The sequence below is a fragment of the Silene latifolia genome, chromosome 8 (assembly GCF_048544455.1).
Source record: "Silene latifolia isolate original U9 population chromosome 8, ASM4854445v1, whole genome shotgun sequence".
In the NCBI taxonomy this organism is placed as follows: Eukaryota; Viridiplantae; Streptophyta; class Magnoliopsida; order Caryophyllales; family Caryophyllaceae; genus Silene; species Silene latifolia.
Window position 1 is genome coordinate 36,735,629 of NC_133533.1, and position 72,089 is coordinate 36,807,717.

General features: G+C 36.8%; 1 pseudogene; it reads right to left on the minus strand.

Annotated features, from left to right (window-relative positions):
• Positions 1-23,035: 23,035 nt before the first annotated feature.
• Positions 23,036-38,465, minus strand: LOC141595033 (uncharacterized; annotated as a pseudogene).
• Between the last annotated feature and the right edge of the window lie 33,624 nt (positions 38,466-72,089).

Here is a 72,089-nt window from a genome sequence, read left to right on the forward strand (position 1 = left end):
AGTTTATGTCGCTTTTGCAAACCTTACCTACTTTAAAGATTTGAAAATGAAAATTTGATTCAACTCCATATTTATTCCTTGAGTATAGACTTCTTTATCATGATTTTAATTGCTATACCCGAGACCTCTTCAAATTTTATCCAACTTCTGTTAACTTTGATTTGTTTATGGTTTCTTTGTCAAAGTTTGATGTTACCTTTTCACAAACTTGCCTTCCTTTTGAGTTTAAAGGTGAAATCTTCACTTCCATTAGACTTTTGCAAAAGAAAATTTGGGTAAATTACCTTTTTCCTTTTGATTTTAACGTTGACCGGATGTCAGAACTCGTTATTGGAGACGTTTGATAACTTGTTCTACGCTTGTCGGCGAATTGATTTTGTTTTAAATTTGTCTTTGACTTGGAATGTTAGCGTTCTTGTGTGCACGACAAGAGCAATTTCGTTCCATGAATGAGACTTACACTTTTGAAAACTCTCCGTTAATGTTTTTGAGAGTATTTTGATTTTTGATTTATACAATGATTTACCTTTCGACCTGGTTCTGTCGGAAAATTTCATTTGAAACTTTTGAAAGAATTTTGATTCTTACGATAAGTAACCTTTAAAATGTTTTAGTTACCGATTCAAAAGTTCAGTTTTATTTTATAAAACCTTTCATTTCTACTTTCAAGTTTCGAGGACGAAACTCTTTAAAAGATGGGGTGATTGTAACACCCGCGAATTTCCCATTTTGACATTTAAAATTTATTAAACCGTTTGATTACTTTATTTTATATTTTTGAATTATTCAATTTAATTAATTTTATGTCAAACGCGACTTTTAGAAAAATAATGTATAAAAGCTCATTTATATAAAAATACGTATTATTACATTTTTGGAGCGTAAATGATATAAGAATATACGTAAATATATTTTTGGTCGGACAATAATAATGACTGTAATAATAATAATTTCTGTCTTAATTTCCGTCTAGCTATAGACCGTCACATTTCACCTTGTGCCTGCTTTAATCCGGACCAACCAGAATTCGACAACTTGCTCACCTACCCTCTTACACCCACCTTTAAATATCTCTTTTAATATATTATTATTATTATTATTATATGTATTATTATATATTATCATATGTACTATTATTATTATTATATATTATTTTTATTATTATTTATTGTTGTTGTTTTGTATGACCGTCCCCACCCCCTCACTCCTTCCTTTCTTCTTCCTCTTTTCCCTGCGAAAACAAGTGCAGCAGCAGCAACAACAACAAACAACCCGTACATCACCATTTTTGCCCCTTCAAACCAAGATCTCTCCCTTATTTCTCAACCAAACTCCATTATTTTTGTACCATTAGCTTCCTCGTCCTTTCCTCGTTCTTTTATGGTAAGAAAGCTTATGTTTTGACCTAGTTTCGAAAAGGGCAACTTATGACAACTCGGTTTTGTGACTCATGTGACTCGTTTTTCCTCCTTTTTAGTTTAAGATTGATGATAGGCTCATGTTATAGACGTTTTTACTCGGGAATTCGAGGAGTTAAGGTAACGGTGATAGTTTACTCGACAATGTCGAAATTCCGTCTTGTTGTAATCGTTTTACATGCTCTTTCGATAAAGCTTGGTCCTTTATGTCTTTTCCCCTGTTATAGGTTAATTTCTGCCTTAATTGGTTGTTGGTAATGGTTGTTTGAGACGGGTAACTCGGGTTTGTCTGAGCGAGGTTCTGATGGCTTGTTCATCATGGAGTGTCGTCTTAGTTTCCGTCTTGTTCATGACTGAAATGGCTCGTTCTTTTTAGGGTGTTTGGAGTGTCGTGGAGGGAGCTGGGTTAGACGGGCTTCGGGTTGTCTTGGTGGTCGATATGGTAGTCATGTGTGACATGACACGACCTGTTTTGGGCTCTGTTTGGAGGTCGTGTTGCAGGTCGTTCAGGGGTGGTACGGGTCTGTTTCAGTCGAGTGTTGGCGGGTGTTCGTGGCTGTTCTGTGCGAATGGCGGTTGTGCTTGGGGCGGGGAATATGCCTGGTGGTGAGGATGTGCTAGGCGGATGGTGGGGGTCGGGATTTTGGCTGTCCAAACTACTCCTTGAGTCGTGGGTATCGTTGTCCTTGGCGCAAAGTTGGGTTTATTTAAATTATTTGAATTTCCGTCTCGTGTCTTTATAAAACGCAATTCGTTAAATTCGTTCATTTAAATATTTTCCTTTTATGGTTTATACTTATAAAATCCCATTATTTAGTTATTTAAATTGCCGTCTCAAATATGCTCATGTACTCGTCTCATTATTTAGTAGCGTGTCAAATTGGGCTTGTTTTATATTATATGTTATTGGGCCATATAGGTGTGGTATGGTATTTTAATAGGGCTTGTCATGGTGATTTAGTTGGGCTTGCACACATATTTTGGGTTAGTTGGGTCACATCTATATTATGGATGCTATTAGTGCAAAGTTGGTTTACTCGAATTATTTAATATCAGTCTCATATTTTATATAACGTAATTAGTTAATATCATTCATTTATATATTTATCCCTCACATGATTTATAATTGTGGGATGCATTATTTAATTATCTCAATTATATATGAATGACGTGTTTTCAGTTTAATATGAGACCAATTTAATTATCCATGCCTTGTTAGTAGTAAATGGTTCATCTTACATTTGAGTCATTTATAATTGAATTTTTGTTTTGCCTATTATAAATGGTTCATTTCCGTTTGTTTACATTCTTATTCAAGTCACAAATATTGAAAAAATGAGTTACTTATTCATATTCATGATTATGATTTGGTATGAAATGTCTCACTTGGATTATCATCGATTCATTTTATGTAGTAGTCTCTTTCCAAGTTGATTCGTATCGCTTGGTTGAGTCGTATTCTTATGATATATCTTTACGCCTTACTTGTGTCGTTCTGCCAAGTATTGGTTTACGCCGCTCTCTTGTCGTTCTGTCGGGAGTTGGTTGATTTATGTTTACCCGCCCCTTTCGGACTGTTCTGCCGATTGTGGGCTAGCTCATATCGTATTCTGGTGACAATGCCTTTATGCTATACATTTTTCTTGACTTGTCTGTACGCCCCTTTCGGACTGTCCTGCTGATTGTGGGTTTAGCTCATATTTTCCGCCTCTTTCGGATTGTTCTGCCGATTGTGGGTTCTCGACTTCCGTTCTGTCGATCGAGTCTTGGATGCGGACTGTTCTGCCGCATGTCGAATCGGGGACCGTTCTGCCCGAGAGTCCGCCGATTTAGACTAGGAATGAGTCTTGGGAGTACCATTGTCGTCCTACCAGGGGAATTATATATTGATATATGAGTAGTAAAGGTCTTGCTTGGTTATAGATATTGGTATTTGTGTTTTAAGGTAAGAGTTATGCCTTGTGTTGTTTGTCTTGGTCCTATTGGATACTAGGGGTGAGCTATAATCCCTCTAGTTGCGATATGATCGCCGGGATTGATGTTCGCATCCGTTCTTATGGTGAGATGCAAGCCATAAGTATGAATGTGACATTAGTAGCCACGCCCCGTGTAATGTTTGCTAAGTGGTTTTCCAAGTAATGGCTACAGTTTCTATCCTTGTAATTTGCATTGGTTGATCTCTTACTTAACTGCTTTACATGATTCAAATTCTAATCTCATATCTATGTCGTAATTCCTTGAAATGCGTGCTTTTGCATAAATGACCGTATTCTTATCTTTTAAATTATTTAATTATTTCACATGAGTAGTGAGTCTCCATTATGCTAATATTGATCCATCGTATTCCATCTCATTTAATTACCATGTTTAAATATAAACTTTATATTCATATCTTTTGTAAGTATCTTACATGATTTACCTGTTTTAGTTATTTGTTATGTTCATTTCGACAATTTGTGGCTGGGAGAACCTTGAGTTACTCCCCACTGACTGTGGCGTTCATGTTTACATGAATGACAGGTGGTGAAGATGCTTACGTGGGGAAGATGTGTGGGCTAGCGAGAACTAAACCCTTGGACCTTAGTTTGTTATTTAGAAACCCCTTTATTTATTTATTTATTCGTGGGATATCTTTTCCCCGCTTTCTAGACTTGGGTTGTATTAACCTAAGTTTATCTATTATTGTATTTGTTTTATTTCATTTTTGGCACCCGCGTGTTAATCTTTATTTAGTATTTTAAAAGTTTTTAAAACATCACAATTTCTGCTTTAGTTTATTAGTATATTTTCCGCTTTATCGCGGGGTGTCACACCTTTGTTCCTAGAAAATGGAAACATCAAAGCTCCCATACACTCTCCAATCTAACAAGTGACTTGAACTCCGGAATTAAAAGAAGGGCCTCTCTCAACAACTTTGCATCTCTTGATGAGTTTTTTTCCCATAGCGCATTTCTCTCTCAAATTGATTCGGCCAACATAACAATTGCATTTACCAATGCCGATTGGATGCTAGATATGCAAGATGAGCTCAATCAAAAGAAATGAGGTATGACACCTTGTCCCTAGACCATCTAATCGTACCGTCATTGGTACTAGATGGGTCTTTCGCAATAAGCTTGATGATTCCGGTGAAATCGTAAGGAATAAAGCTAGACTAGTGGTGCAAGGTTACAACCAACAAGAGGGGATTGATTACGATGAAACCTATGTACCGGTAGCTAAGCTTGCGGCCAAACGATTATTGATAGCTTTTTCGGCTCACAAAGGCATTAAGCTTTTCCAAATAGATGTCAAAACCGCCTTTTTAAATGGATATTTGGAAGAGGACGTCTTTGTAGAGAAACCTCCGGGCTTTTTAGACAATGATTTTCCTAAACATGTTTTCAAATTAGACAAAGCTCTTTATGGTTTAAAACAAGCACCTAGGTGTTGGTATGATAGATTGTCAAAATTTCTCACTGAAAATGGTTTTAGAAGAGGCTCCATAGATAAAACATTGTTTCAAAAGTAATATTCAGACGAACTGTTGGTTGTCCAAGTATATGTCAATCACATTATACTTGGAGCAACAAATGAGATTCTTTATGCTTTTTTTTTCAGAACTAATGAAATCGGAATTCGAAATGAGTATGATTGGTGAGCTAGGATTTTTCCTTGGGCTCCAAATCAAGCAATCCAAAGATGGAATCATGATCCATCAACAAAAGTACATTAGAGAGATGCTTAAGAAATTTGGGATGACCAATGGCAACCTTCACTCCACACCTATATTCAAGTCCAAATTGGACAAAGATGATAAAGGTAAGAGCATTAGTGAAAAGGTGTATCGAGGTATGATTGGATCGCTTCTTTATTTGACCGCAAGTCATCCCGAAATTCTTTTCAGTGTTTGTTTGTGTGCTAGATTCTAATCAAATCCGAAAGAATCTCACTTTAAAGCGGTTAAACGTATTCTTCGATATTTGATTGGAACACAAATCTTTATTTATGTTACCCCTTACATTGTCCCTTTGATCTTATAGGATATTCCGACGCGGACTATGCGGGTTGTAGTGTTAAACGAAAGAGTACACCGGGATTGCAACGTTCTTGGGTCCGTGCTTAGTCTCATGGGGCTTAAAGAAACAAAACACGGTTGCTCTTTCAACGGCCAAAAGTGAATACGTTAGTGCCGCTCATTGTTGCTCACAACTTCTTTGGGTAAAACAACAACTTCTCGATTTTGGTATTATTTATGACTCCGTTCCCATTTTGTGTGATAATACGAGCGCAATAAATATATCAAAAAATCCTATTCAACATTATAAGACCAAACATATTGAAATTCATCACCATTTTATTTGTGATCACGTAGAAAAAGGGCATGTTGAACTTGTTTTTTGCAAAACCGATGATCAAATTGCCGACATATTTACTAAACCACTTGCAAGAGAACAATTTGAAAAACTTAGGTTACAAATTGGCTTAATTAATTGCTTGTAATTTTTATATGAATTAAACTAATCCCTCACATGATTGACTAAAACGGATATTCTATCCTTTATTCTAGTTTATTCATTCCATGTTATGTCCGTAATCGATAAACCGTGTGTGTGCTTAATAATCACTCAACCGCATGTCTAGTGTTGTATTTAATGGTACCTACCCTATTGAATAAGAACACCTCCCCTCTCAAATCAACCGGAAAACCAACCCTTTCGACCACCTTCAAATGGATGTCTCTTACTCTTGAAATCGCTCAAAATCCATCATTTTTGACACCCAAAGACCTCACCCTTTTACATTCAATTCACTTATGTTTCAAAGGTCTATGTGAAACAAAGAACCAAACAATCACATCTTCTACATATGCATTAAGAGATGATTGAGAACTTGGTTGGAAAAATGGAGAATGAAAAAAAATCGAAAGAAATGGGAAGATAATATGGGGAATATCAAAGTGATTGTAATTATTGGAATACATATAGAAGCATTGAGGGTGAGTTTCTTGAAGAAAGTAGTAAGGCGAAAAATTGGGGGAAGTAGAAAGGAAAGCAACAGTGTATGCGACTGGTTCTATGCACAAAGGTCAAGATCAATTTGTCAAAAAATTTCATGATATGAAAGCAAAATACAAGAAGTTTATGTTCTTTAATCACAAAGTCCAATGCAACAGTAGAGATCAGTGTAACTCAAGCCTTCATTGTCAAACCTGTTGGAGTGTCCCCGACAATAATGCGATCACAATTGTCGATCATGATGATCACATGTTTAAATCTCATTTTAAGAATATGTAAGGGATGATTCAATTATATAGTCAACTGACCAACATTAATCGGAATGATTGGCTTGCTAGAGTTTGACGTTCTTTGCATCGTGGGGACGGTGGTGATCAGTTGATCCCTTAAGGTCACACCTAAAGGATGATGCCCTTATCTGTAAAGTTGATTAATTGTATGACGATGCAGTTGATCAATTCCTTAAAATTGAACAATTCAATTTGTGAGAGAGAATAATCATCTTATTGTAATGGGATTAAATAAGATTTATTTTAGTAATAAAATGCTTTGTTACTAAAATTGTTTATTGTTTGAGAAACAATAGAGATAAGAATGAATGGTTAATTATAATTACAAAATGTTGTGAATTATAATTATATGACCCATTTTATTTATGTGATCAAGTATCACTAGTCAGTTTGTTGTATGTAATTTAATTAATTCATGAAATGATATTTATGTGATAAATATGCATCAAATTAATTAATAACATGTAACATACTACATGTGACATATTGTGTGACAATTGACAAATTGACAAAATAAAATGGTAGTCCATTTTATATAAATGGACCGAAATAATGAGTGTAATGGGTGTTAGTGGGTGAATTATTTCATGAGATAAAATAAGCTAATGATACCTAACCTACACCTAGCCGTACAAGCCTAAGGTATAGAAAAGAACAAAAGAAAAGTGAAGGACCATATATTGTTCCTCCTCCTCGCCAAAACCGGTGGCCATTTCCTCTCTTTAAGAGAGTTTTGTTCTCTTATATTTCTAATATACTCAACCATTCAACACACGTGCAAACTCTTTCTTACTTTGTTCATCTTTCTCCAAAATTAGAGAAATCATGATCAAATTGTTCAAATCAAATTACTAATATTATTAGTGTAATATATGAGTATTAGTAATCAATTTTAAGGTAAACTACTAAACAAATATCTAGCAAATATTATTTAGTGGGGATAAGGGATAATCTTGGGTGCAATCAAGAAGAGAATCTCTACTTTGGGATTTTTGGAGGATCATCCTAATATTCATTATAGCTCAAGAACTAACAAGTAGGAGATCTTGTTGGTGCCCAAAATGGCCGAAAATTTGATGTTGAGAAAACGATTTTCTCATCTTTTGTTATTTAGTTTGCATGCATAAGATCAACAATTTATTTTATGACTAAATAAATCATTTCATATATGAATATGTTAAATAATGAGATTATGTTTTCCAACAAAACCTCAACCATTTTGAAATCTTCTTCATTATCTTCAAAAAAAAAAAAAAACCAAAACCAAAATTTCGCACCCTAAATTTGCCCATACTCAAACTTGTCTTTTGCCTTACACCTCTTGCCCCTCTCTCATTATCATTCGGTGGTGTACTAATTAAACTATGGTTTAGCCTTGTTGAACCTTGTGTTTAAACTCATGTTTAAACCGTTGCTTTGTGTTGACCTTGTTATTATGGTGCAACCATGGTTGTCTTTCATGTGAGGTCTCATGCATGATTATTCTGTGTCCGGGGGTAGCCTCTTATCGGTTTGATGATATCAAGAGAGGGAAAAGGGAAATTCATGTTCTTATTACTTGTTTGTTGATTAATCTCTTGTTTTGTGGTAGACTAAGTATGATGGTGATCTTGCTCTAAGATTTGTGACCTCATAAGTTTAACTCACTACTTCTACCTTCATAATTCTTTTTGGACTAACCATTTGAGGGGAAACTTTTTGGAACATTCATTTTATAAGGCTTGTCATCATCAAAGGGGGAATTTGTTAGAACACTTTTGTTGCTGATTACATGCCTACTTTAACCATGCTTTAAGATGATCCATTTCAGGATTTAGCCCTTTTCCCCAATCAAGAATTAATCAATGTTCAAGGTCAAGAAGTGTTGATGAAGCTACCCAAGAATTGTGTTGTAATAAGTCACTTATGTAAGGGTAATAGAGTATGGTACTAAGGCAACAGTAAGCAGGACTGTTAATTAACAACAATATGCTTTCTAAGGTAACAGTAAGCAAGACTGTTGCGTTAGCTCGTGTCACTTGAAGGAAGTCTTCAATTTCAAAAATACTCATATTTCCAAATACAAACTTCTATTTTTGAAATACTCATTTCTGATATTTGAATTTTATTGAAGGTTGTTTTTTAAGAAAAGAATATTCCATTGGCATCTTTTTAAAGGTTTTATCTCAAAATGGCAATACATTTTATCATGGCTTTTGGAAAGAAAAACTTGTTTCTTTCCCAAATTGTTTCTCTAAAAATGTCTTCACTTGGTTGTCAATCTTGCTTTGACTAATTTTCAAAGCCCTTTTAAATATAATAACAATGCTTCTTTTCTTCTTCAACCTTTGGAAGAATGTCCCCTTTTATGCAAACTTGGTTAAGTCAAAAATATTTATTTCTATCATATGTCTTGACCTCTAAACCATAGTTTACTTTCCTATAAAAGCAGCACTCTTCTCCTTCATTTCTTAAGACTTTTCTGATAATTTCAAAGTGTTTTGAAAAATTGTTTTCTAAAGAACTCAAAGCTTTTCTTTCATTTGAAAAATATTTCTAAGTTTTCAAGTGACAACAGTCTTTACTATCGTTGCCTTAAGTAACGTATTCTCTTACCTAGAATCGTTTGATCAATAAGTTGTCTTTATCAATTTTTTCATAGAATCAGTTTGAGGAAACTTGGTCTTGTAAACATTCTAGTTAGAGTATTAAGTTCCTAGACGGAGTAGTCTTGGAACTCGTGTCGCAACCGGAGTAGGTTGTTGGTCCTTTTATTTTAAGTGTCTTATATATGTAGTCGAATTATATCACTTCACCTATTAATAAAAAAAAGATTGGATGTAGGCCCTTAGAGTGTTGGCAGACTGAACCAATTCAAAAACATTGTGTTGATCTCTCGTTTCTTTTATTTCCGTTGCACTTATTTTATTCATACTTCATTTGCGTTTTTCTTTAACAACGGTCCTGGATACTGTTGCTTTTGGTCTGTAGTCTTAACCTCTTGTGATAAGACAAACAAGCAACATTCAGAACAACCGTTGCCTTACATTTAAGCAATCTTTCTTAACAACGTGATACACACCTAATGAATCGATTTATTTGATGTATCCACTTGTTCATCACATCATTAATCAACTTACTTTAATTCAATAAAGATCAAGTTGAATTTTTTTGAAATAGTACCTAACTCACCCTCTCACTCTCTTAGGTACTTGGAATCCTAAACTCTTCAAACCACTATAATTAGTAATGCATATTATGCACGGAGTTTTGTGGTATTTAAGTAGTGTCATTGTTTTGTTATTGTTATAGATTGACATTCTGTATAAAAAAATAATTAAAAATGTTTTAATATATAAACTATAGAATGAAATTATAACAATAAGTCTCATCAACCTTGATCAATATGCTGAAGTCGAAGAGTGTCCTGGCTAACTACTTTGGTAGGATCGGAAATGTTATTCTCGTGATAGCCAATTCCTTTACTTGTATTCGTTTTAGTTTTGTTCGTAGGGATGGTAATAGTGTGGCTCATGGTATGGCTCATCTAATGTCGGTTGATTACTCGACACGGTTTTGGGTAGGGGCAATTCCCGAGCATGTAGTTTCCCCCGTTGACTTGGACTCTACTTATTTACCTTCTTAATATTACTATCGTTCACGTCAAAAAAAATAATTCTTTTGTGAGAATGTTTTAATATATAAATTTAGAACAAACACAATGAAATTGTAAAAGTTGACATATCATAATTTGAGGATTCAACCATTGTTTAGTGAGAATATTTTTTACCTTGATAATTTTATGTAAAAAATCGTCCACCTATATATATATATATTAGGTTATGAATTGTGACCTGTCAACGATATAAATGAATTATTTTAATTTTTTTCGTTTCGAGAAGTTCAACTTGCTCGTATATGATATACAGAAGTATTTCTTACTCTCTAAAAATATTTTTCAAATGAAAAGATTGTAATGACCTAAAGTGTAGTCAATCAGAAGCATCTTTGTATGGATTGCTTAATATCTTTTCAAAATGAACATTCAGTGATATGGTTCTATAAATAAACATATTTATTAATTTTTTGGTTAAGTATATATTTTCGTTGTATATTTGATTGTTTATTTATTTCCTTTTTTTGTGTTGAGTTGATTGCTGTGCGGGAAATTTTTTATTTCGGAGTTGACACGTGTACAATTTAATCTATGGTGGTTCTTCTACTATATAGATATATAGATATGTATAATTAATATTCTAATCAGCAGTGAGGCCCTCTGTCTCTGTCATTTGTTTGCATATGAGATGTCTGATTCATTTATTCGCCTTTTTATTATAGGAATGTCTTTGATGGGCAATTGAATTTTCGACGGCACTCAATTTGGTCCACTTGTCATCTAATAATTACCCCCCTCTTTTTTTCTATGGTTTTTGTGCCAAACCAAAGACAAACAAATGACGGGACGAAGGGAATAAATGACTACTTTATCTACAATGTTTATACCAGATATTAAACTAATAAAAAAATTCATATGTTAGTTATAACTTATAAGAATGGATGAAATTTAGAAAAGTAATTAAACGAAATAAAAGCATATATCCATTTGTTGTCATCCCTTATATTATTAACCTGCTATAGCAAGTAAACATTTTGTTTTTCAAAACAAAGAAAATTGGAAATTAAAAATATTATTTCATTTTGTTTTATATATGTTATTGCATGACGGTATTTTGATTTATTTGTGTCTTTCTTTTTTTCTTGAGAAAAAATAACGGCTTGGTACAATTTTTAATTTTCGATTGATCCCACTACTACGAATTTGGTCTATTACAAAACTTTCCATGCAAAATTCTTTAAATTTTTTTGCTTTGTGAGCATTCGAAACCAACATTGTTTAAAATGCATTGCAATTTTTAATTAAAATAAACAATATTAACCAACACTTATTTTAATGTGTTGTATAGGTTTATAATTAAGAACAACATTTTCTTATTTAGTCTTTTTTTTTTTTAGTGTAGAACTTGCTTAGGTCTTCAATTTTTGGAATTATTAATTTTTTGTTTTTATGTTTAAAGTAGAACTTGCTTCAGTTTACTTCATTAGTGATAATTTTTATTTTGGAATTATTATCAATAGCCTTGTGTGTGACAATCGTATGATACACAGGATAAAATGTAGTAATAGTTTAAATGATAAAAAAAAAAATTCATTTTATCCTAAATTACTCCACTAAAAAGTGATCAATTTTTATTCATTTTAACGATTAACCAACTTCATTCTTCTCTTGTTTGAAACTATATTCGAGTTAACATTTAAGCGACATGAAAAAAAATATGAGTACAAAATATTCTTCATTAATTATTTTGTCTTTTATTTTATTTTCTTTACAAACGAATGAAAACAGAAATGACATGGAATAACAGGTTAAAAGATTGAGAAATGAGAACCAGTATAATAATATATGTTCTTGAGTGGCAATAACAGAACAAAAATATTTACATTGACAAATTTAGAAAAAACAAACTTTTATAATTTATAATGACAGTGAATGGTTTTATCTCATAATTAAACATTTAAAGTATTTATAAAATTTTGTCCACTTAACATTCATATATGGCATATTTTCACTCTTTTTTTTATTAATTATTCATTGGTTATTGTACATGCAATAAGTATACATTTTTATTTTTTTTGGTACTAATCAACTCTTTTGAGAAATTATACTCACAAGGCTTGGTACGGTTTGAGAATTTAATTAGCAAAGCAACTCTTTCAGACGCCAACTACATTGTAAATTGTACTCGTAATTCTTAGTATTAGTATATGATTTCGTATATATATGACTGCACATTTTTTGTTTTGCAATTTTGATTTGTATTGTCCAAAATGACGTCCCCTTCCGAGTTCCGATTAATTGGTGAACAAATTAAGCCCTGAATTAAATATCATCATGTTTATAACTAATTAAGTTGAGGTGCACGATGAGAGAGAGAGAGAGGGGCTAAAACTCATAGATTAATTTGATTGTGTCAAATATATAAGAGAATACTAGTGTTAAACCCGTGCAAAAAATGCACGGGACGTACTAACAATCGCTCAAATTAGATACGGAAGCATATAAATCAGCATGATTAAATTTGCAATCTCGTGACAATTTAAAAAATCCACAATTGAATATTCGACGTACATGTTACTACGATTGTTACTACGTTAATCACTACCATACGATACAAATTATCCAACAAATGTATAAGTAATATGAACTTTACAAATACTCAAAAATTTCTTGGTAAACTACGTTGGTTGTAATATTCGATGTACGCTTGTTACTGTCGCAGATTAATAGTTTAAGGCCTTATTTGCTTGTAACCCTCGAGATCGCGACATAAAGTTGTCCATGACTGAAGACTGGTCTTGGAAGATAAATGCTCACTTGAGATAAGGACTGGCCCTGGCTTTTGTTTATTGTCATGGCAAAACAAACAGCAATGGGAAATAGTCTTCTACTGAACTGTTTTGGTAAATTTCTACCAATTAGGGTTAAAGTGACCGCTCTTTTTAGCCTCGTGACGGGGGGTTAAATTATATGTGATTTGTGACGGAATATGTATGTAATTAAGGCGGAGTGACGATATGAACAAAGTAAAGGACGAAATAAGGAAATAATGACACACGAGATTTTGGTGATGCGGAAAACCCGATGTGGGAAACAACCGCGGGGGGAGTCGGAATCCCGCCAATATTCCACTATATGATAATCGGAGCACAAGTACAATATACAACGGTTCAGATCTGATGACAATTAACCCGTCTTGTGCGTAAGCGAGACAGACGGAATATTAATCGGATGTCAGTGGCCATTCGACGGATTAATATGTGGGATTTTAGTTGTAGTAGTTTTCTTGTGGTAAGATGGTGATAATGATTAGAGGAATCATTATCTAAAGATGGAGGTAATCATTAGATTGTGTTCATGGTATTCATGGGATAGTTTTGGGGTTTGGGGTTTGTACGTAGGTTAGATGCTGCTGCTTGGTTGTTAGCTTTCCCTTTGTTGTACGCCGTTTTGTATGTTCATGTGTGTGTCAATCATGGATCCCTTCTCTTGTTTGTCTTCCTTGTATTTATAGTGAATAAACCCTAGAGGGTTTATTAGGGTTCCCCACTTAATTGTCTTGCTCCTCAAGGTAGAGTTTGGTAATAACTTGGACTTTCCTTATTCAGAATATGGCAATAATTAGGATTTCCTTGTCTTACCCGGGATCTTATTAATATCTTAGTCCAAGCCGAACTCTTCTTCACCTGCTACCCTTCCCGGATTATCCTGCTTCCAGGCCTGCCTTCCTGGCTCGGTCCATGGGCCCGACTCCCCATGTATGTCATGGGTCCATTGCTCATTAATTATCCACTTATCTCGTGCCACGTAGCCCAGACAAAATACGGTAATTTTGGCCCTAACAGTTGCCCCCAATTTCGCTTCTCAGCTTTGTTGAGGAGGGAAATTGATTCTTCAAGCTCTGTCTACTGTCGCTATTCTGCTATCGATAAACCGTCGCTATCCTTCTGGATTATGCTGCTATTTTGCTGGAAAGAGGTGCAACCAACCTACTATGACGGACCGCTGGAACAGACTGCTGAAGCTCTGATGGAGAAGTCTACTGGAATTCTGCTGGATCAAGCTGTTGGCTGCTGGCCGGATCTGACTCCTGCTATATATACTTGAGATAATTCTGCATCCCTACTCTGTACCCAGAATTCTGGTACCCTGGCCTGCTTGATTCTGTTGAATCGTACTCTGCTGTCCTTGTAGACTGATTTGTGGCTCTCCTTGGTTCTGCTGATCGGGAAGTAGATGTAAACTGATTTTTACTGATGTAGACTCATGGACTCTTGTTAACAGACTTTTCAGCAAGCGGACTCCAGGCGGATTTCTGCTGGAGGATGCTCAGAACAATTGGTGGACTCTAAGAACCCGATGGCTGACGTTGGGATCCTAACGGCTGGTGGTGGGAACCAGACGGCTAACGCTGGGAGCCAGATGTCTGAATTTGGGAACGAGACGGCTGACGCTGGGAGCCAGATGGCTGGCGCCGGAATCCTGTTGGCGGATGCAGGGAATCAGACGGCTGGTTCTGGAATCTGGAAGCTGGCTCTGGGAACCAGACGGTTGATGCTGGGAGCCTGATGGCGGATGCCAGGGAGCGGATGCCTGACTCTAGGGACCAGGTGGCAGATGCTGGGATCCAAATGACTGAGTCTGGAAACTGGACGGCTGACACTGGGACCCGAAAGCTGATGCTGGGAGCCAGACGGCTGAATTCTAGGAAGCACTTCCCACCTGTCCTTACCATTCGGTTATCTAGTCACCAAGGGTGAATCTGGTGGTTGGAGCATTCGGTATAAGTTTTCTATACACTTGTTATGTAGGTAATACCTGCAAAATGTTACTAGCAATGCATGTGCATGCATAGACTCTCTAATGTATGATGCAGACTATATGATGATTAGACATGCTGTAGACTATCATATGTCGTGAATGCAATGTCAACCATGACTATATGCTGTGTCTCAGTCATTTCGTTTGTCTTTGTCTGGAGTTTAGTTCCTACTTTTGATTTGCCAGGAAGCTGACCTGGCTGCTGAACACTGCTCCCTGGTGAGCCCACTTTCTACCGACCTTTTTGTTTTCTTTTGCCCCTGTGATTCTCTGACTAGAGGTTTGCTTCATTGCAGGCTCTTCAATCACCCCTCTACTTCCGCAAGATGCTGCAGAGGGCCAAAGTTGAGTGCCTGGCTTCCGTGGGGAAGAACGAGGAGCTCACAGCTACCTGTGCCAAACAGAGGGAGCAGCTTCATGCGGCCAAAAAGGAGAAGGAGGCAGCTAAAGACCAGCTGGCGAGGACGCATGAGGCAAACTGCGTTCTGACTTCTGGGCTGACAAAGGCAGAGGCCCGTGCTGAAGAGATGGCAGAGCTGGCCAAGAATGTGGGAGCCTACACTGCCTTTGAGGGGAGGATTGACTGCATCCGGGCTTATACTGAGGGGAGGCACACATCTTGGAACCTGGAGGAGGAGCTGGCTGAGTTTGCCCGTGCCTTTCCCAATGGTATGGATCTGAGTGCCTTGTTCCCTCCTGACGCTGAGGCTGCTAATTCGGAACCTGAATTCACCACCATGGATATCTCTGGGGCTATCTCTGGGACTGTAGAGGAGATCTTGGCGGAGCAGACTGGTGACGATGCGGCTGCGACCCCCGAGGCTGCTCAGGTACCTGTAACAGAGAAGCAGATGGACCACGGGGAGCAGAGTACTGGTCAGGATGCAGCTATTGAGAGGATTGACCACTCTTAAAATTTTTAGTTTAAATTATCTTGGGACTTGGCCTTGTGTGGCGCAACTTTGTAAAAAACTCTCCTTTTTATGTTGGCTTGTTTTGTGCCTGCTGGTACGCAGGTTTTCAAACTTTGATGGTGTCTGTTATAGATAGCAGGCACCCTAACTTAAAGTAGTTTCGGGTCTAGGTTTTAGGCCCTTCTTCTGTTATACTTGCGTTTTTTGCCATTGATTTCTGGAGTTACGATTCCACATAGGTATACCCAGGAAGCTGACCTGGTTCCAGGTGCACATCCCCTGTTCCTGGTGACGGGTTTCTGATAACATATTTTACCCATGACGTAAAATATTTTATCACTAGGATTAGCTGACTAGAGCATACCTTCATTGATTTTTTCTGACTAACAAGGAATGTTGCGTTCCTTGTGGTTCCAGACGTTTGAAATTCCGTGCGTGCACCTTTTTGCTCTACGACATAGCTATGGAATTACTGAGTTAACGTTAAGGTATGGGTGGTTTTAGTATGTCGTACCCTGCGCGCTACCTCGGCGTATGCTCTCCATGTGGCTTGACTTAAGATAAACGTCTTCGCAGCCTCACATGGCGGTGGACCTCAAAGTGTCCCTTATCCGACAAGCAACCAACATCAGTGTCAAAGCCTTTCTCCCTAGAAGCGTGAAAGATAACCAAATAGTACAAATACCTGGTGCTATCTCATGGTGTTCCAGAGCAACATCTGGATCCAGGAAGCCACAGCGCGTACCACATGGGTTTTTAGAAAATATTTTGTTTTAAATAAAGAGGAATAAATAAAAAGAACACAAAAACAAATTTTGAAACTAAAAAAGGACTCGATAAAACAAAAGATATTAGTAAAAATGTTTTTGCTTCATGGACTGTTGAAAGGTACTCTGTGCACTAAGGTTTTAGCATTTTGTCAAACAAAGTACGGTCGGGGATTATACAAGATTTGACCTTGCATGGTCATCAATCTGTACACCCTATTTCCTGGTGCTTTCAGCCTGTCATTGTCCTTTCCGATTGTAAGCAAATTTTTCAGCCTTGTGATTTTTGGTATTTTCAAATACCCTTCATAGCACTAGGTCCTCTACTGCGAGAGTCCTGATTCTGACGTTGTTATCATATACCCTTGCTTCTGATTGCTTGTACGATGTCATGCGTATGTTAGCACTTCTTAGTTCAACTGCTGTGGCTCTTTCTTTTTGCTATCGTTTCAGGTTCTCAACATTGAGTTTGTTGTTTGACCAAGCTTGCTCGATGGACTGTTGACTTCTAGCTGTCGCGTGACGGATGTAGTCTCTGCCCCCTGCATGACTTTCACGGCTTGGCTGTGGATGGCATGCAAAATAGTATGAGGCCCACACTTGCTTTTTACTTTCTTGCTGAGGGTAATACCATTTCTTCTTGTCATTTGTTATTTCATGTTTTGGTTCTCAGGGAACCAGGCTGGTGGCAGCACGTGTTGTTGTGATTTGTCACTTTAGGAAGCTGATGCAAGGATGTGTTCTGCAGCATTCTGGCTGCTGCTTGTCTCCCATATATTCAGGGTGCTAGGAGCTTTTATGTACCAGCGGTACGTTGATTACATTGCCCCCATGCCATTGATTCATGTCCTGCAAGCTGCTGGCGGAGCTACCTGTCCTGCTGGCCCGACCTATGCGCGGGGAGGCTGTTTCTGCAGGTCGAAAATTTGTTGTAGGAAGCGCTTTGCATTCTGCGTTCTGCGTCCCACGTCTTGCGTCATGCGTTCTGCGTCCCGCATTCTACATCCTGCATCCTACGTTATGCGTCCTGCATTCTGCGTTATATGCTGCAGGAGGAGCGATTTGATATGGGGAAGGAGTGGCAGGTTCTGGAGCCTGAGTAACCACTCCTGCTGGTATGGAGATCTCCTGCAAGAAATTATTCTAATAGGGCCAGCAGACGGCACAGCCAACGACCTTCCAATGCTCATGAATGATTAGCATAAATGGTGAGATACCTATCTTTAATGCTACCCCCAGGTTGTAAGGACGTCTGCCTCCAGGTTCTGGGTTCTGGGCTCCGGCTGGGGACCTGCCTGGTTTCAGATATTTTCAGGTGCCTGACTCTCAGGGTCGCTGCAAACTTGGACGACCAAGTTCCCTCCTGGTTCCCTCGCAAGGACCTGGGTACCAGGCCTACTCTTCTCCCTCTTATTGGAAATTCTGCTAGTGTGTCATGTACAATTCTGATTCCTATTTCCCTTTGAGGTTCCTGATGTTTTCATCCACCTAGGTCTGGGGTGCGGGACTAGAGTCAGGTACTAGTCTACCATGGTTGTGACTTAACGGTCATTCGAGGTTCGATGTTCAGGTTGTGAACACTTAGGCGTATAGTTCAATTGGTCATTGTTCATTTATCCTAATAGCTCTAGTTTTCTCATATAGGCTTTCAGGAGGTAGTCAATTACCACATGGATATGATGAGACTAAAAATAAGAAATCAATTTACATAAAGCTATAACAGGTGCAAGAACTAGTTTTTCAAGTGATGTGTACCTGGTCTCTGCAGGATGCAGAGACTTATTGAGATAATATGTTGGGTACCAGTATGACGCTAACTGAAGCCTTGGTTACCGACAGGTATGAGGACCAGGTGCTGAGACCAGGCGTGGTGAATCAGATACAGGGACTGTGTGTGGGATCCAGGTACTGCGACAAGGGCTCTTCTGGTTTAAGGTTGGACGATAGTGGTGGTACCAGGGTTCTTCTGGTTCGGACAACAGAGGTGGTACTAGGGTTTCCTTGATTCTGGTTCGGACAACAGAGGTGGTACTAGGGTTTCCCTGATTCTGCTCCCTTTGGCTGATGGCACCTGTAAATGGGCTATGCAGAGGTCTGACTCACTCTGGGTCCTGGCCTTCATCTGGTCTGCTGCTAGATTATGGGTGCCTGGGTTTCTGGCGAAAGGGTTGCTGCGACAACTAATACTGGTTGTCATTCTGGTGTCTGCTAACTGCTTTCTGCTTCACGTTTCCTGCCTCCCCAGGCTTCGACTCTGCTTCCTCCTGCATCCTGCTTCCGACTTCCTGCTCCCGGGATTTCCGTTTCTAGTTCCTCCTGCTTCCTTTGGAACCTGGGAGTTAAGAGGAGACAGCTGGTCGAGACTTCTTTATTCTACTAGATCTCAGCGTCTTAGGGACCTGGTTCTGGGTGTTGATGAGGTCAGCTCCCCGAAAATGATGCTTATTGGGTAAGCCACCCGAAAGTGTTGATGGTCAGGTCAGCTGCCGGAAAATGCTGCTGACAAGGTCTGCTACCCGAAAATACTGCTGGTGAGGTCAGCTCCCCTAAACTGCTGCTGATGTTCCTGAGTCAGAATTAGTTCCTGCAAGAGAAGGTCAAACATAGCAAGGTAGAAAAGCTGGTGTAGCTGCTGCCGAGGAGAGAATCATCTTAGGAGGACCTTTCCTTCAGCCTGTTTGTACTCTCGTTTATGAGTGCCTGGCGATTTGGCCCTTTTGTATTTTGCTTTGTTTCGGGATTTTTCCCTGAGATGTAGACTGGCGAACTGCGTGTTGATTGTCGTTGTTGGTTCTTATATTTCGATTGTTTCTTTGCGAGCTCTGATAGTTCCAGCATGACGCTCATTCTGGTTTGCCACTTGCTATGTTTGATCTGCTTCCTAGCATGTAATCGTAGGACAAAGCGAGACATGCCATGTTAGTTTTATAAAATTCAAACAATTGACGATGAAGATTACCTGTGTACTCTGAATCTTTAGTACTGTTCATTCTGGGTCTAGCTTACCCATGTTGACTAAGTTTATAGTATCCACCAGGATTTTTCTTACGGTGTAGTTTCTATGTATGATGTAATGAGTCCTAGGCGATCTCCTTTTGTTTCTGTGGCATGCCTTTTTCGCCTTTGAGTATTTTAGGCTGTAAAGTTTTGATCCACCTGTTATCACGTAAATTATTCTAGCATAAATAGAGGTGCAAACGGTGGAACCTGACTCGTGGAGCATATTTTACTGGACTTGCCCACACGTGATAACAGGTGGTGGCTCCTCCAGGCTTTCTGGTCCTGCAAGAGGGTTAGAGACATGAAAAATAGTACCAAATATATTACCACCTAACGACACTCCTGCAGATGTCTGCCCCCAGGGTCGCTGGCTAGTGGAGTTGTAGTGACATTGGTTCAGTTTGTCATTCTGGTTCCTGCTGGCTGAAAGTTCCTGCAACAGGGAGGAATTTAGCTCCAACAGAAGAGAACTACGAGATATGGTGTTACCTGATGCTGCCTCCATTCTGGTCAGCATGAGAGAGTAGTAGGATGCTAGGCATTCAAGGTATAGCCTGGTGCTTCAGCTTAGTGCGGGCTTCAGATTGTCTCTCTGCAACATGCTTCTGAATAACCTGAGCCAGGTTGTGAATTTCCATCTGGAGCACCAGCACGACGTCTAGGGTTATCTGGTCCTGAGATTCCGGAGGTCCTGATCTGCCCCCAGCCTGGTACCTTCGAGTTTGTACTCCTGTAGTGAACATTCCTGCTGGTCCATCATCTGCTGGTACACTTGTTGCTGGTACGCTGCTGGCGGTTTCCGGTGCACTGACCATTCCTGCTCTGGTAGCTAGAGGTTGGAGGGACTCTGGCATCCAGATCTGCTATAGGACTCTAGAGGAACTCTGGGGAGCAGTTCTGCTGCCGGCATCTGGAGGACCCTGGTGAACTCCACGGACCAGCTCTGCTGGAGGACTCTGGGGAACAACAGGGACCAGATCTTCGGCTTCGGGGAGCAGATATACGGCTCCAGATAGCAAATCTACTGCTGGATTCCGGAGGGATTCCGGGAACTAGACCTGCTGTCGGACTCAGGCTTCCGAAGGAACTTCAGGGGCCAGATCTGCTGCTGGACTCTAGGGCCAGACCTGCTGCGGGACTTCTAGAGGAACTTCGGGGACCAGATCTGCTGCCGGACTTCTGGAGGAACTTCAGGGACCAGATCTGCTGCCGGACTCTGGGCCAGATCTGCTGCCGGACTTCTGGAGGAACTCTGGAAGTAGATCAACTGCTGGCTTCCGGGGGGGCCGAGGAAGCAGATCTACGGCTGACTTCTAGGAGAGGATCCCAGGAAGCAGATCTGCCGCTGGCTTCTTGGGAGGGTCCCAGGAAGCAGATCTACCGCTGGCTTCTTGGGAGGGTCCCAGGAAGCAGATCTACTGCTGACTTCTGGAGGATCTCTGGAAGCAGACCTGCTGCTTGCTTCCGGGGAGGGTCCCAGGAAGCAGATCTACGGCTGACTTCTAGGAGAGGATCCTAGGAAGCAGATCTGCCGCTGGCTTCTTGGGAGGGTCCCAGGAAGCAGATCTGCCGCTGGCTTTCGGATGACTTCATGGATTGTTAGAAGATCTTGCTCGCTAGGAGACATGGCACCGAGAACTGACTTGATGACAACTAGGCCATAGAGATCGATCACCATGCCCCACGGTGGGCGCCAAACTGTTTTGGTAAATTTCTACCAATTAGGGTTAAAGTGACCGCTCTTTTTAGCCTCGTGACGGGGGGTTAAATTATATGTGATTTGTGACGGAATATGTATATAATTAAGGCGGAGTAACGATATGAACAAAGTAAAGGACGAAATAAGGAAATAATGAAACAAGAGATTTTGGTGACGCGGAAAACCCGATGTGGGAAACAACTGCGGGGGGAGTCGGAATCCCGCCAATTTTCCACTATATGATAATCGGAGCACAAGTACAATATACAACGGTTCAGATCTGATGACAATTAACCCATCTTGTGCGTAAGCGAGACAGGCGGAATATTAATCGGATGTCAGTGGCCATTCGACGGATTAATACGTGGGATTTTGGTAGTAGTAGTTTTCTTGTGGTAATATGGTGATAATGATTAGAGTAATCATTATCTAAAGATGGAGGTAATCATTAGATTGTGTTCATGGTATTCATGGGATAGTTTTGGGGTTTGGGGTTTGTACGTAGGTTAGATGCTGCTGCTTGGTTGTTAGCTTTCCCTTTGTTGTACGCCGTTTTGTATGTTCTTGTGTGTGTCAATCATGGATCCCTTCTCTTGTTTGTCTTCCTTGTATTTATAGTGAATAAACCCTATAGGGTTTATTAGGGTTCCCCACTTAATTGTCTTGCTCCTCAAGGTAGAGTTTGGTAATAACTTCGACTTTCCTTATTCAGAATATGGCAATAATTAGGATTTACTTGTCTTACCCAGGATCTTATTAATATCTTAGTCCAAGCCGAACTCTTCTTCACCGGCTACCCTTCCCGGATTATCCTGCTTCCAGGCCTGCCTTCCTGGCTCGGTCCATGGGCCCGACTCCCCATGTATGTCATGGGTCCATTGCTCATTAATTACCCACTTATCTCGTGCCACGTAGCCCAGGCAAAATACGGTAATTTTGGCCCTAACATGAACCGGACTAGAAATTTACTGGAATCTGAAGGAGTGAGTGTAATGCGGGCAATGTGCACTCTATCGTCTTTATGACTACCACTCAAAATTGTACAACTAATTACGCATCTCCCTAAATCTGTCACTATTAATCTGGTACCATTGCACAACCCACGCGATTGATCAATATTTATAAGGAGCATAACCATAGCACCGACTTTCAATCTTAATTCATGGTTCGGGAGGCCCGAACATTTATTTCTGTTCAAGAATTATGTGGAGTAAAGGTCAGGCTCGCCCATTATTCTATCATCTCTACTAACTTCATCAGAGCTTAAGTAAATTCTCTCTTGCTCATGGATAAGAGATAACACATAATCATTTACATCTTCAACTATTTTGTGAGTGGGTGAAAGAATTACCCTTTCTTGAAGATAATTTGGGTCCCATAACCGGTTTTGAAGATCAGGATAAGTGATATATACTAAGGAGGCAATGGGATTAGTCACGTGTTGAATAAGTAAATCGTCGGCAAACTCTATGTCAACCTCAGCATCACCATCATTTGGATCCCCGACCAACCCATCTCCAATTTTCAGAATCCACTACGAGAATTTTCTTATCTCATCTACATTAGAGTCTTCACTTCTGGCCTGTAAGCGCATATTTTTAGTCGACGTAAGCACCTGAAATTTAAGACATACACATCTTAAAACAGTGAAAGAAAATATAAATTAATTGAATAGCGTTTTAGTACCCTTTTGGAAACTCAGTTTTGAACATACCGTACATGAACTCCACAAATACGATGAACAAAGAGAAGCATGCACAACATCAGCCCTGCTCCCTTTGGAAACAACCGGTAATGTTTCGCGAAAATCGCCACCAAAAAATACCACTTTCCCGCCAAATGGTAGTGTTGCATTAACCGGATTTACAACACGCATGACGTCTTTCAAACTTCTATCAACAGCCTCGAAACCATGTTTATGAGTCATCGGTGCTTTGTCCCATATAATGAGCTTCGCTTTGATCAGCAATTCCACTAAATCACTACCAGGTTTAATTCTAGGGCAAGTGGAGTTCTCGGTGAGATTGATTGGAATGCCAAGTCTCGCGTGCGCTGTTCTACCACTAGGTATGAACGTTGCTGCAATTCCGCTAGATGCAACAGGCAAAACAATTTCACCCTTGCTTCTGAGGGTAGCACATAAAGGTCGCCAGATGAATGTTTTACGAGTCCCCCCATAGCCATACAAAGAAAACACCCCTCCTTGATTAGATGCAATAGCTTCCATAATTTCATTATAGACCGTCGTCTGCTCATCAGTCATTGAAGATAGTTGAGACGCATGTTCTGCCTGGAGCGATTCTTTGTCATAAAACAACTCATTCATAACCATCGTGTTCGCGTGATGTGTTGTTGACGATGTATCGGGTAGGGGCATCCCTTCAAATCTTGCTAAACTACTCCCATTTAATTGGAGTGATGCTTTTATGTCGATCAAAGCATAATTTTTCAATTCATCATCAGTTAGTTCCAAACCTATGATGATGTTTGCAGTGTCATCATAACGTATTGATAACTATTATATGTGCAAAGAATGTAAATTAGATGAACTAAATACAAAGCAATATATTAAAGTAGTACCTCAGTTTTGAAGAATATTATGTTGCCTGTGAAGGATATCATCCGCTAGAAGACTCCATGTTGCCTCCCAGACTCTATTTGGCATGGACAACGTCCCAGATAACAATAAAGTCGCAAAAAGATTTCTAAGATAAAATCCAGAGGCCCATTCGCTTGCTTGCTCTATCGCATCAATGTACTCTTTGTCGTTACCGATCAAGCCATATGCATAACACGCTTCCCTATACGTGTCATATAGAGTGCCGTTAACCCTTCTTATGTCCTCGTAACTTTTGGGTCCCTTTACATGGTTCTCATGAAATATAATTCACCGCAAGTCGGGGGCACATGTTGCAACCTGCCTATCTTAAAATTCTGTTTTCTAAGGGTCCACTCTTGCTGATCTTTATTCCACACAAATTTAGTCGGGAATTGACAGTACAATAAGTCCTTCGCTATCTGCAACTCTTCCTCTTCACTACTGTTAATTTTCATCCAAGAAAGAAACTTTGACACTCCCATCGATGATTTCTCTAAGACCTCGTCAATAGGATCTTCATCATCAAACATAACGCTCTGTTCGCCAAGAAGGTGAAACTGCAGCCTTTCGACTGTGGGAGTCCTGTAGTGAATATCAAACGCGAATATCCTCGAAATAGCCTCACATGCTGAAAGGTACCTACAATCGTAGTATCATTTAATCTCGTCCACCTGTTCAGGAAATTGGTCATTGCAGCGTCGATAAGAGGACTGCATTGTCACTCGATCAGATCCCTTATTTATATAATTGAAAAGATACTTGATCGCTTTAGACTGGTTACACCACTCCACATTGATATCTGCACGATATTTCAGCAATAAGTACGGGTTATATGGCACAACCGATCCATTGTCAAGTGCCACTTTGTCCTTATATATTTTTTGTCCTGTTTTACTTCTCTTATAAATAGGATAACCGTATTCGCCGATAGTTGTTCTTTCGGTACACTTTTTGGGAAAATGTTTTGAGCATGTAGACCCAACCATACACGGTGATCGTAGTTTTGTAGTTCCACATGGTCCGTGAATCATGTGTGTGCAAACGACAGCATGTAACACAGGATTCTCAACCGGATCGGGGATCTCCACTGAAATGATTTTATCGATATCCGCAGCTTCAGGGAACTTGTCTTCTCGATGTAAGAACAAAAGGATATGAGCATGTGGAAGACCACGCTTCTGAAATTTAATAGTATATACAACTGTGATAGAATTACGCAAACATATTAGATTATATATTGCGGCTTGTTAAAATATGTCCAAATATTAAACCTGACAGATGAAAGACTGCGCACCTGCTCTAACTCTACCAAAGATATGGCACTCTTTTAAATCAATCATCAACTCTTCGAGCTTAATCTTGAATACGCGAGACAAAATATCAGGACGATCCTAGGGATTAAGTCCCCTATCACTAAAAAACCGGGTGATTTTCGGCCACTTAGGATCGCACGTAAACGTGATAAATAGATCAGGGTAACCGAACCACCTACAAATGGTCATAGCATCAAGGTAGTTTACTCTCATATATGGGCCACCTCCCACCAAAGAAGAAGGAAGAATAAGACGACTACCGGCGGAAGACGACTCAACGTCCCCTCGTTCAACAGCTCTTCTAAGATTATTGTAATTGTCCACGCGAAGAATATCTTGGTTGTAGCGTATAAACTTTAGTCTATGAGATTCAACCGATGCAAATCCGTCAACTAAAATCTGGTGATAGGCTTTACCGGATTGTAACAGAGTTGGAATTTCAACTGACAGTGGTCTATCCTGAATACGGAATGCATACCACTCTCGAAGTGTTGATTTATCACGCGGATTTTCAGAATTGCTATTTCGAAGAGAATTTTCAGAGTGAGAAATTCCCAATCGGTAACCGTCTTCCCCGCACGGAAATAATAAAGGATACTGGAGGGCCATGAGTAATGGGTGTAACTCAGATATACGCTGTAAACTTCCGCATGACTTTTGTATAATAATATCTCGTTTATCCATGTGTGGACCTAAATCACCCTCGATCAATGCTGCTACCTCTGAAACCGTTGGACGATTATACATTCTCCCATCCTAAATGTCTTTGCAACAGTATTATGTGAGTCGACCATCTTTTGCAGCGATTCAATCAGCTCATCGTTAAATCGCTCCGGTGTATCGTGGCTGCATTCATAGGTAATTAATAATAAGTTGTGTTTATTTATATTGGGTAACTAAATACCAAAAGATCGATCTTTACAAATAATGCGTTAAACTAATATTCTAACGTATTTGTCTTGTATATGACATACCTGATTGCTTTTTTCCGATTTTCAACTTCTTCTTTTGTGTCATATATGTATAACTGACAAATTTTAGGCGTTGCTCTGGTTGACGACAATAAACTTCCTATTCGGTGAATATTTTGGCCTCCCATCCTGAATGTGTAGGGACCTCGACCTTGATTGACGGAATGATCAATCTTCCCACCCATGGATGTGAAAGAAAACATCCCATTATAAGCCCGGATATTCTCAATAAAATGCTTACTAAATGGATGTTGTCTACTTAGTAGAGACTTTAGGAGTTGAGGCGGTTCTTTTAACCATGGAAGCTTAACTTTGCCATCAGAGCAACACACTGAGAACTTAGGGCATCGAGTACCCTTTTTTTCTTTTTCCTTTATTGAAACCACATTTGCGCTCTACATTTTGTGCGCTCGTATTATGAGTCACCAATATCCCAATATCCTTCGAGTACTGAAACATTAAATGTCACAACAATATGGAAAATTTGAATAGTTTGATTTATATAGCTATTTGAATCAAGTTGTAATACATCGATCATTAGCAAAAAATAAAATGACCTCTGTTGTTCCCCTGGGAAGATTGGTTTTGTTGACTTCGAGAACATTCTCCGTGTGAGCGAAATGAGCCCGTTTCACGTCCAGTGAATACTTCTTGGTTTTCAGAAACTAAACCACTTGTAATACTACGGTTTTATGAGTCTTTGGGTACTCTATCGAGTGGGCCTTACTCTGTCGAGTAAGGGTGTTTTGCAATTTAAAATAGTTTCTGACCTGTAGGGTACTCGATCGAGTAGCCTTGGTACTCGATCGAGTAGGCGGCACTCGATCGAGTACGTCAGTTACTCGATCGAGTAGCCCGGTTTACGGGTGATGTTTTGTCGGGTTTTGTTAATAACACGGATTAATATATAAATCTTTCCGTCATCTTTATAATACACTTTTACAAACCTAATCACATTGAAAAGAGATTCAAGTTACGTTCTTCGCATTCATCCATGTTATTGACAAATCCCGGAGCTTGAGAGGTCGGATTTCATTGTTCTTTGCATCTTTGTGATCCTTGCGTCGAGGGTAAGATCTACGTACCGAATTTGTTATATTTAATTAAGTCTTGTTAAACCCTAATTTTGGGATTGGGGGTTTTCTATGTTTATGTTGATGTGGTAGTGATTGTATGATTATGTGTATAGGAGGAGGGTTCGTAGAGGAAAGGTTTTGAGGCAGCTGCTAGATCGTCTGATGTTTGTGTTGCATTCCAGGTAGGGTTTCCCTACTCAGTATTAGTTACATAATGTGTGGTGATTGTGCTGTAATTAGTGATTGTTGGCTGATTCAGACGGTTGTGGTTTCATATTGTTGATTGATTCAGACGGTTGTTGATTTTGTATTGTGATTACTGTTTGATTGTCTGTGTTCTTCGGGGTGCGTCCCTGGCTAAGTGGAGTTACTTGCGGGAGTGGCTTCACGCCCTTGATTCGCCTCTTATGGAACCCGCCACAGGAGGGATGTGCACATTAATTAAGTTGGGTTTATCGCTCGATGGAGATGAGCGGGGATTTGGTGGGTACGGCTGCGGTCCCCCACTGGCGGCGTGGAGTACTTGTTGCGATGGGTACTCTGGCAGGGCTACACACTTTAGTGTGTAGTCAGTTGTGTGGAGATTGGAGATGGAGACTGGGGATTTGTATGAACTGTTTGAGCTGTTTGGACTGTTTGTGCTCTTGTTTCATTGTGGCATTGTTTTTGGGTAATTAGTACTGACCCCGTTTAAATGTTTTAAAAATTGTGGTGATCCATTCGGGGGTGGTGAGCAGTTATTGATCAGGTATGATATGACGCGTATAAGATAGCTGGGATGAGTCATCACGTGGCAGTTAGAAGTCTTCCGCTGTGTCAAACGATGTTTTATAGCTTTGATAGTTTTAGCAGTAAACCGTCTGAGAATGTTGTATTTCAGTTTATCAGTTTTGGTTTTGATCATGTAATCACTTAAACTATATTTACTTTTAAAGTACGTTTCTTTATTGTCTTATGATTATCATTGCCTCGGGTAACCGAGATGGTAGCATTTCCATGCCTTAAGTGGTCCTGGTAAGGCACTTGAAGTATGGGGGTGTTACAAAATGGTATCAGAGCGACGATCCTGAAACTTGTAACCAATGAATCTAATGAACCTAGGGAGTCTAATTAAAATGAACCCGGGGTAAAAGTTGTAGGAGCTAATGCAAAGGCTTGGGAGACGTCCTAAAGTCGCGAACTCGCCCTACAATTTTGAACCGGTCACATGGGATATGAGTCGGGATCGCTATGTGTTTTCCTTGTGTGTTGTGTATCTATATAGTAAGGTGTTGTATGAATCGATGGATGCATGCATGTGGAGGATATGAGATGTGTAGTGAAGGATGATGATGATATGATTGTATTTGTCGTTGATTGAATACATGGATTGCATGATAGTTGGTTTACAATGTTGTTTTGAATTGTTGGAAAAGTATATGAGAATGATGAATGATGTGGTAGAAAAAAAAGGGGAGTAGTTCATATATGAGAATATGTGATGAATAATGATGTTGCAGGATGGATGATTTATAATGGGGATATACTAGTAACATGTGATTAGGGGGTGTGATATGATTTTACGTAATTTTTTTTGCGTAAAGCTATATAATAAGTTTGTATAATTGTCTACTGTTGTATCATATGCACTTGTTAGATGAAGAATGTGATTGAACTAGATGAATTGATTGGAAAAGATGAAGTGGCAATTGCATGAAAATATGAATTTCGTGATTATGAATATGTTTAGGTGACGAAGTGGATTTGTAATATTGTCGTATTAGTAACATGGAAATAAGATTTGTAATTGTATGAGTATGTTTTGTTTTACGAAATGTTGTAAAGTTAAAGTATGCGGTAGTACATGAGTGATGAGTTGAATGTTATATGAGCATGATAAATGTTATTGTTTGGCTTTTGGTAGGTCGTAACATGTGGTTAGGGATAGTGGTTTTACAAGTATTGAGTCGCTTTTATTCGCTTTGTTGATGTTTAGGTTGTTTGAAAGAGAAAATCAGATAATCATGTCGTCTGATTATAGCAAAGTTGTCTTTAAACTGTTATAACTTGAGATTCATAAATGATTTTGATGTGATTCCAATTGGAGGTGATAGCTTGTTCTTTTACGATTCTAACGATAGGTCACACGACCAAAACGACCAAGAAACGAGTGAGTTATGACCGTTTTACGAAAACTGGACAGTGCTGAGAAATGCGTAGGGTACTCGATCGAGTGGCCCAGACTCGATCGAGTGCACCTTGGTACTCGATCGAGTATCCCTTACTCGATCGAGTAGCCCTGGTAATTTTTTTATACGTGTCTCTGACTTTCACCTACTCGATCGAGTAAGTCATTTACTCGATCGAGTGGCCTGTACTCGATCTAGTGACCCCCATTTTGGGTCATATGCTTATCCTTTGACTTCGTTGCATATTATGTTTAATTTAAAGGTGTTATTTTGCTTCTTTATGCATTGTTTTACATGTATGTTAGTCTTGATGCGTAAGTTACCCAATCTTCTGGTGTAGGGAGTGGCACCTGTGGTGAGTATGAGTTCGGTGGAGAGGACATGAGTTATATGTGGTTGTGATAGATAGAGGAAAAGGAAAGGGAAGATTGGCAAGGCTTAATTGAGGCATATAGCATGTTTTGTGAGACGGGATGAGTGATATGATTGTGTGTTGAGTAATGTAAAAGTGAGTGAATGTGGGCAAGGGGTGATGTAAGTTTATGGAACGTGAGAATGAAAGATCGAAATGAGAGACGCATATGGTGGTAACTTTGGATGTTTAAGGATTATGAAGGGAGGTAGTTATCACTCGGATGGTTAAGAATATATGTAATGGAAGAGTCGTTATAGGTAAATGGAAAGTAATGGTGTATTAAGAGCTTAGATTGAGTTATGCAGCGATGTGGATTTGTGGATTGAGATTTAGTTTGGGAATTTGGTTATCAAGAGGTGGAACTGATGTGTGATTTCCTTGGGCAGTTAGCAGTATGAAAGGAGTTTTGGGATTGGAAAAAAAAAAAAAAAACGAGATGGTGTTGACTAACCGTGTAGATTGATTGGTGATAAGTGAGAGTGATAGCATGATAAAAGAAGATCCATGGTAAGGAAGAGTGGGATGATATCGATATGAAATAATGGGATTTGAGTTTTGGAGCGATGGGAAGGTAATTGGAGCACTAAAGGGTTAGGTAGAAGTAATAAGGAGTTGAGTTATTAATTGGTATTGTTGTGTGTAAAGAGATAGGAAGGATAAAAGTAAGCTGAGAAAGATGTCGATCGGGGTTATGTGATATAGAAGTCAGGAATCGTCCAGATGTATGATACTATCATGAGGATGTTAGTTAATGGTTATATAAGGAGTTTCAGGACAACATGATTAGTCTTGAGTTTTGAGGAATTAAGGAAAGTAAGAAGTTGGTAGAATATCTGCATGATATGAGATTTTGGTGGAGAGTTAGATGATGATACAATTAAGAATAGTATTGGGAAGAATGTTGAAGTAATTTTGTTGATGGATTTGATGTTCGTTTTTTGGGATGTTAACCAAGGATAGGAAAGAAATCGTGATGTTTAGAGATGAGTGCAAGAGGTTTGATGTCCGGACAGTGGTAGTGTTATGGTTTGAGACTAGTGGTTAAGGGTGATGATAGATAGGATTGATGGCAATTCTAAAGAGGTTGATTTTGTAGAGGCTGAATTGATATGTACGTTTGTGAGGAAGTATAAGATGTGGTCTTAGGAGGCGGGTGCTAGTAGTTGAGTATTAGTTGTATGGTTACATTTGGCAGGGGGATGGATATGCGAATGGGAGAATATGTTATGAGGGGCATATGATTTAAGCTCGGACGACAGGTAACCTTTGTTGAGTGGTAACTTACGTGATCAGGATTGACTAGTTGGATGTGATTATGGGTCTAAGATGTATATAAATGTTTGTGTGAGGTTGTGACCTCACGAGAAGCGGTATGGTGTGGTAGTTATAATGTTGTTATCTGAATGTTCTGTAATATATGCTTGATACGGTAACTTAATTGAATGATGACCAAAAGTGATAGTTTGGGTGGTCTGACATGACTGGTTATACGTGCATGTGTATTCATGATATATGTTTATTCCGTGAAAAGGTATGGATGGTATGCATGAGATTCTTGTCTGTTATTCCGTATGATATATGGTGTTGTGATCTAGTAAAGCAGTCTTGAGTAAGTTTTTCTTGTCCGAGATGTTATATTAAGTCAGTGTTTATGGGATTGTGTATGTTGTGATGTCTAACGGTGTGGTTGTGGTGCCTCGGGTGGTGATCCGGGCACGGTACTTAGTGTTGTGATGCGGGTATTTTCGCACTGCGGTGTGGTTGTTGGTGGCGGTGTTGCGATGCCGTCACCGGTTGTGGTGGAGTAGGCGAGATGATTATGATACGAGTTTTCAAAAGTACATACCAATTAAACATAGACTGTTGTTTTGTTTGTTGATGTTTCTTACCAGTTTCAGTTTGGGAGTGAGGGTAGAGTATGATATGGAAGATAGTTGTATATGTTTTCGTTTGTTGTCATGGTATAGTGATATCCTGTTGGTGGGACACAGTTAAAAGAGGTTGTTGGAGTACTTGTGATCTTCTTTTAGAGGAGGCATTGGTTTACATGGTAATGTTGCGTGATCTGTGGAACATGTGTTGTACTGATATGGAAGCTGTAAGTGGTTCATAATCTTTTGTTGGGACAGTGAGTATAGAGTGTTGGAAATTAGTATCATGGTAAGTTATGGATGAGTTTTGCGGTAGTGAAAGAAAAGAACTTGAGGATCTAGTGTGAGTGTGTGTAATAATTGTGGATCGTGAGTTATGAGTATGGAGATAGATGCTTGTATAAGAGGACTATGTCGTTTTGGCGGTAATAGGTAACAGTTGACGTTTTGGTTAAGCTAAAGATTTTGGTGGTATGGGTTAGGTGGGGTGCCGAGTGAATTGAGGTATGAGAATTTTTTAAGTAAGAGAGCCTTAGATATAGGAATTGTGAGTGTTTAGAGTATAGGCGGTTGTCTTTGACATGCGATGGTGATGAGAATAATGAGAAGATATAGCTAGGATTTAGTATAGTGAGTTACGAGGACGTAACATTTACCTTAAGATGAGTAGGATGTGATGCAAGAGAGTTTGTTGGTTGTACATGTTAGAAATCTATATCTCATTATTTACATATTCATATATGTTTTATTTTAATTTAGTCATAAAATTAAATAGTGATCTTATGCATGCAAACAATAAATAAAATAAGTGAAGAAATCATTTTCTCACCATATGAATTTCGGTCAAATGGGCACCAACAAGATCTCCTTCTTGGTAGTTCTTGAGCTTTCCAATATTGGATGAACATACATGACCTCAAAATAGAAGCCCTCCAATTAGTAGCACCCAAGACTATCCCTTAAACCCACAAACTAATATGTACTAGATATTTATATTGTGGTTTACCTTAAATGTGACACCCTTATATATAGCGATAATTAAATACGTAAATTCTACAGAAAAACTGACAGGATATGTTTGTAATTGGTTCAACTAGATAAAACCTGTAATTTTTAAAACTTTCCTAAAGCATTCACAAACATTTCCAACTTAAGAGTGCCCAAAACCTGCAAAAGCTAACAACTAATTTACATGCCATAGCTAACGATAAGAAAATATAATGATACAAACCAAAATCAAAGAGGGAGATATATGTCCCTTCAAAATATATACACAACTAAAAGTTTAAAAGGTTTACTACAAAAATAGCCAAACTAGGTCCAAGTTTCTTTTGCTCACTAGCTCGTCCGTGTACCCCAACTAAGCATCATCAACCTGTCAATCGCATTTTATACAAACACGAAAGCCACAATTCAGTGGGGAGTAACTTCGAGTCCTCCCAGCCACGAAATGTCATATTTAATGTAACATGTAGTGTAACATGTAAACAATATGATAAACAATTTAATTATCAAGTATTCTAACCTATGACCCCTAAACTGACCAAATTAAACTATCATGTGAAACATATAACAAATAGTAATCCAAACTTTATCAATTGTAACCGGCTTACATCTCACCTATTACAATTCAGAAAATCACCATACAAGAAAGGGCAATATATCAAAGACAGGCATAAGTTCTTAGCACCGTCAATAGTCACTCTGTAACTCGAGTCTATACCACGAGGTAGGGAAGGTAATCGAACCGGTATCTTGGCTCAGATGTTCTATCAAAACATGGCCAAGAAACAACACAACCCTAGCCTAAAATCTGCGCAGACCTAGACATGCGGATACACACCACCGCACCCAAGACCCGCAATTTTTCTAAAACAAAGTGAGTACCCTAAGGAATCCACCAAAGGCCTGGCTAGTACTTAAGCTGACCACTTACTATCAAAATAAGTAACGAGGTCATGCCCCAACTTGGATATAATCCCACCAAGTCAGGAACACAAAGGCTATTAAGCAGTGAACATATACTCGTCAAAGACTATAAAGACCTATCTATGACAAACACAACAACCTGCAAAAAGTATTTAATACCAATACCAATTCTAACAATATTAACAATATTAAAGGTTTCAGGGAATCTAGGGCCGTTTCTACAATATAAGAAACTATTAAATTCAACCAACAACACATGTGAACTAAAAACTTAGTAAATGGCCTAAAACAAGAAAAAGGCCGATTATCCAATTCATATAAAATTTCATCCAACCGAATTTTTACCCGCAACCCCAGTCCTGCGACAGGTACGGGTTAAATTGCGGCTGACCAATCACACAATTGACTGACATCGAATCAGTCAAAGGGACTAAGGCTCAGTTTTCGACACAATCATCAAAACATTGCAATTATTGCTATAAAATTCATTTTGAGCCTACTCATTACAATTTCATTTTATAATTTATCCTAACATGTGCAACTACCAATATAAACATAATTTTTACCATCAACATAATTTTTTTTAACTACTAATATGATTCATTTCCTAAGACTACCCACATGTTACTTTTACTAAACATATCATTAATAAACCCGAAATGACAAATATTGCATGAAAAACCGCGAAGCAAGCAACGGGCCAACCCGGGCCAACCCCAAGGCAGCCGTGGGCCTGCCTGGGCCTGCCGGGCCTGCTGGCCGCCACCCCTACCCCTCCATTTCTCCATTTTTGTTCAGTTTAACATCGTCTGAAACATCAATTAATCATTCCTATACTAATATGTTAACTTAAACTAACAAAAGACAAGCATTAGACATGCATGCAACCCATTTTATCATGTGAAAATTAACTACTCAAACAAAAATCACAAAAACATACAAAAAAAGCAAAGAATGTGACGATTATTCGTCGAGTAACTCGAAATATGTTACCTTAAGCTAGAAAATGAGCAATTATCACCTTGAACACCAAACCCTAATATACAACTAGCCACTATCTTCAACAATATACGAGTCCCTAAACTCGTCCTCCAAATCTTCACCTAAATAAACAATAAAAACACAATTATAAGTACAAAAAACCGAAATATGCCCAAATTCGTCTTAAATCAACATCAAGAAAACTGAAATTAAAACATACTAGGTTGTAGATCTCGAAGAGAGGATTCCGGAAATATAAATTTTGTGAAAATCCGACAAGAAATGAGGAAGTTATGGTGAAAACTAGCTTAAAAAGCTTAGTTTTGGTATGATAATGGTGTTTTATTGTTTGGAATAGTTTAGAATAAAGAAGGACAAAGAAAAATCAGAAAGAAAGGAAGGGGAAGGAGGTGCCGCGGGAAAGGAAAGGAGGAAAGGAAGGGAGCGGGTTTTAGTCGGGATTTTACGAGTCGGTTTTGGCTCGTTTCGATAATAATTAGAACCGTTTGTCAAATGCAAATTCCGACAACACCAAAGTTCTTAAACACGAGATTACAAGAAAATTGAATACTCATACGACCCATTTCCAAAATCGTTTGCCCAATTTTCAAAAGGGTTGTCATTTTTTTCCCGATATGCCCATTTTTCGAAATAAAAAGTTTTTACACGGTTTAAACTATTTTTAAACATTTCGAAACTATCAAAATAAATACTTTACTTCAAAATATAATAAAATTATATTTCTTTGAATTATTTTTACTTTAATACATTAATATCAAATTTTACTTGATTAATAAATTACTTCCGCAATATATTAACGGTCCGAAATTACGGGGTGTTACAATCACCCCTCCTTTTAAAAAGTTTCGTCCTCGAAACTTAGAAGGAGAAATTATAGTATACAACATCTTAATAATATAATCATAAGAAAAATATAGGTATCTTTTCAATGAAACGGTGATACTCTTGTTGATCAGACAAGAACATCCACATTCATATCAAGATATAAAAATATTTCTACACCAATAAATGAGAAAACCCATTATTGGGACGTCTCCAACAACGAGATTTAACATTCACTAATGTTAAAACCATTAAAAATCATAAAAGCATTTTCAAAATTTTAGTTTAAAGTTCTATAATAAGAATAATATCTTTACTAATTATGATTAAACACGGCTTAGTAACTCGGAAAAAGAGTAAGAAAAGGTATACCTTACGAGAATAATTCAGGATATTTAGCTAACATAGAAGCTTTAGTCTCTCAAGTCTCTTCTTCGACATTTCCACAACGCCAAAGAACACGGACTAGAGGTACAACTTTGCTCCTAAGTTGCTTGTTGGCTTTTTCAAGAATCCGAATTGGCCTTTCTTCAACTACCAAGTTAGGCTCCAATTCAAGAATCTCTTCTGGGATGATATGGCTAGGGTCACTAATGTACTTCCTCAACTGAGAAACATGGAAGACATTGTGAACCTTGCTCAGATTTGGGGGCAATTCTAAACGGTAAGCAGCAGGACCAATCTTTTCAATCACCCGAAAAGGTCCAATATATTTAGGGCTCAGCTTCCCTTTAACGCCAAACCGTTTCACCCCTTTCATAGGTGACACTTTAAGGAATACTTGATCCTCAACCTCAAAGGAAAGTGGTCGACGACGGACATCAGCATATGATTTTTGACGGTCCTGAGCGGCCTTCATCCGCTCCCGAATGATCTTAACTTGTTCAATGGACTCGGTCACCAAATCAGGTCCTAACATTGGAACATTTTGGGTTTGATCCCAACAGACTGGATTACGGCATTTTCTACCGTACAGAGCTTCATATGGTGCCATTTTAATGGAGGCTTGATAGCTGTTGTTGTAAGAGAATTCAACCAGAGGTAAACATTTCTCCCAAGAAGTTTGGAAATCTAAGGCACAAGCACGAAGAAGATCCTCTAAAGTTTGAATTGTTCTCTCGGTTTGACCATCAGTGGCGGCGTGAAAAGCAGTGCTCATCAATAGTTTACTACCCAAGGCCTCCTGTAATGCAGTCCAGAAACGAGAACAAAATCGAGGATCCCGATCTGAAACTATATCTTTAGGAACCCCATGATAGCGCACTATCTCATCCACATAGACACGAGCTAGAACTTCTAAACTCCAGGTCTCTTTGATACGAATAAACCGAGCACACTTAGTCAATCGGTCCACAATCACCCAAACAACATTCCTCCCTTTGGAAGTCCTGGGTAAAGCCATCACAAAATCCATGGAAATAGACTCCCATTTCCAAAGAGGAACATCCAAGGGTTGAAGCAAACCCCCGGGCTTTTGATGCTCTATCTTTACTTTCTGGCAGGTGAGACATTTACTGACATACTCCATAACTTCAATCTTCATCCTAGGCCACCAGAATTGCAATCTCAAATCTTTGTACATTTTGGTACCTCCCAGATGAATGGAGTAAGGAGAGAGGTGTGCTTCATCAAGAATTCTTTTTCTCAAATCGGCTGCGCTCGGAACATAGATTCTACCATGATAACGAAGATACCCATCATCATCAATCTTACAATCCTTAGCTTGCCCAAGTTGAATTTTAGCTCGAATGGATTTGAAAGTAGGATCATCAGGAAGACAAGCACGGATCTCACGGTAGAAGCCAGGTTCGGCTGACATGGCATCAAGATGATGAGAGCCCCTTTTTACAAGGCTTACTCCTAATTTTTGAAGTTCTAAAGCAAGTTCAGGAGGTAATTCCTGAAAAGAATTCAAAGAATGACAGGATTTTCTGCTAAGAGCATCAGCCACCACATTAGCTTTTCCTTCGTGATAAATTAGATCGGCATCATAGTCATTCACCAATTCTAACCATCTTCTTTGTCTCATGTTCAGCTCTTTTTGGGTAAAGAGATATTTCAGGCTTTTGTGGTCGGTGTAGATGTTGCAATGGACTCCAATGAGGTAGTGTCTCCAAATCTTTAAAGCATGCACCACCGCAGCTAATTTAAGATCATGAGTCGGGTAGTTAACTTCATGAACTCTAAGCTGTCGAGAGGCATACGCAATGACTTTCCCTTTTTTGCATCAAGACACAACCTATACCATGCTTAGAAGCATCACAGTAAACATCAAAGTCCACTCCTTCTTCAGGTAAGGTCAACACCGGAGCGGTAGTCAACCTCTTTTTCAATACCTGGAAGGCATTTTCACACTCCTCAGACCACACAAATTTAGACTCTTTCTTCAGCAACTGAGTCATCGGTCTAGCAATCTTTGAAAAATCCTTTACAAATCGCCGATAGTAACCCGCCAAGCCACGGAAACTATGGATTTCAGAAACATTGGTTGGACTTTTCCAATCAACAACGGCTTCAATTTTGGCAGGATCTACCATAACGCCCTCTTTTGAAATGACATGCCCAAGGAAAGTCACTTTAGGTAACCAGAATTCACATTTAGAGAATTTAGCATACCATTTTTCACGGCGCAGTTTCTCTAAAATAGCACGAAGGTGTTTAGCATGTTCTTTTTCAGATTTAGAATAGATCAGGATGTCATCAATGAACACTACAACGCATTTGTCAAGGTGTTCTCTGAAAGTACGGTTCATCTGATCCATGAATACTGCTGGAGCATTGGTCAATCCGAATGGCATCACCGTAAACTCGAAATGACCATATCCTGTACTGAAGGCGGTTTTAGGAATGTCAGCTTCTCGGACTGGAATTTGATGATAGCCCGAACGAAGATCAATTTTAGAAAAAGTAGAAGCACCTCGGAGTTGGTCGAAAAGATCATCGATTCTAGGAAGAGGATATTTATTCTTGATAGTAACCCGGTTAAGTTCACGATAATCTATGCATAATCGCATAGATCCATCCTTCTTTCTTACGAAGAGAATAGGAGCACCCCAAGGTGAAGAGCTAGGTCGGATAAAACCTTTGGCAATCAAATCATCCAGCTGAGCCTTCAGCTCTTTCATTTCAGACGGTGCCAGCCTATAAGGAGCTTTAGCAATAGGGCCGGTACCAGGAATAAGATCAATAGCAAATTCAACTTCCTTTCGGAGGAATTCCCGGTAGCTCATCGGAAAAACTTGGAAATTCACATACTACAGTAATGTTCTCTTTAGGAGGCAGAGAGGAAGAATCAGAAGGAGTCACCATACACAAAAAGGCTTGATGACCCTTTTTCATCGCATTGACAAACTTCATAGCAGAAATTAATTTAGTACCGGTTTGTCTTTTAACCATTTGATAAGACACACGGTGACCTGAAGGGCTTGTAAGAATTATTTTCTGGTCTCGACATTCAAATCGAGTATGATAAGTATGTAACCAATCCATGCCCAAAATGACATCAAATTCTTCAAGCGGAAATTGGAAAAGATTTGCTGGAAATATAGATCCCGCAATAGAAATAGGGATTTCCGGATAGATTTTAGAACAGGAAAAGACATCCCCAGAGGGTAAGGATATAGATGTGCTTTCTCCATGTGATGATTCAAGTGATAATTTATCGGAAAGTTTTATTGAAATAAAAGATAAAGAGGCACCCGTATCAAATAGTACCAAACAAGGAGCATCAAAAATAGAAAATGTACCAGTAATGATATCAGGGTGTGCCTCAGCTTCTGCTCGACTCATGACAAAAATCCGGCCTTTCGGCCTCACTGGCCTCACTGGGGCGGCAGGAGTAGTAGGAGCCGTCACCTTCTTCTCCGGGCAAACATTAGCCTTGTGGCCCGGTTTGTTGCAAGAAAAGCATATGATAGGATCAACAAAGCATTTACCAGGATGTGCTGGTTTCTTGCAGTTATAGCACACTCGGTCTTTAGTACCTTTATTGTCATTAAAAGCTGAAGATTGACCACCCCGGTTAGCTTGCACAGTAGAAACAAACCTCCTCTTGTTTGAGTCAGAGGGAGAAGAGGTGAACCTAGGTGAAGGAGTATAAGGCCTAGAAGATGGATATAAAGGCCTCTTGCCAAGATTAGAACTGGTTGCACGAGCTTCATTTTCAATCTCTTTCAATGAATTCTCAGCCCATAAAGCATCATTGTAAATTGAAACAAAGCTGGTGGAGTCCCGTCGGACCATACTTTTGATCTTAGGAGAGAGCTTTTCAAGATAAAAGAAGGCTTTTTCATTGTCATCCTTCACCAATCTAGTTGCATAATAAGCCAACTCGTTGAATTTATCAGTGAAGGCCTGAACAGGAAGGCTTCCTTGCTTTAATTCCATGAATCCCTTCAACTTCTGCTGCTTAAGTTCTTGCGGATAGAATCGGGCCTCCACTAATTCCTTGAAACGTTCGCAACAAATCCGGTTCAGATGAAACGGTGGGCCCATCATGGACCACCATCGATCAGCTTCTCGTACTAGGAAGTGAGATGCCAGCTTCACCTTATGTTCCTTCTTAACATCATACAACGTAAAGCTTTTCTCCAACTCCAAAACCACCTCCTAAAGAGCAATCGGATCAATCTCTCCACCATAAGTGGGAGTGTTGATTCGAGTTAATTGGTTAGCCACCCAAGTATAGGTGCCTGGAGTACCCTCAGCAGGCGGGGGAGGAGGAGGAGCTTGTTGATTCTGCTGATTTTGTTGGTTTTGGAGAATTTGAGTAAGAACTAATAAAATAGCATCATCAACTCTTCTTGGCGGAGCCATCTTACAAAAGAGAAAATCAATTAGTACCTAACAATTAGCAATCACAAACAGACTACCACATAAAATCCTAAATCTACCCATCCTACCCATCTCTCAAGTTTATTATTTAAAGGTCAAGTGATTTTAAGTGGGGTGCACAAACGTGCGTCGGGAGCAACAAGCTCTGATACCAACTGTGACACCCTTATATATAGCGATAATTAAATACGTAAATTCTACAGAAAAACTGACAGGATATGTTTGTAATTGGTTTAACTAGATAAAACCTGTAATTTTTAAAACTTTCCTAAACCATTCACAAACATTTCCAACTTAAGAGTGCCCAAAACCTGCAAAAGCTAACAACTAATTTACATGCCATAGCTAACGATAATAAAATATAATGATACAAACCAAAATCAAAGAGGGAGACATATGTCCCTTCAAAATATATACACAACTAAAAGTTTAAAAGGTTTACTACAAAAATAGCCAAACTAGGTCCAAGGTTCTTTTGCTCACTAGCTCGTCCGTGTACCCCAACTAAGCATCATCACCCTGTCAATCGCATTTTATACAAACACGAAAGCCACAATTCAGTGGGGAGTAACTTCGAGTCCTCCCAGCCACGAAATGTCATATTTAATGTAACATGTAGTGTAACATGTAAACAATATGATAAACAATTTAATTATCAAGTATTCTAACCTATGACCCCTAAACTGACCAAATTAAACTATCATGTGAAACATATAACAAATAGTAATCCAAACTTTATCAATTGTAACCGGCTTACATCTCACTTATTACAATTCATAAAATCACCATACAAGAAAGGACAATATATCAAAGACAGGCATAAGTTCTTAGCACCGTCAATAGTCACTCTGTAACTCGAGTCTATACCACGAGGTAGGGAAGGTAATCGAACCGGTATCTTGGCTCAGAGGTTCTATCAAAACATGGCCAAGACACAACACAACCCTAGCCTAAAATCACAGAGACCTAGACATGCGGATACACACCACCGCACCCAAGACCCACAATTTTTCTAAAACAAAGTGAGTACCCTAAGGAGTCCACCAAAGGGTTGGCTAGTACTTAAGCTGACCACTTACTATCAAAATAAGTAACGAGGTCATGCCCCAACTTGGATATAATCCCACCAAGTCAGGAACACAAAGGCTATTAAGCAGTGAACATATACTCGTCAAAGACTATAAAGACCTATCTATGACAAACACAACAACCTGCAAAAAGTATTTAATACCAATACCAATTCTAACAATATTAACAATATTAAAGGTTTCAGGGAATCTAGGGCCGTTTCTACAATATAAGAAACTATTAAATTCAACCAACAACACATGTGAACTAAAAACTTAGTAAATGGCCTAAAACAAGAAAAAGGCCGATTATCCAATTCATATAAAATTTCATCCAACCGAATTTTTACCCGCAACCCCAGTCCTGCGACAGGTACGGGTTAAATTGCGGCTGACCAATCACACAATTGACTGACATCGAATCAGTCAAAGGGACTAAGGCTCAGTTTTCGACACAATCATCAAAACATTGCAATTATTGCTATAAAATTCATTTTGAGCCTACTCATTACAATTTCATTTTATAATTTATCCTAACATGTGCAACTACCAATATAAACATAATTTTTACCATCAACATAATTTTTTTTAACTACTAATATGATTCATTTCCTAAGACTACCCACATGTTACTTTTACTAAACATATCATTAATAAACCCGAAATGACAAATATTGCATGAAAAACCGCGAAGCAAACAACGGCCAACCGGGCCAACCCCAAGGCAGCCGTGGGCCTGCCTGGGCCTGCCGGGCCTGCTGGCCGCCACCCCTACCCCTCCATTTCTCCATTTTTGTTCAGTTTAACATCGTCTGAAACATCAATTAATCATTCCTATACTAATATGTTAACTTAAACTAACAAAAGACAAGCATTAGACATGCATGCAACCCATTTTATCATGTGAAAATTAACTACTCAAACAAAAATCACAAAAACATACAAAAAAAGCAAAGAATGTGACGATTATTCGTCGAGTAACTCGAAATATGTTACCATAAGCTAGAAAATGAGCAATTATCACCTTGAACACCAAACCCTAATATACAACTAGCCACTATCTTCAACAATATACGAGTCCCCAAACTCGTCCTCCAAATCTTCACCTAAATAAACAATAAAAACACAATTATAAGTACAAAAAACCGAAATATGCCCAAATTCGTCTTAAATCAACATCAAGAAAACTGAAATTAAAACATACTAGGTTGTAGATCTCGAAGAGAGGATTCCGGAAATATAAATTTTGTGAAAATCCGACAAGAAATGAGGAAGTTATGGTGAAAACTAGCTTAAAAAGCTTAGTTTTGGTATGATAATGGTGTTTTATTGTTTGGAATAGTTTAGAATAAAGAAGGACAAAGAAAAATCAGAAAGAAAGGAAGGGGAAGGAGGTGCCGCGGGAAAGGAAAGGAGGAAAGGAAGGGAGCGGGTTTTAGTCGGGATTTTACGAGTCGGTTTTGGCTCGTTTCGATAATAATTAGAACCGTTTGTCAAATGCAAATTCCGACAACACCAAAGTTCTTAAACACGAGAATACAAGAAAATTGAATACTCATACGACCCATTTCCAAAATCGTTTGCCCAATTTTCAAAAGGGTTGTCATTTTTTTCCCGATATGCCCATTTTTCGATATAAAAAGTTTTTACACGGTTTAAACTATTTTTAAACATTTCGAAACTATCAAAATAAATACTTTACTTCAAAATATAATAAAATTATATTTCTTTGAATTATTTTTACTTTAAATATATTAATATCAAATTTTACTTGATTAATAAATTACTTCCGCAATATATTAACGGTCCGAAATTACGGGGTGTTACATTAAAATTGATTACTAATACTCATATACTACTACTAGTATTATTAGTGTTTGATTTATACAAATTTGATTCACAAAAAATGAATTTTATGAAGAACAAGAGAGAGAAGTTTATGTTTTCTTAGAACATGAAAGAATGATGAATTTTTGAGAAAAACTCTCTATTTTGCACTCACCAAAACCGGTTGGCTTATGCACATTATAGACCATTTTTCTTTTCCTTTTTGTCTTCACAAGACAAATGGTGTAAGGCTTTGTCATTGTCAAGTCACTATCAAGTGTCATGGACAAATGAATAAGACAAATAAATAAGACCAAAAACTACTAAAACTCCCACCAATATTTCGGTTTTTAATAGTGTAATATGGAGTCCATTTTATTTTTGTCAATTGTACAATTGTATGTCATGTGACATGTGACATGTCTTATGTCATGTTTTAATTTAAAATGCATATTTAACAAATTAAATATCATTTATAAATTAAATAAATCATATTTAACAAATTGACTAGTAATTTAAAATTACTTTCTCATAAAATGGTCATTTAATTACTAGTTAGTATAATTCACAATATCTTGTAATTATAACTAACTTATCATTCTCATCTCGCGTGTTTCGCGAACACCGATTAATTTTAGTAATATAACTTCTTAAATTACTAAATAAAATCTCATTTAATCACATTATAATAAGATGTTATTTTCTCTCTTATGATAATAATTTGTTCAATTTTAAGGAATCAATTAATCCGTATCGGCATACAATTAATTAACCTTTTCAATTAAGGGAATCGTCCTTTAGGTGTGACCTCAAGGGATCAACTGATCACCACCGTCGCACGACATTAATGTCAAACTCTAGCCAGCCAATCATTACTGATATGTGTGGACCAGTTGACTATATATGTAATGTATCATCCCTTTCGTATTCTTGGTATGAGATTTAATAATGATATTTAAATCATGTGATCGCACTATTGTTGAGGACACATTTCCCAACAATCTCCCACTTGTCCTCGACAAGTGTGCGTCACCAATTCTCTTGTCCTATTACTATCTCCCACTCAATGCAAGGTGTCTTTCGGGTCGTACTTGCAAGTGATCATATCGAGAGTGGTTTCCTCGATCTGGAGAATAACTGATTGACCGGAATTTATCCACCATGGATACCTTCCGAGCGTGGCCACGCATTTCCAGATCATTGCTCCTTGAGTGGCCCTGAGATATTGTTTTAACCCTGACAAGGGGGTGGACAATTCCTATCGCACTATTCCCTTCGACTAGCTACAACCATCATAACCCAAAATATGCCCATTTGACCCCATTTACGAAGGTCGTAGTAACACAAATCAAAGTTAATCTGAAATTGTGCCACCTTAGGCAAACAGTCTTTAGTCAAAAGAATCGACTCATTAGAATACTATAGTAGCTCTCGCCACGACCAGGCTTTATAAATTTGCCAGAACTCTATAAGCGGTCACTGCCCGACAAAGTGTTCCTAACAGTCTGCCTATGTTATCGACTAGTCATCTCACATGACTCTATGGCACTTGAACTTGCCATCAATCGCATCACACTCTAGTCACTTCGAGACGTCACCTCATATAAGTGACTATGGGCGAATACAATGCTAATCCGTGTTCACTTTAACGGGGTTCAATGTTGTCTCTACAACCCGTTTGGATGTAACAAAGTATAAAGGAGTTTTCAGATATAAAAACTCTAACGATAAATGTGATTATCATATGAGTAGTCAATACTTGATCACTACTTCATATTCTATAATCCAGTTTGATCTTGAATGTAGTTGTTCATCTCAATTCAATTGAAATGACATGACTCATCATGTTAAGCCTATGAGAAGGTTTTGGTTAGTAGGTTTTATCAACTTGTTGTACCTTACTCAACCTTACTACATACTTGTTTTCCTTTGTAATGTATACATTTGCATTCCAAAACTTTCTGAGTACGTGTCGAGATCCAATCAAGACATAGGCCCTCTAGCCTAAGAATATCTCCCACTGTTTTCACAGTGTGCGGGACTCATCCTTCTTGCACATCCCATGATTGCAAGTGTACTCAATTTCCGTTATAAATTTCTCTCATTGTTCTTTATTGCCTAGAACGATTCTAGAAAATCTATTTCTTAAATAACATAGCCACAATGGTATCTTAACCATCCTAATGTGTTTTGATTATGGTTTTGTCGGAAACCATACGCAATCTCAATTGTCAATTGTCACTTCTTATTTGACGCTAATATCATGTGGATTTATCGTCATAAATCCGGATATTAAAGATGTATTATAATACTCCGAAAGTCTTAAATCATTCGCAATGATCAATATGTCATCCACATATAAGACTAATTAAAATTTCCGTAACTCCCACTAAACTCCATGTATAAACACAACTTCTCGACTTATTGAGAAAAGTTTTATCACATGATCAAAATGTTGATTCCAAATCATTGATGTCCTACTTAAGATTCTCTCTTAAGTTTCACATTATCTTAGGATTGGCAAGAATCTATAAAACTCAAGACATGTATTGAATACATTCCTTCTAATTGAAGAAGTGAGTTTTAGACTCACTCGCTATGTATTTCATAATAATGAAACACAATCCCTAAGAAGATCGAAATAGACTTAAGCATTTCAACCAGTGAAAAAATTTGCTTTGAAATCTCTCTTTATTAGTGCAAAAACCCTTTGTCACTAATCAAGCCTTTTTATTTCGGATTTTCATGGCGCTAAGCCTTGTATTGAGTTGTGACTTAAACACTCTTATGTAAGTCATATGTTCATTACTATCCAGAAGTAATCAACTTGAATCAAACAATTTCTTTGTAAGTTATAAGCTCTTTACTTTCTTAAAAGTAACATGAATTCATCATTTTCAACAAATGACGAATTTAACCTCCTAGGTTTTAAAGAAACAATATCTTACACAAAACGTCTCATGTAGCCAAGAAAGACTAGTTTCTTGCGACATAACATTCTTTGTGGCATTCTTTGTGGCTCTTGAATAATTTCTCCCACTCTATCTTCTAGAAATAAATTTGTATTTTAGAAAGACAGCTTCACGAGCCGCAAACCCGTCGTACTCGTGATAATTGAAAAGGAAAAATGAGCATCTGTTTCTTGTGAAAACTTACAAACATGGTACCCTACCATTTCATATCTCATATGATTTGTTTTAGATTTAGTGGAAAAATAATCTAGACAAAATGATAAAATCCCCAAAAGGATCAAGTAACTCAAAGTAACTTGATCGAAGTCCAAACCATATCGAATAGCGTTTGATTTCTTTATCCAATCACACATTATTCCATAATACGTGTTAAGAGAGATTAACTTGTGATACTATGTCACATTTCTTTTGGCTTATATCAAACTCTTCACTTTGATAATCCCATCACGACTAAATCGTGATTTCTTGAACTCTTTGAACTTCTTCAAAGATTTCTCTATTTACCTTATTAAGTGAACACATTGGTGTTAATTTAAATTGTTGGTAAAATAAAATGATCAAACTATTCTGGATCAATGATTTACAACCTCGATTTCCTTTTCAACCAAAAGGCACGAGAGATCTTGCTTTGAATATAAGATACGCATATACCATAAGATCTAATGGTTTCAAGAGTACTCGATAACTCTTTGCGTTCATCATTCCAGAATCTAAGGTTCAATCTTGGGTTACCAATTTGAGTCATGCATCATCTTCATGATATATCATTCTAGTTTGGTTTAGAATATAATCACCTTGATAATGGGCTAGCCATACATCAAATCGTGGTGTATAGGGTCACAAAAGTGAAACCTCTTTTGTATCTTAACAAGTTTGTATTCTTATTTAGAGTTTATGTACTTAATAGTCACAATTAAGTACAACTCAAAACCCAAAAACTAGATTTAGTACACAATGACTCTATTTCTCAATATCATTGTTGCTAGTTGTCATATTCTAATCATCCTATGTATCAAGTACAATGATGAAAACCTCCACTGGTTTCTAATATTGACGAAGTAGTACTAGCAAAATTTATGTTTAATCAAATAAACATTTAAAGAAGAAGATCCCATTAGATGTCCCACAACTAACTTGTTGATCCTTCACTAAATTGGGGTAGTTTCCTTTCTAGTGTCCAACAATTAAGACAATGGAAACTTTATCGGTCGGGATTGATAGGTTTAGTATTGTTATTCTCAACAACTTTACCTTTAACATTACCTTGTATCAATTCCATTATAATCTTTACTTCTTGAACCTCGTCCTCATCTTAACGGTTTAAGAGAATGCTCCCACTCATTTCAATGAGTCTTTGCTTTGAGAAGCAAAATTGAATTCATGAAGATTACTCTTCATTTGTTCGTTTTAGTCTTAAAACTTTCATTGAAGTGGTTGCGTTATTTTGGTCAATTACGAATTCTGACAAATGTAATTACCAAAACAATTTATCGCTTCAAGGTACTTAATTCAATTAAGTATATGAAATACAATCCATTGTAAGTAGATGTGTTAGTCAAGAATCAAAAACCTGTTTGATAATGAATAACGTTTATCTATACTCTCCACAAGAGATCCTTCCAATGGATAAATCAAGGTTTTTAGAAGAAAAAATTCAAATTTTGTCTTTAGTTACGATGTTTTAATGGAGATTAGAATCAAAAATCGAAATGATATCGTATATGAATTGTGGTAAAGAAATAGAACAATATAATAACGGAATAGTGGAAAACTTAACATTTATCGTTTTATTAATACTTGTAAACAAGTATAGCATTTACATAGTGACCTCTACCCAACTATGATAAATGATTCCAAGATCCAAATTCATATTAACTTGGGCACGGTGTGGCCGATAAAACCCTTATCAATATAACTCGGTGGATTAACGCTTTAATCGATTCTACTTTTAGAACTCTTGGTCGATAATATTACATTAACATTTATCTTTATCTTTAGTCCAAAACACATTCAACAAGGGCACGGTGTGGCCGATAAAACCCTTATCGAAAAACTTTTGTTGAGTTCAATCCAAATTTCGAATAAATGTGTCCATGATCCAAACCCACATTAACTTGGGCACGGTGTGGCCGATAAAACCCTCATCAACATGAATTCGGTGGATAGACATTTATCACCCACTTCACCAACGTAACAAGGTTTGTCTTACGGTAAAGCCGGCTCAACTCCCTTGCGAAACTGGTACTTCATGGTTTCTAATTTTTGGTAAGGCTAAGTCTCAATTGTTTATTTTAGCGAGAGGTCATGTCAATTTATTATCTATCACGTTTTAAGTGAACTAAAGCGGTGAACTACGATAATTTTAATTGACACGGTCGAAAAACTCGATAAAATGACAATGCATGTTTTAGTTATGGCGATTTAGCGATGCTTGTGACATATAAATAAAATGCAAAGCATAAAAAAAAAATCCTAGTATGGCCTTCCTAAAATAGAAAAACTATTTAACTATTACATATTCGGAAACCAACTCCTTTGGTCCCTTGAACTTCGGTTATGGCACGCAGCTCGAGGTAACACCGTCATTATGTATCGCCTTCTTGAAGAAATCCGTCTTTATGGAACTCCGGTAAAATAAAATTACATAATAAATTACATAATTTCCTATTATAAATTTGTAATTAAAATAAAAATAAATCTATTAAATTACAAAACGGTGATACGAGATCACAATAAAATTACAACCGAATCGATATTCCCATACATTTCGGGTAATACCAATTAAAAACTAAGGCCATACTAAGTAAAAATTACATAATTCAAAATTACATAAAGTAAATTATGACAGTCATAATTAAAATGCAGCATTATAATATGTATGAACATGCCCAATTTTATGCTAAATCGCCTTTAAGGAGCCAATATCGTATATTAAACGGTTTTTACGGATTTGCGTGATTCAACCTTTTAAAATCACAATAAATTACATAAAATCATATTTATGCACAAGTTAATTACCCTAACCAACTTAGGACTCAAAATTAGTCTCCACTAACTATTTGACTATAATTAACTCATATTTGTCAAAATTGTTCATAAATGGACTCAAAATTACAATAAAAATGCTATAAACTTCAAATAAATCACAAAAATTTCAAATAAATTCAAAATTTGAAATTTAAACTCATGAACATTCTGGAAAAATACCATGACACTCATAATGTTCAAAAACTTAGGTTAAAAATTTCGAAAATTATCGGGAAAAACAATGTTGCGGTTTATCGGATTTAACAATTATAATCATAAAAACATGAGAAAAATTATATTCACCAACTTTTCTATTTTAGATCTGAAAAAGATAATAAAATGCAACATGTGACGTTTTTCCTTAGTCATGAAGTATGTTTTAGCAATTTTTCACTAATTAAGTCACTATTTATGCTATTTTTCATCAAAAATCCAGAAATCATGCATAAAGACTTCAATATAGCCTATTATTTTACACACATCTTGTAAAATTGCATGTGACAACATACTAAATTTCTATTACAAGATTCAAAATATTTCTCATATTAACCTATATTTCATTTAAATTCGATTTTTATCATGAAAAATCCGTATTTCGAGCATAAGAACTCCAAAAATTTTGAAAATTTCCAGATCATCTAAAACTAATATATGTGAAAACATATCCAAAAACCACTGGAAAATTCGAATTTTAGCTAATTTTAGTCCGAAAATGACATTTTTATCATAAAAATCACATTTTAATGCCAATATTATATAAAAGGAACAATAAAAATCCATAAATTAACCAAAATATCGTAAATACATTTTAGGATCAGAAACTTTAACATGCATAATTAAATTTGTGATATATCATAATAAACACAAATTTCCAAGTTTTATATGTTAATCGTATAATTCGGGAAAACTATAACCGATTTGCATGCAAACAACCAAGGCTCATGATACCGCTTGTTAGAAATCTATATCTCATTATTTACATATTCATATATGTTTTATTTTAATTTAGTCATAAAATTAAATAGTGATCTTATGCATGCAAACAATAAAAAAAATAAGTGAAGAAATCATTTTCTCACCATATGAATTTCGGTCCAATGGGCACCAACAAGATCTCCTTCTTATTAGTTCTTGAGCTTTCCAATATTGGATGAACATACATGACCTCAAAATAGAAGCCCTCCAATTAGTAGCACCCAAGACTATCCCTTAAACCCACAAACTAATATGTACTAGATATTTATATTGTGGTTTACCTTAAAATTGATTACTAATACTCATATACTACTACTAGTATTATTAGTGTTTGATTTATACAAATTTGATTCACAAAAATGAATTTTATGAAGAACAAGAGAGAGAAGTTTATGTTTTCTTAGAACATTTGAGAATGATGAATTTTTGAGAAAAACTCTCTATATTGCACTCACCAAGACCGGTTGGCTTATGCACATTATAGACCATTTTTCTTTTCCTTTTTGTCTTCACAAGACAAATGGTGTAAGGCTTCGTCATTGTCAAGTCACTATCAAGTGTCATGGACAAATGAATAAGACAAAAAACTACTAAAACTCCCACCAATATTTCGGTTTTTAATAGTGTAATATGGAGTCCGTTTTATTTTTGTCAATTGTACAATTGTATGCCATGTGACATGTGACATGTCTTATGTCATGTTTTAATTTAAAATGCATATTTAACAAATTAAATATCATTTATAAATTAAATAAATCATATTTAACAAATTGACTAGTAATTTAAAATTACTTTCTCATAAAATGGTCATTTAATTACTAGTTAGTATAATTCACAATATCTTGTAATTATAACTAACTTATCATTCTCATCTCGCGTGTTTCGCAAACACCGATTAATTTTAGTAATATAACTTCTTAAATTACTAAATAAAATCTCATTTAATCACATTATAATAAGATGTCATTTTCTCTCTTATGATAATAATTTGTTCAATTTTAAGGAATCAATTAATCCGTATCGGCATACAATTAATTAACCTTTTTAATTAAGGGAATCGTCCTTTAGGTGTGACCTCAAGGGATCAATTGATCACCACCGTCGCACGACATTAATGTCAAACTCTAGCCAGCCAATCATTACTGATATGTGTGGACCAGTTGACTATATATGTAATGTATCATCCCTTTCGTATTCTTGGTATGAGATTTAATAATGATATTTAAATCATGTGATCGCACTATTGTTGAGGACACATTTCCCAACAATCTCCCACTTGTCCTCGACAAGTGTGCGTCACCAATTCTCTTGTCCTATTACTATCTCCCACTCAATGCAAGGTGTCTTTCGGGTCGTACTTGCAAGTGATCATATCGAGAGTGGTTTCCTCGTTCTGGAGAATAACTGATTGACCGGAATTTATCCACCATGGATACCTTCCGAGCGTGGCCACGCATTTCCAGATCATTGCTCCTTGAGTGGCCCTGAGATATTGTTTTAACCCTGACAAGGGGGTGGACAATAATGATATTTAAATCATGTGATCGCACTATTGTTGAGGACACATTTCCCAACAGTACATGTTGTAGTATAATTGGAAGTAGAGTGCTGGTGTAGCATAAAGGATGGAATTGTATATATTGTGGTTGATATTGTTAAAAGGGCCATGGCCGTGCTTGTAGTAGTGTGCTGTTTAGGAGTGTGAGAATATTTCACTAGTGTTGACAGTTGGATGATGAGGTTATGAGTGTGAGTAAACTTCGAGGACGAAGTTCCTTTTATGGGTGGTAGAATGTAACATTCCGTTTGATGTCTATGAGTGTCTTGATATTGGATTTGGTAGTGGATGATATATTATGGAGCTAGCAGCGTTAGTGTATGGTAGTTGGTAGTGTATGGAGTTAGTGTCGGGAGAGTTTATGATGTAGTTGATACGACATCGTGAGCGATGTGTGGAAGTAGGAATAGTTGGTGGAGTTGGTGTTAAGAGTTCATGGTTTCATGTTTTATAAGTTGGAGTTTTGTTTTGAGTTCTTAAGAGCTTTGTTGCGTCTTGACCGAGTGAGTATGTTTGTTTTTATGTATGGGTTGAACTTCGGGGACGAAGTTCTTTTTAAGGAGGGAAGACTGTAATACTACGGTTTTATGAGTCTCTGGGTACTCTATCGAGTGGGCCTTACTCTGTCGAGTAAGGGTGTTTTGCAATTTAAAATAGTTTATGACCTGTAGGGTACTCGATCGAGTAGCCTTGATACTCGATCGAGTAGGCGGCACTCGATCGAGTACGTCAGTTACTCGATCGAGTAGCCCGGTTTCCGGGTGATGTTTTGTCGGGTTTTGTTAATAACACGGATTAATATATAAATCTTTCCGTCATCTTTATAATACACTTTTACAAATCTAATCACATTGAAAAGAGATTCAAGTTACGTTCTTCGCATTCATCCGTGTAATTGACAAATCCCGGAGCTTGAGAGGTCGGATTTCATCGTTCTTTGCATCTTTTTGATCCTTGCGTCGAGGGTAAGTTCTACATACCGAATTTTTTATATTTCATTAAGTCTTGTTAAACCCTAATTTAGGGATTGGGGGTTTTCTATGTTTATGTTGATGTGGTAGTGATTGTATGATTATGTGTATAGGAGGAGGGTTCGTAAAGGAAAGGTTTTGAGACAGCTGCTAGATCGTCTGATGTTTGTGTTGCATTCCAGGTAGGGTTTCCCTACTCAGTATTAGTTACATAATGTGTGGTGATTGTGCTGTAATTAGTGATTGTTGGCTGATTCAGACGGTTGTGGTTTCATATTGTTGATTGATTCAGACGGTTGTTGATTTTGTATTGTGATTACTGTTTGATTGTCTGTGTTCTTCGGGGTGCGTCCCTGGCTGAGTGGAGTCACTTGCGGGAGCGGCTTCACGCCCTTGATTCATATTTGTTTCAAATTTAATTTAGTCATAAAATTAATTAGATCTTATGCATGCAAACATAAGTAAATATAGAGAAGAAATCATCATTCTTACATTGAAAATTTCGGATTATTGGGCACAAGAGAGTTCTCCTACTCACTTGTTCTTGAGTTTTCCTAATATGGATGAACAAAGGATTCAAGTATAGAATCCATCCCAAGGAATAATACCCAAAGTAACCTCTTAATAAGATTAATATTATTAATACTAGAACAATATTAATCTAAATAAAATTGACCCAAAAATTGGTATTATTTCTCTTATTTTCGGTTAAGAGAAGGGAGAAGAAGGAAGAAATTTTATCTCTCTAAAACTATCTTTTAGATCATATTAGAATGAATATTACACTAACTATTGAAGTAGTGTATTAGGTAAAAACTATAGAGAAAACCCATGGCCTTTCTCTATGACAAAACCGGGTAGGGGGGGGGGGGGGGGTGTTGGCCAATGCATGAGCAAGGTGTTCTTCACAAGAGGCACTAGGTATGCATGGCTAGTAATTAGGTAAAATGATTATGTTTTCCACTTAATTAATCAACATAATATTTATCCTAATACTCCCACTAAATCGGTCCATTTAAGATAAAATGGATTCCATTTTATCTTTGTCAATTTGTCAATTTGTCACATGTCACAAGTCATGTAAAATTGTCATGTATTTTTAACGTATTAAAAATCAACGCATTAGTAAAATACGTCATGTACAAAATCGACTTAGTAATTCACAATTACTTGTACCAAAACACTTTACCAATTATAAATTACAACATCTTGTATTTATAATAAATTATTCATTCAGTTTAATTTGTTTCCGTAAACAATAATTTCATCTAAATAATAAAACAATTCGATTACTTAGACCGTATCTTATTTAATCAAATTATAATGAGATACGTAAATATTACTTCCAAAATCGTCCGTCAATTTTAAGTAATTTAATTATCCCGTATCGTCATACGATCAATTAAATAATCAATTAAGAGTGTTACCCTTTAGGTATGACCTAAGGGGATCAACTGATCACCACTGTCGCACGACAGTAAGATCAAACTCTAGTCAGCCAATCATTACCGATATGTGTGGACCAGTTGACAGTAAAATATTACTTCCCAATTGTATTCTTAAAAATGAGACTTAAACATGTGATCCTCATGATCGACAGTTGTGATCGCATAATTGTCGGAGGACACATATTCCAACAATTTGGTGGGTACGGATGCGGTCCCCCACTAGCGGCGTGGAGTACTTGTTGCGATGGGTACTCTGGCAGGACTACACACTTTAGTGTGTAGTCAGTTGTGTGGAGATTGGAGATGGAGACTGGGGATTTGTGTGAACTGTTTGAGCTGTTTGGACTGTTTGTGCTCTTGTTTCATTGTGGCATTGTTTTTGTGTAATTAGTACTGACCCCGTTTAAATGTTTTAAAAACTGTGGTGATCCATTCGGGGGTGGTGAGCAGTTATTGAGCAGGTATGATATGACGCGTATGGGATAGCTGGGATGAGTCATCACGTGGCAGTTAGAAGTCTTCCGCTGTGTCAGACGATGTTTTATAGCTTTGATAGTTTTAACAGTAGACCGTCTGAGAATGCTGTATTTCAGTTTATCAGTTTTGGTTTTGATCATGTAATCACTTAAACTATATTTACTTTTAAAGTACGTTTCTTTATTGTCTTATGATTATCATTGCCTCGGGTAACCGAGATGGTAGCATTTCCATGCCTTAAGTGGTCCTGGTAAGGCACTTGGAGTATGGGGGTGTTACACCACTAAAGTCATCATAAGATTCGCCAAAGGCTGAACATAAATCTCTTACTAATCGCTCCACCGCATGTTATAAACAACGGAGTTAGGATAAAATCACGTAATAACAATAATGATTGTTATATACAAATTGTTAAGATAGTATTCAATAATAATTTGAAACAAAATAACCATCGTTAATGAATTGGGAGGATTAATTTTCTTGGCCGAAGGAATATTCACCGCGTAAGGCAAATGACCACCTACCATGTCCGGTGACAGCTACTTGACATTCTGGTATTGAAGGTCTACATTCGTCGTATGATTTGCCAAAGGTTGAACATAAGTCTCTTACTAATCGTTCGACTAAATCTGGTGGACTATCGGTACCTGTGAAGTAATGCAATAAACACCAGTTTAGAGAGTAATAAAACTTATACTCGATTTTTTAAATATTTTATTTATAATAGATGGCATTTTATATACCCGTGGTAGTGGAAGTAAGTGGCGTGGTTGGAGTAGAATATTGAGGATCTATTTGCACAGATACAGCTGATGTCACTTGTCTTGCTTGTCGTCTAGTCGAAGCTAATATATACGAAATGGCTATTAGATTAGTTTTTTTTGTTATAGCCATTAAATAAATTTCTTCCATGTTACTGACTAATACACAAAATGAAATTTATTTAATACTTTAAATACGAATAATAATTAAAAAAAAAGACAAAAATAGTTGTATTTATGTAAATCATATATGTACGGGTCCGATATCCGATATCCGATGGTATACGAAAAATATGTAGCCATGTTTTTGATAATTATAAAACAAAGCTCACTGCCCAATGCAATAATATCGGTGACAATCGGCCCAACTATTTTTTAGATCCATTAATAAACCCTAATAGTCCGTCCCTTATATACTCACAATAACCCACCAACCCTCTTATTACCACACCTCTATTTCTTCGGCCGTCACTCTCCCTCTCACTAATCTCTTCATATGCACCTTTTTCATAATATCAAGGGTAACCCTCTAATGCATTACTCGTTTAGATCTGCTCTAACCCTGAAAAAAACACATCAATCTCCACACTTTTAATTTGAAGATCTGCGCCGTTCTATGATCGCTCATTACTGATTTCAAATTTTTTTATGTTTGTTGGTTTCCCGTCGTGTATTACCATTCTCAGTTCGCTTAACTCGGTATGTAAATTTCATATTCGTTTAACTATTCAATTTTATGTTGATTTCATTGTAATTATCATTTTTCTTGATAATTTTTCAAATTATCGCTTGATTTTTCTTAAAGGTTTTGGTAGATCTGACCATTTTTTTCTTAAAGGGTTTGTTTATGATGTTTATATTTGTTACAAACTTGTTGATCTTAATTTTTGGCACATGTTTGATAATGATTTTTGATTTTTTTCGCCTCAAGGAAGTTAATTTATCCGATTTGTTCAAATTTGTGTATACATTGAATTTCTGTGATTTTTTTCGTCTCAAGGATGTTAAGGTCAATGATTTTTTATTGTCATTTTCGAATTAACAAATAAAATTTTGTGCATGTTTCGTTTATGTGATTTATTTGTTATTTCATGTTCATTGTTAATTCGAAAATGATAATCAAAATTTTCGTGTTCATTGTTAACAATTAAATTTCTGGGTTAACAATTGAGAATTTCTGTGTTAACAATTGAATTTCTGGGTTTCACCTCAATTTGATACACTAATTTCTGGGTTTGAAACCCAGAAATTCAACCCCAAATGTTGAAATCACCAACCCGACTAAGAAGCCCGTCTCTAAACCCGAGTCTGAACCCGAGCCTGAACCCGAGTCTGAACCCGAGTCTGAACCCGATTCCGAACCCGAGTCTGAACCCGAGTCCGAACCCGAGTCAATCGAGTCCGAACCCGAGTCAACCGAGTCCGAACCCGAGTCAACCGAGTAAATACCCAGATATGCAAACTCAAACTTTAACTGACCCAAACCATAATCCTAAAGAATCTGAAAACAGACCCAATTCTGTCTAATTATTTTTAAATCTTCTGTTCTAACGATTATGTTTTGATTTCTCTTAGGTTGTTTCAAATGGTAAGCAATCAGAGTATGCCTACACTTACTGATATAAGTACAATTACTGTCATTTACATTGAACAATTGTTGAATTTCATTTTTTTTTTTAGTTGATGTAATATTCTGATTCACCCATACTAAGTATTTTTATTTCAATGCCTCATCTACAGCATAAAGAGGAAAGGGAGTAATGATTTATTTGGGATATTTTCACAAAAGTTAAGTCACACTAATTTTCATCTTTTTTTATTAATTATTTATTTGTATATATTCTTGTTAATTGAAAGAATTTGCCAAACTAAGTATTCTATTTTATTGAATTTTCAGGTTCTTCTTTATATGGATTTTGCTATGATTGGATAATGGCTGAACACAGAAGCTCTACGTTTGAGATATAATTTTAGAGGCATGGAAAGATAAGTATATGAAACTTCTTATGAATGCATACTTGTTTCTTTTCCGTTGTAGTTCTTCCGCTTCTGTGTTGAGTTTGTGTTGTTTCCTTTTTCCATTGCTTAAACTTTTGCACATCTAATGTCATTATCTTCCCGAGTCCTTGCTTCTTCTATTATTTGTTATTCTCTCTTTCTTGATTTCTGTTTTGTTGTACTATTAATTAAGAGAATTACTTGAGGTTTTCTCTGAAATCTTTTTTGTAAGGAGCTTAGTAAATGAGTGAATGATTGTGAAGTTGTGTTTTTGGTATATATAAGTGAAAATAACCACTGTTAGTGGGGATATGTTCAAGGAGGTAGTTAATAACTTTGTTCACCATGAGCAAATTAACTTGTTGTTAGTGGGATCATGTTAATGGAGGTAGTGAATAACTTTTTTTGGCGCCTTTTTTTGAAATTTTGCTGGTGAAAATTTTAAAGATACTTATTTAAATTTTCATTTTGCACAAGTTTTTTGTTCAATGAATAATGTCATTTTTAACCCCACACTCTTATTTATTTTGTCACTTAAAATGTTTGTCATCTATTTTGGAACACGACTGCCTTTATTTTGTCACTGTTTTTGATTGTTTTTTTTTGGTCTCCTTTTTTTTGATATTGACTAATTCACCAATTATTAGGAAAATAATTCTGAAATAAACTTGCGTCGTCCTTCTTTGAAAAGACAAAATTACAACTATAGTTCCGTGTTAAAAAAACAGCCATGCTTGAAAATTGAAAAATAATATCCGAACTACTGCTGAATAACGTCAAACTAAAATAAATTATAATGCACTTTTTTGCTGCTTCTGCCATTTAATTCTTCGATGATTTCCCTTTTTTTGCCGATCCTTCATCTTGCACATCTCCGTCCTTGTCTGTCGCAAATAATGTCCTCTTGCTTGACGGTGTCAATGACTCCGTGTTATTTCCAGTTTCATTTTCAGCCTTCTGCATTTTTTCCTGTTTGTATAAGTTTAAGTTTTAATAGATCATAGCCTATGATAATTTGTGTCAATTTTGCGTTTATTTACCAAATTTGGATTGAATTTCATACCAGCAAAGAATCTGATTGTGTTTCACTTGTGACGACACTTCCCCGTGTGCAATTGTTACATATACTTTAAATAATGATAGTCTTAAATGAAGGAATTATTAAGGAAAATCTGTCAAAGATAGAATAGAAGTGTTGTTTTACCTGTGTCATATTTATTGTTGAAAGCTTTTCAACAGATTCATCTTTATGTATTTCTTTGATAGCACTATCATCCTGTAATGGTTCACAGATTTTTTACAGTCGCTTAAAAGTGTTGAGTGTAATTCATTTTTTCTCGATTAATCTTTGAAGGGATAATTATGTTTTACCTCTGCAATGCTCGCGACTAAGACTTCATTCTCGTACTGAATTTTCTCCTGCACATCATGTTATTATTTACGGTCTTTTAAGTAGATAGTATTTTCTGAATGCAAAAAATTATAAATTCACTACCAAAAGACATCCCATTGAGTCTGGTATTTCACTTATTGCAGCACTCATTTCCTGGTTTTAAAATGTTAAAATTGTTAGCTAAACGATTTCTGATATTTGGTAATATTTAATAAACAATTTAAACTGCTTTATTACCACTATCATTTTGTATTGTTTAGTCCATGCTTCTATATGTCACAAATCATCATTGTAGTCCACAACAGTGTAGCACCTTGAACTTAATTCCAGGTTGTACCTTTTGTCAACTATTAACTTGAGTACATACTTCTTTCGTAACATTGAAGTTAGTTCTTGTGGCACTCCTCGCACATCTCCTACCTGTGTATATTTTAATGTTTAGAGAACTTTTTATGCTATAATTAAAATTATATGTAACAAAAAGTATTAGTGTGTAATGTAATTTAGTGATCATGCCTGTTTTAGTTTGTCTAAACATTCCAAAGGAGTCTTTGCAACCTTTTTTTGATTTGTTTATCATACATGATTAAATTTGTCTTTGCTCCATTATCATCGCTGATTATAATCTCACCTTAAATCTGCATGTATAAAATATGATTATGTTGTAAGATATTTATGTATACATAATGATATCGTAGAATAAATATACATGGGATTTTACCTTGTTGCTCTATCTTCGCTGCCCTCTTCATGTGCAATACAATTTTCGTCTGAGCAGTACCATTTGCCATGTCTCTTCCCAACTGGACTTGTACACTTTTGGCATATATTACGGTACCATCCAAAAGTGTCGTCTATTTCAGTTAAGTATGCTACTGTCACATATTTGCCAGCCTGTTTTGTACATTTTAGTAAGTATTCAAAAACTAAAGAAACTAAAGTAATGATTAATATAAGTTCGTGTATCATGTAAATGCTAACGAATTCAGTACACATGATTTCGTGTAGTGTATTGCAAATATCATCCAATATTTTCTTGTTCTTGCTTTCAACAACTCTTTTACTTCTACCAGGCCTTGCTCTTAATCTGCATTATTTGGTGTGTTAGATGAAGTAAACTTGTTTCTGTAGTTTTTATGTTTAAAAAAAATCTGTTTTTTTTTTTTTTTGCATGTGCCCACCTTGTCCTAATATCATGTGCCTCTGGTATTTTCGGATTAACATAAATCTTGGTCACATCGTCTATAGTTGATAGACGTATATGTCCTCCTATAATTCGAAAGAAATAAGCAAATATTTAGTGTGAATTTAAATTGAAGTAATCTGTAGTGTTTATTTTAATGATCTGGGCATGTATCGTAGACGTTACCTTTTGTGACTACCCTTTCCAAGCATTGCAAAACAATAACTGGTTTCTCCGACTTGTAGCGAAGATTTGTTGCTATATGTTCACCGTCTTTAATGTATGGTCCCCACATCCAAAATGATAATTGAGTATCGCTGCAATTTGGTAAGGATGGTTTTGATAAGTAATTCGACATTTTTTTGAAATCAACTTTGAAATTATGTTGAGAATCGAAAATAATTGAGTCTTACTCTTGGTTTGCCAAGTCTAGTGCCATTCTTTTGGAGTTGTTATGTACAAAGACATCTTTGTAGTCCTCTACTCCTCCTATGACATCTATAATAATATAAAATTTATTTAGTAAATGGTACATAAAATATTAAATTCATTGTGGTAAGCATTCAATATGAGATTAAACAACATTTAAAAAATTAAGTTGCTAATGATGATACCTATTAGTTGCCTTCCTTCTAGTTTGTTACTAATGATATCTTCAAAACAGACAGACTTAAAACCATGCTTTGGAATTGAGCCACACTCTATTTCATCAATGGTTGTCTGCGTACCAAATCTGATCTGACACTTGTGTGTTGTTGCAAGGTTGAATCCGTGGTTACAGATTGTTTGGAATCTCCCTATTTTGTATGTCTTCCCTTCTTGAATTCTTCCATCGTATTTCTTAATAAGTGATTTTGTGATTAATCCTTGAATAACATTTTTTCTCTTCATCAACCAATAAGAATTCAACTTTATGAAAATACCCTTTTCCTTGATTGTTCCAATCGTCTTTTTTCCATTTCCTTATCACCCTTGCTTTTATGTATACATTGATGTCGCCTTCTTGAATTTCAACAATCGTTTTTTGGGTCGGTTGTTCCATTGTTGAATGTATTTTGTTAATGCGTTGTTTGTTTGGAAATAAGTGGCTGGAAAGTTTTGATGATTATATGGAGGGAGTTTAATATGGGTTTTGGGTAGTGTGGGGTAGTTAATTGATAATGCGAGATTGTGGATTGTGGATGTAGTAGTGGGAATGTGGTATGATGAGTGGGAGATTCTTTGATAATCTGTAATTTTAATTTAATTAGTTAACTTACTTTAATTTAATTAATAATTAATGTTAATGATTAATATCATTATTGTGTATGTATTTTTGATGAACTACAGTATCAATATTAATATTCTGATTCTTGTTGTGTTACAGTTGTGGACATAATCTGTAATTTTAATTTAATTACTATGTTGATGATTAATATCATTATTGTGTATGTATTTTCAATGAACTACAGTATTAATATTAATATATTATGATTTTTATTGTGTTACAGTTGTGGACATTCTGAGATTTTATAAAGGTTCGATATCGATGATGAATGGGGGTGAATGAACTCGGTTTTTTTAGCCTTGAGGTAGGTATGATTACTATTGGCAGCTAACTAAAATGTCACCCCATAAAATGTGGTATGGCGGCATTTAGTTATTGTTACCGAGTTTTCATTAAATCTCGATGATGAGTGGTATGATACCGATCTGAGAGATCTTTCATATGTTTTCATTTTTGTTTAAATTATTTGGTTTTTTTTAATTATTTTTTACATTATTGTTTTTTTTCCTCGTCTTGATGTAAAGCAAAACAAAATGGAAGCAAAGGTCGTCCAACATTTGATGAATATAACGGATTGTAATTTGTATTCATCTGTCTCTAATTTACTTTATGATTTTTATATTTTATTTATGTAATTTGTAATATTTTATTTCATAATAATGTAATTTTAATTAATTTTTCGATTTTAGATTTTCAATATCGTTTTTGTATTAGCAGTGATAGGCTATCGCACACCTATGCAAAGAAAATATTTATACCCTAGGTAACAAATTAATGTAGTACTTAGGGGTCGAACCCAAAGGAGACGGGAGTTATTAATTAATTGTTATGGAGCGAAGTTTATCTTGAGTCGATGCGGTGCATTGATTGCTTGGTTGATTATGCAAATAAAATGAAAACAACAATCTAAAGAAATTGTCTAGGGAGGTCGGGTCACACATACTAATTACGTAAATGATTATGTCAAGTTAAGAAGTTGATTTTGCGGTAAATGTTTAGGCTTAGAGATACCCACCTTACGACATTAGTATCAACCATAGACCGGGTCCTATAGAAACTCTCGTCCATGACTAGGTCGTCCTACTACACATGCTTAGTCTAATTCAATTCCGTGCCTCTCGACTTTAGAACGAATGAACAAACTTAATCGATGAATAAGACCTTTAAACATAGATTAAACATTATGGTGCAAACATCTGATAGAAACAATTATGCAATATTAACTTATCCTTATTTTGACATTTACATATTACTTCATCATGCATGGCTTCCTTTATTCCCTAGACAAAGGTAAATTATTCTAACATGATGAAAATGTAAACTACACTAATGATAATTAAAATGATTAACATAATAGAAATGTAAATAGAAATTACCTTGCAATATGGAAATGAACTAGAAATGGAAGAACAATGCTTGTAATGAAATAACTTGAAATGAAACTTTGGAATAAAACTTGAATGGAAATTGTATTGAAGTGTTTTTAACATAAAGTAAATCTAATTTAAGCTAAGCTAATAATAACTAAACTAATCTAACTACTAAACTTAGAGAGAATTATGAGAAATTGTGTATATGAATGGTAGTGTGTAAAGGTGTGTGATTAGCACCCCTTATATAGGAAATAAGAGAGCAAAATTTGTAGAGGAATCCAAAATGGCATCCTAAGCACACTCTTAATTTTCTCTTCAATTCTTGGTTTAATGCTCAAGGTATCCAAAGTTGGTGCTTTAATGCCTTGTTTATGAGTGTGATTAAGAGCATTAAGGAGGGCATCTTAAGTATTTTGGCATCCTAAGCTCTTCTTTAGCATCCAAATTTCCCACCACATTTTGGACTTGAATTATTGGGCTTTGACTTGCATATTGACTTTGCTTGCATTTTCATTTTGATCCAACACTTTCTTCATGCAAAATCCATGCACTTCCAACACTTAGTCCAATATTGCTCTCATACTTAGTCTTGCTTCTAGTGTTAGCATATTTTATAGTACTTTAGCTCATTTAGCTCATTTTCCAACAAAACACACTGGAACACACAATTGCACTAGAAACACAATATTAGCTTAAAAACACTTTGATAAGTGCTAAAATGATATGTAAAATCAAACTAATATAAGGGGTTAAAATGTATAGAAAATGCACTTATCAAACTCCCCCAAGCTAAGTCCTTGCTTGTCCTCAAGCAAGATCATCCCAACATTGCAAATCCCAAGTAGCTAACAAGCAATTGATTCAAATCCCGAAATAACATGGGCATAAGGATAAGCAAAATCATGGATGAGATTTACATGGCGGCGTAGCATGGAAGATTTCAAGTAAACGTTTAGGCTCTTGCATGATCTTTTGACTTTCGGACTCTCACGATCCACTCATAACTCAATTTTGTGTAAAAGGACATTTTTGTGAATAATCACTCAAGCTATCCTCGACTCATGAGAATGTGCCCGCAATCTAATATGGTAATCAATCAAATCATAAGCCAAAACAATCAAATGCAAGCATGATAAAGAAGCCAAATGGGTAGGAAGAAGGCAATATGTAATGGGTAAGAAAGGGGAACAAATGAATTATGGATTGTGGAGTTAATGTCAAGCTAGCAACAACCAAATGTTAGGATGCTCAATCCCAATTCTAACCCAATTACAATACAAATCATAAGTAAACTCTCCAAAATATGTGAATAATACATGAGAGTTTCTCACATCAACTTCTTCTTCTCTTTTTTTCTTTTCGATTCATACTTCTTTTTTCATTTTCTTTCATGCTTTTTCATTTCTTTTTTTTTTTCAACTTTTTTTTCCTTTCTCAATTTTGCATTTACAATTCATCATCACTTTTTTTTCTCTTTTTTTTTTCTTGAGCATTAAGACCAAGCTCACATGATTTTCCAAACTTTAAAACAAATCCCAATTGAGCACCCAAACAAGACCAAACAAAGCTACTAGCTCAACAAGGTAGGCAAATTATAATGTAGCTAGGCAAAAATGTTTGTGAAGGGGTCAAAAAGGCAAAAATATTCATGTGAATGGCTCCAAAATGCTATAACAAATGAATGCATGTATACAAAGAGATGACATGAGAACCATACTTGTGCGTTTTGATGAAACACACATCATAAGGAGACACCTACACTCACCTAAGAGAGCCCGGATATGGATGCATCGGTCTAAGAGGTTCTACCTTACCATTTTGTAACTTGCCAAAAGTCAAGATCAAGCCTATTTGGTCCAAAATCCATCTTCCACCTACTATGTCAAGACATCCCCATGCATGCTATATCCCGTCAAAAGTAGCGAATCAAGAGCTATCAAGCCAAAAATGGGACAAACAAGAGGGCATAAGTAGGACAAGCAAAGAATTAGAGCAAAAACAACACAAATTTTTCAAAACAATTCTCACTAAATCTACACTAACTAGATGCAACCTAACTAATATGCAAATGAAATCTCCCCCCAAGCTAAACACAACATTGTCCTCAATGTGCCAACAAATAAATTACCCAACTAAACCATAAAAATGGCTCAAAGCACAAAACAGGAAGGACTAGAGGTCATATTTAATGGGTTGCGAGAAATAAACTAAAATGAAAAACAAATAAAACTTACTAGACTAACGAGCCTCCCCCAAGCTAGCATAAACATTGGAGGATTCCTCCACTTAGCATCTCATCAAAAAAAATGGGTCAAAACTCCGGTGGGTACGAGGTCCTTGATGCTAAAAGAGGTTTTCGGAGATGATTTGATTGAAAAATGAAGAAAAAAATAGAGATAAGAAGTACCGTCCATTGCTTTTGGAGCATATGGAAAAGATTAGCATATCCCGTCTTTTTTATTAAAACGTGTAAATAAGGAAGAAAGTCACGACCCCGATCGGGGTGGTCAACCGATCGGGGTGGTCAACCCCGATCGGGGTTGACCGTTGACTTTTTTTGTTTTTTTTTTGAAGAAACGGAAATGTTACGACCCCGAACGGGGTTACAACACGGGGTATTATGCTATCCTTCAAAACGCCTCTTCTCCTCTTCAAACACCTACAAATCACAACTCAAAATACCTAATTAGTCTAAAATATATTCCTAATGAAATTGCGTAAAAATTGAAATAAAACAAAAACAAACTAGTTTTTTCTAACGAATCCTCCATCGTCCTCTAAAAAGCACGGCAATGCCCTTAGAAGTCTATCATATACCTGTGCATGAGCAATACACGAGCATATGTAAGCAATTGATAAGATATAAGTATGAAAGATCAAAGGCAAGAAAGGATTAATCTTATCAAATTGCTCATAAGAGATTTCAAACAGAACCACCGTACTCCATTCGTCAGCAAGAAAAGGAGCATCATGCTTAAGACCATAAAAATAATCGTTAGTGCACAAATTATAATTATAATCGGTCTCAAATTGGTGGTATGAAAACTCTAAGTGGTAGGACTCGTCGAAAATGGGGGGTTCATCCCACTTAACCTCTATTTTAGCATCACTAAGTCCTTCATCAACCTTAAAAAGGTCAACCACATCCTCCACGAAAGGATTTTCAAAGGGGTCTAAGGTCTCGTGTAAAACCTCATCCTTTTCATTATATTCGAGCCCGACATCGCCCATGGTGAGTGTGTTATCTACTACAAGGACAATGTCATCAACATGAGTCTCTAAATTATCAATTGGAATGACATTAGGGGGAATTTTAGAAGAAAAAGTCGGACTATCATCATCGTCATCTAATAATTCAAAATCATTAGATTTAAAAGACTCACATTGGGGAGGTAAAAAGGCAAAATGAGAAAAGATAGGCTCACGTGGTCTCGGTTTCTCTTGAGAATTTTTTTCCAAACGAGCCTGTAACACTTTAAGCTCCTCTTCGATGCGCCAATAATGGAATTAGCGTGATACCTCCCGCAATTGACTTTGGCTAGCCATGAAATCAAAGAAATCCCAAAGTTCTAGCCCCATCATGTAGTAGACACTCCCATTACTCAAGTTTAGAGCTATTTCTCGGGTCTCAAAATTCATGCCATTAAGCGCGAATTGAACCATGTAATCCCCATCAAGGATATGTCCAAGAGAGAGGAGACTATCGCAAAAATGGCAGAATCGGGCAAGATAGTCATGAAAAGGCTCATCTTGGAGTTGTGGGACGAATTCGTAATTCATTATGAATGGGCAATAGCTTTATCACCTACACAAATAGGCACTAAAACTACAAAGAAACCGTGAGATGATCCCAAGGAACAAGTGTTCCTCGAGACAAAATAAAATAAGATACAATTCAACAACTAATTTGCAAACAAAACCGTCTCCCCGGCAACGGCGCCAAAATTTGATAGGCTATCGCACACCTATGCAAAGATAATATTTATACCCTAGGTAACAAATTAATGTAGTACTTAGGGGTCGAACCCAAAGGAGGCGGGAGTTATTAATTAATTGTTATGGAGCGAAGTTTATCTTGAGTCGATGCGGTTGATTGATTGATTGGTTGATTATGCAAATAAAATGAAAACAACAATCTACAGAAATTGTCAAGGGAGGTCGGGTCACACATACTAATTACGTAAATGTTTATGTCAAGTTAAGAAGTTGATTTTGCGGTAAATGTTTAGGCTTAGAGATACCCACCTTACGGCATTAGTATAAACCATAGAGCGGGTCCTATAGAAACTCTCGTCCATGACTAGGTCGTCCTACTACACATGGTTAGTCTAATTCAATTCCGTGCCTCTCGACTTTATAACGAATGAACAAACTTAATCGATGAATAAGACCTTTAAACATAGATTAAACATTATGGTGCAAACATCTGATAGAAACAATTATGCAATATTAACTTATCCTTATTTTGACATTTACATATTACTTAATCATCCATGGCTTCCTTTATTCCCTAGACAAAGGTAAATTATTCTAACATGATGAAAATGTAAACTACACTAATGATAATTAAAATGATTAACATAATAGAAATGTAAATAGAAATTACCTTGCAATATGGAAATGAACTAGAAATGGAAGAACAATGCTTGTAATGAAATAACTTAAAATGAAACATTGGAATAAAACTTGAATGGAAATTGTATTGAAGTGTTTTTTAACATAAAGTAAATCTAATTTAAGCTAAGCTAATAATAACTAAACTAATCTAACTACTAAACTTAGAGAGAATTATGAGAAATTGTGTATATGAATGGTAGTGTGTAAAGGTGTGTGATTAGCACCCCTTATATAGGAAATAAGAGAGCAAAATTTGTAGAGGAATCCAAAATGGCATCCTAAGCACACTCTTAATTTTCTCTTCAATTCTTGGTTTAATGCTCAAGGTATCCAAAGTTTGTGCTTTAATGCCTTGTTTATGAGTGTGATTAAGAGCATTAAGAAGGGCATCTTAAGTATTTTGGCATCCTAAGCTCTTCTTTTGCATCCAAATTTTCCACCACATTTTGGACTTGAATTATTGGGCTTTGACTTGCACATTGACTTTGCTTGCATTTTCATTTTGATCCAACAGTTTCTTCATGCAAAATCCATGCACTTCCAACACTTAGTCCAATATTGCTCTCATACTTAGTCTTGCTTCTAGTGTTAGCATATTTTATAGTACTTTAGCTCATTTAGCTCATTTTCCTACAAAACACACTTGAACACACAATTGCACTAGAAACACAATATTAGCTTAAAAACACTTTGATAAGTGCTAAAATGATTTGTAAAATCAAACTAATATAAGGGGTTAAAATGTATAGAAAATGCGAGTATCAAGCAGCCAGAATCATTAGACGTTTTTAGACCGATCAACACCAAATATATGAATTTCTCTATTTCTGAGAGCGATTCATTCGTGAAATTTTGGTAGGGGTCGACACAACTTATAATTTCTAATCTTTTGTCAAGCTATCTTAGAAATTTATTGTAATTTTGTTTTGTAAATCGATTTGGTATGTAGATTTTTTTTAGTCGGTAGAATATTTACACGGAATAAATAACAACTATTGTTCAAGACGGAAATAATAACAACTATTGTTCAAGACGGAAATTAAACACCAAAATATCAGCAAATGTGGAGATAGAGTAATTAATTCCCCAAAATTTAGTAGGGGCCCACCAATGCTGAATTTAAGCAACCAATAGAAATCCAGGAAAGAACCTAGCTTTTATACTAGGTAGATTGTTTCATTTTAATGTGCATACATGTACGTAAAAGTAGAATTTTTTGCCAAAATAGGCGCTTTTCACCAATTGATTATTAAAATGGGTCGATTTTGAAATTTATTACCTAAAATAGGTCCACATAGGATCGGATTCATCGAACCTGGGCTGAGGAATCAAATCGCCACCTCACTTGGCGACTTGATGTTGGGCTAATAACAGAGCTTAATCCCCCCATTTCCTATGTTCATCATTCAAAAAAAAAATAAAAACCAAGTCGCCAGCCCCCTTGGCATTTTGTGTCTGGAAACTGCAAAACTCAAGTTTGGTTACTCTTTGGGTTAGGTCGCTGACCGACATGGCGACTTGGATCCGAGCCTAGCTTCGATGTTGACGTGGACCCATTTTGGGTAATAAATTTCAAAATTGACCCATTTTGATAATTAATTGGTGAAAAATGCCTATTTTGGCAAAGAACTCGTAAAAGTAGTTTTACCTAATCCAAAGTTCCGTAATAGGTTTAGCACAAAGGATTGGAGACGGGTCTTCATTATATAAGCGTAGGATATCTGGCTTGATGTCCTCATACGGCATGGGCGTAGCTACCACAGTAGCATGGGGTAGCAGCCGCTACCCCAAATCCAGAAAATTTGATGAGGAAGATGAAGTTTTGCTACTCCATGTATCGCTAATTTTTGTCAAAGGATAAATAAATAATACGTTCTATGTTAGTATCAGAATGTATCTGGCCTAGTGGTAACGTATAAGTGCATCTAAGAGGAGATGCTGGTTCGGCACCTGGAATAAGCATTTTTTCCCCACTTGTTGAGTTGAATTGCTTGTATATGGTAACCATAATATTTTCTTTTTGCTTGTATATGGTAACCATAATATTATCTTTTAACCTAAATAATATCTCTCATAATATCTATCCTATTTTATATAATATTCTCTAATATTATTTGTCTAGTTGTATTGCTTGTATATGGTATGATATAGAATTGGTAGGTTTTTAAATGCGAAATTAGGATATGTAATTGTGCAGCGGAATTGTTATAATCTGGTTGTGAAATCCACGCAAAATAACGAACTAAATAGACAAAATAGTATGTAAAACGTGTGAATTGATAAAGGAACAAGATAGATAAGTGAATCTCGCTCGATACCTCGCAAGGCAATCACTCGAAGCACTCGGGGCAACCTCGCAAGGCCTGGTTCGTGAATCTCGCAAGAAGCAATGATGGAAGCACATAAAAGGTAGCTTTATTGTATTTCTGTAATCTTAAGTAACTAGGTTACATGGCCTTAATTTATAGTAGTCTAAAACCTAATCTTACTTGGGCAACAAGAAAACTAGTTTCCTTAACTAATTAGGAAACAAATAAACTGAAATAGGAACTAATAGTTCAGCTAGGATTAGGAAATTATAAACTTTCCTAATTTTTTTCGTAATAAAAATAACAAAATTAATTAGCTAAATAATACTAATAATACGGACTGGCTAGCACATCTACTCGGTTGGATTAACCGTGTATCCAACGTCTTCTGGGCCTTTGTCCACCAAAGTGAGCATCGTCAAATAACTTGACCCAATCTTGAAGCCTTCGACTAAATGAGTTGCATTTCTACTGAGTAGCACTTCATTTTTATTTCCCATCAATGCTCCTTCATCATTCTCTCCCTCTTTTTGAGAATTTGACCTCAAATTGTCGTCGTCGAGATATGGGGACAGGTCTACTCACTTGGTAGTTCCAACTTGTAAGCATTCGAACCGTAGCATTCTATGACCTTGAATGGGCCATCTGCTCGCGAAGTCAACTTGTTCTTTCGCTTAGATGGAAAACGCTCCTTCCTCAAATGAAGCCACACGAGAGCCCCTACTTTGAACACGAGCTGTTTTCGATGCTTATTTGCTTTCTCTTTGTATTTAGAATTTGATTTCTCAATTTGGGCTCTCACTTGTTCGCAAGTCCTTAGAAATGTAGCTTGCCTCTCCTTTGCTTCAAAGCTCATAAGATCTTTCTTCGGAATTGGAACTAGATCAATAGGCAAAAATGGATTAATGCCATACACAATTTCGAATAGAGCATGCCTTGTAGTTACTGATGGAGTCCGGTTATACGCAAATTCAGCATGTGCAAGTTTAGTATCCCAATCCTTTGTAGTCTTTCTCACTATGCCACGCAATAAGCTTCCCAAAGTACGATTATTGACCTTTGTTTGTCCATCTGTTTCAGGATGGTGCGAAGTACTAAACAACAACTTTGTACCCATCAAACGCCACAAAGTCTTCCAAAAATAGCTAAGGAACTTCACATCACGGTCTGAGACAATAGTAAGGGGAATACCGTGCAAACGAACTATCTCCTTATAGTACATATCAGCAACATTTGTAGCATCATCCGTCTTGTGACAGGGAATAAAATGAGCCATCTTTGAAAACCGATCAACAACAACCATGATCGAGTCTTTACCCCTTTGTGTTCATGGCAAACCAAGTATGAAATACATGCTCACTTCACTCCATGGCTGTTTTGGCACAGATAAAGGCGTGTCCAACCCCTTGACAAACGAGCTCTTTGCTTTCTGACACACAACGCACTTGCCTACAATCTCTTGTACATCCTTACTCATCTTGGGCCAAAATAAATGTTCACTTACAATGTCATAAGTTTTATTCGAACCAAAATGACCAGCCAAAGCTCCTCCGTGAGCTTCTCTAATAATCAACTCCTGAATTGACCCTTGTGGAATGCAAAGGCGATTTCCCTTAAACAAAAATCTGTCTTGTATTGTATAAAGTCCAGTAGGTTCAATCACCTCTTTAGGAAACATCGGATGAACCTTATATAACTATTTAATATGCTCAAAACCCAACAATCTTGCATCTAATTCAACCAACAAACAGTGTCTTCTAGATAACGCATCAGCTACAATATTAGAATTACTTGTTTTGTACTTGGATGAAAACGTGAATGATTGTAAAAACTCGACCCACTTCGCGTGTCTTGGCTTCAATTTTTGTTGTCCATGAATATGTTTAAGAGCTTTGTGATCAGAATGTAACACGAATGGTTTCGGACGCAAATCATGACTCCAATGCTCCAATGCTCCAATGCTCGCACAATAGCATAAAATTCTTTGTCGTAGGTTGAATAATTCAGCCTTGCACCTCCAAGTTTCTCACTGAAATAAGCAATGGGTCGCTTCTCTTGGATCAACATGACACCAATCCCAACGCCACTCGCATCACACTCGACTTCAAATAATTTCTCAAAGTTGGGCAGCGCTAAAACAGGTCCAGAACACATCTTTGTCTTTACTTTTTCAAATGCCTTTTGAGCACTCGGAGTCCAAACAAACTCCCCTTTCTTGGTTAGCTCGGTAATTGGAGCCATAATTGAGCTAAACCCCTGGATAAAAACGCCTATAAAACGACGCCAAACCATGAAAACTACGGATTTCAGTCGTGGATTTAGGCACTGGCCAAGCTTGAATAGCTTCAACCTTGGATGGGTCCATG